General features: G+C 44.7%; 1 protein-coding gene across 1 annotated transcript; it reads left to right on the forward strand.

The window, feature by feature from the left end:
• Positions 1-20,681: 20,681 nt before the first annotated feature.
• Positions 20,682-60,373, forward strand: RPS21 (ribosomal protein S21). The gene is made up of 6 exons (XM_033921169.1): positions 20,682-20,761; positions 23,786-23,864; positions 27,323-27,386; positions 35,465-35,536; positions 52,337-52,392; positions 60,312-60,373. Exons 2-6 carry the CDS (start codon positions 23,815-23,817, stop codon positions 60,319-60,321), a joined length of 252 nt encoding a protein of 83 aa, XP_033777060.1. The 5' UTR covers positions 20,682-20,761; positions 23,786-23,814; the 3' UTR covers positions 60,322-60,373.
• The last annotated feature ends 663 nt before the right edge of the window (positions 60,374-61,036 follow it).

Genomic DNA, 61,036 nt, shown 5'->3' on the forward strand with positions numbered 1-61,036 from the left:
GTTGTTCCCTAACCACCTGTTCTACCACGGCCGATATACTATGGGTGTGACATGCTAACCATCTTTTACAAAGTCACCTTAGCCTTTGGACTAAGGCCTTGGGTCTCTCTCCAGGCAGCATGCGCACCGCTCTAAACTGAATATGATATTGGTTAGGGGAGGACCCTATATAATCTAGCAAGACTTCCTTAATGCTTTTGTAGTCTGAGGCCTGCTCAGGGCTTAAAGTTCAATAGGCCTCCAAATCATGGCCAGCTGCAGTTGGATGCTATTGTGACCCTTTTGAAAGTGAGTAAGAAATCCTCGATATTCTGTTCCAGTAATAACTTATATAGTCCAAAGAAGCTCCTACCAGGCCACTTGCATTCCCGTTCTTACTGCTGACCGATGGTATTTGTCGCTGTGCCAGGTTATTGATGGCTTGCACCTGTTCTCCCAGCATGTAAAGAAGCTAAATCTGCCACGCCTGTTGAGCTGTCTGGTCAGCCCTCCAAAGGTTCATCTGGGCTCTTAGGGCTTCTCTCATCACTTCCACAAACTGCTTCTTTTTGGCTTCCCATCCAGCTGCGAGTTTGGCTTGCTCCATCTGTAAAGCAAATAAAACAAAAACAAAATGTGGTACTTAAGGTACTTTTCCCTTTCCCACTTGGCTAGGCAAACACCCTTTACTTTTTTATCCACAACAGCACCTTTTGGTAACCTTATCTCAGGTACTGATGTGTCTGCACCTTGAGTAGAGTGTACAACCAGGCTCCCCTTCGAGCACGCCTGTCCTCCGGTCGCCTCATCTCCTAGGACTGCCTCTGGTCCAGCTCAGTCACTGCACTCCAACTCCTCTGTTTGGTTATCAACTCCTCCGCTCTCTCTGTACTTGCTCTTCTGTACTTGCCAACCACACCTCCAGATGTCCTCTAATCCCTGTGGACTTCTGGTTTGCCAACCACACCTCAAAGGTTCTGCAATCACACAGAATGTACGTTACGAAAGCGAAACATCAAAAATAGTCCAGCCTTGATTAGGCAGCAAACATCTCCTTTTAGGCATTACTAGGCTCAGTCTTTATCCCCAATCAAGTGCAAACAACAAAAATAAAAGAAGAAAAAATTACAGAACCCAAAACAAGAGGCGCAAAAAGGGAAAATATCCACCAAACAGTCACTACATCACCACTGTTTTCCTTCAAAACTTTTCCAAACTCAGAAAAACATTCTAAAAAAACCTCAAGAAAATCTTCTGCCATTCCTCTACTGGCCTGCGTGTGGTGCTAGATCTTGTTCCTAACACCAAGAATTAGAGAATGACATGGTGGCAGTTACCCGCGGGTAACCCGCCAAAATGGTGGGGAGTAAAAAGTGCTCACTGCGGGCACAGGGACAAAGCCATCCACTGCCCCATGGAGCATTGAATGGCCTTGTCCCCGCAGTTAAGGGAGGGAAGGCGCGTGGTCACCAATTGCACGCAGCCCCCTCCCTCCCCACCTACCTACAGCCAAATCTATTTCCCTCCCTCCCTCCCCCTTACCTTTGCAGAACTTTAGTAAAGAAACTTATTGAAGCTGGCGAAGCCTGCCTGCCTGCAGTTGCGTGTGTGTGGGCGGAAGCTTCTCCTCTGATGCAATTTCCGGTTGCATCAGAGGAGAAGCTTCCGCCCACACACACGCAACTGCAGGCACAGGCAGGCAGTCTCCGCCGGCTTCAGTAAGTTTCTTTACTAAAGCGCTGCGAAGGTAAGGGGGAGGAAGGGAGATTCTCAGGCCACTGAAGGGCAGTGAGGTGGCGAGAGGGAAGGGTGGATGTGACGAGGACGGGGCAGTGATGGGGACAGATTTTTTTTCCCCATGTCTTTCTCTACCAAGAATGTTTTGTGGCGGGGCTGGGATCTGCCAACAGAGCAGGAGGCCCAACTCCCGCCACCTGTGCATGATCCAGCACTCCCACGGGCTAATGGTAGTCAATGAGCTATAATTCAGACTGAGGCCCAGATTCTCAAAACTTTTAATGCCGTCGCTAAACTGTTTTCTGACGGTTTAGCCTGCACACATTTTATCAAAACAGCTTATCTCTGTCTTTAGCAAGGTTTCTAGCAGTCTCCGACATTGACATGCAAATGGGCTCTTCAGTGGATTCAGTGGAGCACTTCAGTGGAGCACTCCAGTGGATTCTTAATAATTGCTGAACTATTTTCTAATGTGTCGGCTTTTGGCGACAAAAATCAGCGACTGGTACAGGGGTGCCGGTACAGTGACAGCACTGTTAAAACCCCGGCATGGCAGTATCGGAGACTGCTAGAAAGCCAAGCAACTCCCTAGCAGTGGAACAGATGCCAATTCTTTCCCGCCACAAACACCTCCCCTACAGCAGTGACTCCCCCCAAGCAGCAGGAGAGATGCACACTCTCCCACCACAAACAACACCCCCCAGCAGTGGTGAACCCCCCATGCAGCAGGAGAGATGCCCATTCTCTCCCGCTGCCATACAACACCCCTCTGCTTCTGACCCCTCTCCCCTTTACCTTGAATTAGTTGGCTGATCATAGGGATGCCTACTCCCTGAGGTCAGCTGGCCCACCTCTTCAAAATGGGCCTTCCCCTCTCCGGTGCATCCTGGGATGCACCGGGGAGGGTCCTAGAGATCTAATTGGCACAGGTTGTTTAAGGCACCTCTGATAGGAGGCCATAGGAGGGGCCTTAAACAACCTGGGTGAATCAGAGCCTCAGGCCATTTTGAAAGCCCATTTTGAAGAGGTGGGCCAGATGGCCATAGGGAGTAGGCATCCCTCCAGTCAGCTAACTAATTCAAGGTAAGGGGGAGAGGGATCAGAGGCAGGGGAACTGTTGTGTGGCAGTGGAAGAGAATGGGTATCTCTCCCACTGCTGGGGGGGGGTCACTTGGTGGCAGTAGAGAGTGGGCATCTCTCCCACTGCTGGGGTGGTTGCTGATGCACGGGGGTGTTTGTGGTGGGAGAGAGTGGGCATCTGTCCTGCTGCAGGAGGGACATCTATCCCGCTGTTGTGTTTTGGGGGTTTATTTTTCCTTTTTGCGTTTATTCTGTGCATGTGCCCATTGCTATCACCAGCGATGAGCACATGCAAGTTTAGCAAGTCTTCGCTACTCTCTGCCAACCTCATTTGCATGAGTGTTTTTTGAAGAATGACTCGCTTTTTTAATTCACTACCAAAATGGCTGCAACAGCAGCCCATCAATTTTTTTAATGCATTTTAAAAAAAAATCTAGGCCTGAGTCCAATAACAGTTTAAAACATTTATTTCCAGTTTAAAGATCACTGGCTTGACCTTTAAGCAACTCCTGCAAATCCTTAAGGCAGGTAGTTATCTTAATAGCTCAGTCTATAGGTAAAAACACATACAAAATGTTCATTAGGTTGATAAAGCACTCTGTCAGAATACCTGCATCCTTTATATAGTCCAGCTGCTCCACATAGACCAGTTCTTGCAGCAGACTTCACAGAATTCATATTCCGTCTCACTTGGCACCAGGGTTGGCCACGCAGCCACCCTGCCTTCACTCTTTTCCTCTTCTGTGCTTCTAAGAAAAAAAACTGTAATGCTTTCTCTTAAATCACACAATCTCCACTGACCTGTTTCTAAACCTGAGGTCAGTGTAGAGGGAACCATTCCACCCTTTATAATTTTGGTGATCCCAAATCCCTCCTGAGTTCCCACTATCATGTGTTTCAAGAATGTCTTGACTTTGAGGTTTATTTATGGGTTCTAATCCCCCTTAGGTTTCAAGTCAGCTTTCCCAACCCCCTACTTACTCAGCTTTGGCTGATATAGGGACAGGCTCATATACTCTTACTATCCAAAGCCACCCAATAATTCCTTAAGCATTCACACAAAATGTGATCATTCTATCCATAGCCTAGGACCACTCTTTTACAATATAGTGCATTTATACTATTTATCAGACAGGGTTTTACTCACTCATGCATTCCTCGAACATTCTTTCCTCTGTTCCCAAGGTCCAATCCATTTCAGATTCACTCTCACTCCTGTCAGGGAAACTATCTTCTGTCTCCATAAACCATCCCTCTCCAGAGAGCTGTTTCTACTTCTCTAAACAGGAAGACAAATGTTTCCTCTGTATAAGCCTTTTCCAGTGGACTTTCCTTCCAAGTGAGCTATTGCCCTGGAGTTTTACTTCTGCCATCCCTGTTATTTCTTGGTAAAGAACTTTTACGAGGCAGCGGAACAAGAAATAAGATTCCTATACAGGGTTCTTGATCTTCTCTGAAGTTCCCTTCCTTCAGAGTTCATGGCTGCCTCCTAATGTTCTCAGCTGTACCTAATTTATCCCAGGGAGGCTTCTGCTCTGCTCTGTCTCTCAGGGCAGCCAAAGGCTATGCTCTGAGCATGCCGTCTCTCTCTGTCCCACCCCTTTTGTTAACCCTTTTCATGTCAGCTAATCCTGCTTGTGGGTTAAGGTGAGATTCTGCAGCCTGCTCAAAATAATGATAGGGAATAGTGACAGAAATCCCATTCCTCACTGCAGTATCCCCTATTAGTTGCACTCCTTGTCTGTCTTAAGCATTAGCATCAGGCTTACAGGATCCGTTCATTTCTTTACACACAGGAACAGTCTCAGTACTGGATTTGGATCAGGGATTACACCAGTGACAGGATCTTCCCTGTCACATTTTAGAGTAGCTGATTTTGGGCTGATGCAGAAACTTTGGTGGGAAGCAGGCTGTCAGCTACCTCCACTCACCTCTGTCTCATAATGAAGGATGTAAACCAGTGCTGAATAATATCATAATGGACCTGGACCCCTGCACCTGAGATGGGTGCATTGGAGTCCATCTACATTGTACTGTCTTCTCAATAAAGACTAAGCAGCATCTATTATTGCATCATCTAGCCAAGCATTACTCATTAAAATTTATTGATGTTCCATGCTCAGTGAGAACTCTCGGATCCTGAAATATGAAATACTAGACAGTGGTATAACTGGGATTGGGGGACAGGACCCCCCAAAAATCCCTCAGAACTTCTTCCAACTGATGTCTCAGGTCACTGGCAATTTTGGGTTGGCCCAGCTGTTTCATCTCCATTATTTGGGGTCTCAAATTTTCCTCCTGCCCATCCATCGCTTGTGAACACAACACTTCTCTCTCTTTCCATGTCTTCAAGAGGCTGATGTGAAATGTTTGCTCTCTTCCTTTCCTATCTTTCACCAGATAGTCTACTTCATTTAGTTGCATCACAATCTCTCCCGGGCCCTTCCACCATGCTGTGAACTTGTGGGGCGAGATATTAACCAAAACTAATAGCTTCTCCCCCTCCTACAATACCCTCTGATGGTTTTCCTATCATAATAGACTTTCTGTTTCCTTGGCTTTTCTTCCAGAGCTCATTGACCCAGGTCCATAACCAATACTACCTCAAATCTTAAGAAAAACATGCAAAATATCTACCCAGCTGCACATGATAAACTGCCTTTGTTGAAAAGATCAGCAAGCTGTTCTTCATCAGATGCATCAGAATCCCTGCCAAAGAAACAGCAAACGTTGGCTGCTTCATGGAGCAGTAATAGGTGCATCATTGTGTCATAGAAAAGGCTCAATGATCTCATCGCAAATTTTGTTATTGGGGACATACAAGTCTTCTCAGTGGTCAAGTCACCAGAATTCATTCAGTTGGGCTGTATTGACTCACAAGGCTCTTACTGGACATCCTGAGAACCAGTATCATAAGATGATATACGACCTTCAGAATAAGCTGTCACTTGTGACTGAAGTCTGCATAACAGCTGACATATGGACCTCCCACAACAGAAGCTTTTTTGGAGTTACCATACACTGGATCGAGATCAGCACATTGGAACGAAAGTCTGCAGCATTGGCATGTTCGCATTTGCGAGGATGACATACTTTTGACCTGTTTGCATTCACATTTGAGAAGATTCACTCCAAATTTTGTATCACTGACAAAGTTCTCTGCATAGTTACTGACAACAGAGCAAACTTTGTTAAGGCGTTCAAGGCGTTCTCAGAGACAGAAACAACGGTTGTAGAACCAACACAAGTTGTGCCTTCACAAACTGACAACAGAGAGGCCTTCACAAATATTGCAGACATCCTACACAACCAAACAGATGCAGAAGCAACAGAGTATGCACTTCCATCTCACCATCATTGTAGTACCCACACAATGAACTTGATTGCTGTGTCTAATTCAGAAGGGGTCAATGAAGATGCAAATTACAAGAAGTTGAGCTGTAGAACCTTGGCGAAATACAGTACCCTCTGGAACAAGTTCAGTAGAAGTCCATAGGCAGCTGAAATAGTGTATAAAACTTCAGAAACCACACTTGCTGTAACAAATTTTACTAGATGGAATTCATTCTATTATGCTGTTGGCAAAGTATATTCTGTTGTGGAGAAGAAATCTGAAACTGTGCTCGACATCTGTGAGAAGCTTTCCCTAACAGCTTTCTGCTCAAATGAAATTGCTTTCATGGCAGAGTATATTAAGATGATGAAACCGATTGGTATGGCATTGGACACACTGTAGACCGAAGACTAGTATTTCATGGGAGTTCTTCTGCTAACGATTTCTTCCCTGTGTGCACATCTTATCTTCATCAGGCCTTTGCTTAAATTTGCCAGTACACTTGTTGATGCTCTAATGAATGGAATTATTAAGTGTTTTGGTTCACTTGAACCTAAGGATGATTTGATATTAGCAAATGTTTCATATCCACAATTCAAGCTGCACTGGATCCAGTCAGATGCTGCTAGAGCTCATGCCAAATACTTGCTGATGCAAGCAATGCAGGCTCAGGATTACGCTGCAAACACAACTCCTAATGCAGTATCATCTTCCAGTGAAGACACCAGCCTCTTCTGTTTCTATAAATCAAATAAAGGGGACAATATAATGCAGTCAGAGCGACCTCTTCTTGAATGATACTGCACATGATATAACGTATTTTTCGCTCCATAAGACGCACCTGACCATAAGATATACCCTAAATTTAGAGGAGGAAAACAAGAAAAAAACATTCTGAACCAAATTCTCCCTACCAGGCTCTGTACCCAATCCCACACTCCTTGCCAGGCTCTGTACCCTGTCCCCCCTCCCTGCCAGGCTTTGTACCCTGTCCCCCCTCTGGTGGTTTAGTGGTAGGCATAGATGTCAAGGCAGATGACTTTTTAAAATATGCAATGTCACCTCAGTAACAACTACAGAAAAATAGACAAATATAGTGCAAAATATAGACAGAAGATATAAATTCTCAAAACTGACATATTTTTGATCACTAAATTGAAAATAAAATTATTTCTCCTACCTTTGGCTGTCTGGTGATTTCTTTCTTTCCTTCCTCAGGCCCAATTGTCCCTTCCTTTCTTCCTCCTATGTTCCCCTCACTGTCTTCCAGCCTTTGTTCCCCTTCCCCCCCCAGGCCCAACAATTGTCCCTTCCTCTCTCCCTTCTATGTTCCCTTCACTGCCTTCCAGCCTTTGTCCTCTTCCCCCCCCCCCTCAGGCCCAACAATTACCGATATCCCTTCCTCCCTCCCTCCTATGTTTCCCTCACTGCTTTCCAGCCTTTGTCCTCTACCCCCCCACACACAACTCAGGCCCAACAATTACCGGTATTCCTTCCTCCCTCCCTCCTATGTTTCCCTCACTGCCTTCCAGCCTTTGTCCTCTTCTGCCCCCCCCAAGCCCTCCCACTGAATTCAGTTACCTCTCATTGCTGCTGCTGTGAGGATATATCAATGAAGCAGCAGCGGTGGGGGGTTTGGACTGCTGGCTCAGCAGCAGGTCGAGGGAGCCAGCACAGAGCGAATTGCTGAGAAAGGCCAGGCGGGTACAGCGATTGCACGCCGCTGGCCCAGAAGTCTTACCCCCAAAGTCAATTCTGACGTTGGACTGAAGGTCTGGGCCAGCTATTGGATGGTCCAGACCTTCAGTCCGATGTCAGAATTGACTTCGGAGATAAGGCTTCTGGGCCAGAGGCGTGCAATTGCTGCACCCGCCTGGCCTTTCCTTTCCTCTACTTACGTGGACAGGAGCAAGAGCATAGCCCAGGAGTAGCGGCAGCAGCAGGTGGCGGTCAAAATAAGGTAACGGCCATGGGCAGGGGTTGTATTCGCTCCATAGGACGCACCCTTTTTTCCACCCACTTTTTTTGGGGAAAAAAGTGCGTCCTATGGAGCAAAAAATACAAGTATCCAGTCTCCAGTGCTATCCAATTGTGAAGGAAGTGTTTATTCTGAAGAATACGAGCCTTCCATCAAGGGCATCAGTGGAGAAACTCTTCAGCATCGATGGACAGATTCTTATACTACACAGGAACAGCTTAACTGACAAGCATTTTGAAATACTTTTAATGCACAAAGATAATATGAAACTCATTTGAAAATAAAGTACTCATTATGGTAATATTCATATAGTTATAATTAATAAACAAAGTAACTATTAACTACCAGGTTAATTTTTTAGTAACTAGTAAAGTGACTGTTTAAATTTAGTGAAGAGTAACTGAAATCAGTAACTAGTTATTTTTTTATAGTAATTAGTACAGCACTGTAATACTACCAATGCCTGATGGATGGAATGGACTGCCTATTATGACAGAAGAGTCTGACTTTGTTGTGAATATCCCCAATATTTGGAATTGTTGGTAAAATATAAAAGATTAATAAAGTTTGTTTTTGTTTTTTATTTGGTTATTTATTTGTGATAAGATATCACCTTTGCTTGATATTTTGATACCCTTGGGGTTGGTGGTCTCTTGGTATATTTTAGATCTGCAATTTGTAAATAGACATTTGGAGAGTAAACATTAGCTCCCCGTCCCGGTCATAATATTTTCAGTGTATCACAGACTTCAGCCTACTTCCATCTTCAGTGTTGGCTTTATATTGTCATCAAACTGCTCTGAACTAAGTGATTGATAGACATGCTTATTTTACATCTTAAAGACTCTTAGCCATGACCTTGGCACTGCTAACTCAGAGATATCTGAGCTAAGTCAGAAGCATGAGCAAGGACAGTTTGCTTATTCACCAGACTGCTTGGGGCCTCAGATATTGGGGAAATATACAAGTGACATCAAAGACATAGTTGTGGTTCCTATATCTGTGACTATCAGGCATGGAACGATCACATATCCATTATTGTTGAAGGTATATTGTCCTACCGCAGTTTTAGATCTTCAGAGAAATTATTATTGGAAATTCCATCAGTAAAACAAATGCAATTAGAAATTAACCACATTGCAATGATTCAAATTGCAATATGCTTACCAGGAGTTGTTTACATTAATATAAATGCTTCAATTTAGAAAGTATCTAAAGATATATCGCTTTTCTTGGGCTTGGCATATTGTTATTAATGATGTATTTGTTTTTAATATTCAGGACAGATAGAGAAAAATGCTCAGTATCTGATTGTAAATCGCTTAATACACCTTGTTGAAGCGGTACATCAAATTCTAATCCCAATCTCTGTCTGTTAAATATGATTATGTATGTGTAATTTGTATACTACCTAGAACAATGGGACAGAGTAGTCCAGAAATATTTTAAATAAATAAAGTATTCTTTTGAAGCAAACATTGTGGAAAATCACCCATTCCAAGGTGAATGGAATGTATGGAGTACCATGGGGGCTGATGTGTAGCTGAATATCACTTCTCACTGTCCATACAAAAACCAATTACTTTGTGGGCAGAGACAGAGCTTTGTGGAAAGCTAGTTGGTTAGCAGAGATTTTAAATCTGCTAATTGACTGAGCAATCATACAAAGTTAGGACAGAAAAAATGCTGTCCTAACTTTATGCAGTGAAGGGAACCAGGCTGCCCTCATCTTGATCCCTCTTCCCCCTCCCCCCAAGAATGGCAACACTCCCCCACCATGACCTTGACTACCTCCCTCCCACCCCCAATGTCTTCCATCCTCTATCTTGGTAGGCCCCCCTGGGGCCTACCTTCAATCCCTGGTGGTCTAGTGAAGGTGATGGGGACAAGAGCAACCCCCCCCTTTTGCTCCTGCCTCTAGCAGTAGATCCAGAAAATGGCAGGAGCAAGGAGATTTGCTTCTGCCCCTTTACCCCAATAGACTACCAGGAACTGAAGGTGGGCCTGGGGAACCTGGGTCCCAGTCAGTATTCAGCCAAGGTCTGTATAAGCTCCGGCTGCTAGTGCAGCACCATTTAGCCCTGGATATTCAATGCTAGGGCCTGCACATGGCCTGACATTGAATATCGAGGGCTAATCCAGCTGACAGCTGTCAGTGTTAAAAAAAAAACAACAGAAAACCCACTGACTGCCACCGGCTAAATATTGACCAGTGTCTATGTTCATCTACAATGACAAATACTTTGGCTTCCTTGACCTTGATGCAAGACTTCATGTTGTGGGTCCCTCTGTACACCTTTGTACATTTTGGAGTAACCTCAGGTACTGGTGCTTGCCCTTTCTCATTTTCCCTGCCATAACTTGATTCAGGGGCTGAGGCATCTGGGGGATAGGATTCATACTATCTGGGTGTAGGGTACTGACATGCTGGTTCCTACCACACTCTGTGCACTTGATGGTTGCTTTACAGTCTTTAGCAAGGTGGTTAGACTAACTCTATCCTCTTTCTCCCCTCCCCTCATCCAACATCTGTCCTCCTTTCCACCCCCCACCCTGCATCTAGTGTATGCCCTCTATCTATACCAGTGGTTTCAAACTTGCGGCCCGCCAGGTACTATTTTGAGGCCCTCGGTATGTTTATCATAATCACAAAAGTAAAATAAAACAGTTTTTTGATCATATGTCTCTTTAGCTATAAATGACAATATTATTATCAAGACTTAGCCAAAAGGAAAGATTTATAAACTATAAAGAGTTTTACCTCATGCAAAATTGTCATTTCTTTAATAAGACATTAACTATTTTTTCTGAGGCCCTCCAAGTACCTACAAATCCAAAATGTGGCCTGCAAAGGGTTTGAGTTTGAGACCACTGATCTATACCCTCTTTCATTCAGTGTTTGCCCTCTTTCATCCAGTATCTGTACTCTCTCTTCACCTTCAACATCTGCAATCTCTCTCGCCCCTTTTATCCAGTATTCGCTCCCCCTCTCCCTTTTCCATCAATCCTTCCATCCAGTGTCTGCCTTCTCTCTCCCTCATCCATCTAGTGTCAGCATTTATAGCAGATTCTGTATTTTTTTATATATATATATATATATTTTTTTTTAGCAATTCCAGGCATTCTTTCAAGGGTTTCTTTCTAAACCTATACCGTTTTCTTAAAGGATGAGGTTTCTTGTGCAAAAGGCACAGTCAGTTCAGATCCTCTGCGTTGTTTATAGTGAGAGGAAGGTCAAAAGATATAGATGTTGTGAGCGAAACCTTTGTTTCGTGCACAGATAAAGAGTTGACATTAAATATGTCACAATGGACTAAGACCTCTATATTGTAAAGACAAAAGTATAATCAGGACTTATGTGAATAATTGTTCCTACACACTATACAAATCACTATACAAATATAAATATACTCATGAGCTCTCAGAGACCTGCTCTGTTCAATTCACAGTTGTTATGAAACAGTATATGCAGGTATATGGTATCTTTCATCGAGCTCTGAGTGACTATCAAAACTTTTTAAAGTGCAAATGTGTTGTGCAAAAGACTAATTCAAAGTGCTAATTTAAAACTAGAAGCTCAGCACTTATCTTGTTTGTTTTTGACGGTGCCGATGCTTCTGTTAGAAATCGATAATTTCTTATGGCTGAACGCCGGTTGGATATTAATAGCTTCTTATGGCTTAACGCCCTACGGGACCCGTTTCGCCATTGTATAGGCTTCTTCAGAGGTCTAAATCAACTTTAGCTACAAATATAAAAATATAAAAGTGTATATTAAACTACTATTCAGTTAACACACAATTATCCCTAAATTTACCCAGGATTACTCACTGTGCAACTTAGCTTCCGTTCCGAATTTGTATATGAATCCATTTGGATAAAACACTCTCCATTTGGGGCTTTGTTGCACAGTTGGCACAGATATATTGACGATGTGTTAGTACTGTGGAAAGGCAGTGAAGAAGATCTACACAGTTTTTTTAACTGGCTCAACAGCTGCGACACTAATTTAGTTTTCACTATGAATTTTTCAAGAACACAACTAGAATATCTAGATCTATTAATTATTCAACACAAAGATCATTTTGAGTTTGATGTGTACACTAAATCCAAAGAGAGAAATACGTTTTTAGACTATCGCAGCTGCCATCCCGTTAGTCTTAGAAACAATCTTCCTTTCTCTCAGTTTTTATGTTTAAAGAGAAATTGTTCAACTAAAAGCAATTTTATGAAGAGATCACAAGTGGTGAAACAAAAATTAGAAAAGCGGGGTTATCCTCAAAAGGTGCTAAAAAAAAGCGTTAAAACAGGCTAAATATCATCAAAGAGACTGGTTATTACAAAAAAAGCCCGGAATGATGTTGATTGTAATAACGATATGTTCACTCGTGTGCTTCGTTACTCCACACAAGGAAATACGATAGCTAACATTTTAAAAGAAAATTGGAAAATTATACAAACCAATTCTTTGTTTCAGGATGTGCAATTACGTGTAGCCTTTTCAAGGGATAGAAATTTAAAAGATATTTTATCTCCCACTATTTGTGACATTGAAAAACCAACTCAACTGTTACCACAAGGCTTTTTCAAATGTGGGCATTGTAGTATTTGCAAGACTACAATTTCCCAGAAAGATTTTATGAATCCTTTGGATGGAAAAATGTATAAAATTAAACATTTTTTAACATGTACATCTGATCACATTATTTATGTGATCTTTTGTCCTTGTAATATGTCCACGAGATCTTTCAAAACGAGAATGGCAGAACACAAGTCTAGCTTAAAATGTGGAAAACACAATGCTCCTTTAGTAGGGCATTGTGTTCAAATGAAACACACATTGTGGGATCTGAAGTGTTTATGTATTGACAAAGAGGGACAGAATGTTAGAGGAGGAGATCGACAACGAAGATTGCATCAAAGAGAATCCCGTTGGATTTTTAAATTAGGCCAAAAGGTTTAAATTCAACAGTGGATTGGTGTTCATTTTTTTGATTATCATTTTTCTAATTTATTATTTATTTTTTAGAGGTTTGCGAATTTATGATTTATTTAAGAGGGGAATGAGCAGAGATGTTCAATTAAGTGGATCGACGTAGTAAGATGCATGCGTGCAGAAAAGTATGACATCATATTTGAGTAGTATAATAGCGCATGTGTGGCGTTCTCTAGTTGCCAGCGCCATTATATTTGTGAATGGAAGCTAAGTTGCACAGTGAGTAATCTGGGGTAAATTTAGGAATAATTGTGTGTTAACTGAATAGTAGTTTAATATACACTTTAATATTTTTATATTTGTTGATTTAGACCCCTGAAGAAGCCTCTACAACGGCGAAACGGGTCCCGTAGGGCGTTAAGCCATAAGAAGCTATTAATATCCAACCGGCGTTCAGCCATAAGAAATTATCGATTTCTAACAGAAGCATCGGCACCGTCAAAAACAAACAAGATAAGTGCTGAGCTTCTAGTTTTAAATTAGCACTTTGAATTAGTCTTTTGCACAATGCATTTGCACTTTAAAAAGTTTTGATAGTCACTTAGAGCTCGATGAAAGATACCATATACCTGCATATACTGTTTCATAACAACTGTGAATTGAACAGAGGTCTCTGAGAGCTCATGAGTATGTTTATATTTGTATAGTGATTGTAGGAACAATTATGCATAGATAAGAGTTTCCTTATTTTGCTGTAAACCGTTCTGAACTCCCTTGGGTGAACGGTATAGAAAAATGGAATAAATAAAAAAAATTTAAAAAAAAATCCACTGCTTCCTGTGGCTGACTGTGAGAGAAGAGACATTGCTGCCTGAGGAGAGGAGGTATTTGGCAGCTGTGTTTGGCGTGTATCATCTGCTCCCAAGGTCTCTCGCTGACGCCAGTGGGCATGGTAAGCACCAGATATAAGATTTTGCCGCTTTCTGCAGCTGAATGTGAGAGAGGAGACATTGCTGCCTGAGGAGAGGAGGTATTTGGTGGCTGTGTTTGGCATGTATCATCTGCTCCAGAGGTCCCTCGCTGACGCCAGTGGGCAGGGCAAGCACTGGAGATAAGATCTCGCCACTTCCTGCAGCATGGCTGCAGGGCGTGGCCAAAGGAGCATGCTCTAAGGGGCACACCAGGCCCCTTGTGAGCCCCTTTGGAGCCCCGCTGGAGCATAGAGGACGGTTTGATAGTAATTGCTTTTATTTTGTTTTTTGGGTTATGGGGAAACGCAAGGTAAAATCTAAAACACTACTGTCTAGTACCCCAGTACTCCCAGACCCTATAGAAAAACATCTGGTATTGGTTTCCAAGCCTATCTCTTCTCCTATCACAGGGAATTTATCGGGTGCCTCATTAAGTTCAAGGGAAAGTATCTCCCCGGGACCCCCGGTCTCATGCTTCTCTCCAGGGGAGACAGGCTCTATTGGTAGTTTCCCTATAAGAGAGAAGACGGCCTCAGACCAAAATTTACAACAACCACATATAGAATCCCCCATTAGTAGATAACAGTTTGCAACCAGTTGAGTTTCCTATTGGTGATTTGTCTAATGAGGAAATACCTCAGAATGTAGCGCTTATGGATGTTTGGATTGTGGTTAAGAGGTCTGAGGCCATACTATAGGGTCCAGTGCAGAGATTTTGAGCCTTTTCAAATCAAGTAGTGTCTAAAATGAAAAATATGGATGAGAAAATGAATGTATTGGGAGAGGCTGTTAAGAAGTCAGAAACTCAAATTGGATTGTTACAACAAACTAGTACATCAGCAATTAAAGAGTCTTTGATTGCATAGGCAATGTGAAATTATGGAAAATCATATAAGAGCTTCCAATCTGAGAATATTAAATTTTCCAATATGTCCATTGCTTTCGGCAGAGATACTAGTTCTTGACTTGTGTAATGCTGAAACTATAGTATTGAATAGATGTTTTTATTTACCAGTTAGAGGGAAAGATAACCAGGAGGGAGGTATTTCCAAAGGATCTGAATTAAAAAAGGATCCAAAGGAAAATTTGACTTTATTTCTTGAAACTACTCAACATGAAATTACTGATCGGGCCACTCTCCTGGTTACTTTCTCCTTTAAAAGTATTAAAAGTAAAGTTTTGAAAAATTATTTCTTGAAAAAAGATTTCTTGTTTTGTGGCCAGAAATTACAAATGTTTCCAAATGTGTGTAGAACTACCCAATATAGACGTAAGCAATTTCTTCAATATAAATCTCAAGTTGTTGCTTTGGATGCAACTTTTTTTTCTAAAATTTCCAGCTAAATGTTTTATTACCTATCTTACTTATATCATATGCTTTTTTTATGGAGTCAGTTTGAAAAATTCCTGTTAGATAAAGAGACAGTGATTTAAAGTAACTTAAAAATGATATAACAGGCAAATTATTTTCTTTTCGTATTTTTTCCTCTTGGCTAATATGTATGAAGTTTTAAGATGTTCCTCTCTCTCCTTGACGTGGACTCATATTTGCTTTAGAATACTGTATGTATCATATACTGTGATATTCAAATCCTATATAATAAAACCCTAAGCGCGCATGTGCACTTAGGATTTCGTAATCCCTGCTGCTGTGTTTTCTGTTCCGTGGCCGTATTCCATTTTGAAACACGGTGGCAGGGAATACACCGGTGACTCCCTCCTCCCACCCTGACTCACTGTAAGGCCCGCTGTTCGTTGTCGTTGTCGTCCCCCCCCCCACCGGCACATCCCTCCCGCCGGTGGGGGGGGGGGACGACACCCGTTGACCCTCCCATCCGACCCTCCCACCGCGAGACAACACCCGTTGACCCTCCCATCCGACCCTCCCACCGCGAGACGACTGACAAACCTCCTAGCTCCAGCAGCATCCGCAGCACTCTAAATACACTGCTTCGCGGCCTTCTACTGCTCTGATTTCCTCTGCTGCGTCCCTGATGACATCATCAGTGATGCAGCAGAGGGAATCATGGGCAGTAGAAGGACACGAAGCAGCGTATTTAGAGTGCTGCGGACACTGCTGGAGCCAGGAGGTTTGTCGGTCGTCTCGCAGTGGGAGGGTTGGATGGGAAGGTCAGTGGGGTCGGCTGCACGGCAGCGGTAGTGGCGGGGGGTAGAAATGGTAAGATGCTGCTCAAGGGTTCTACTGCACAGGGAAATGGGAGGGATGGAGGTAGACAGGCAGGCTTTGGGATTGGGACAAAGTCTGAAAGGCAGTGAGGGGGGACAGGAAAGAGGCACTGGGGGCACTAAGGACACAGGAGGCACTGGGGGCACTAAAGACACAGGAGGCAGAGGGCACTAAAGACACAGGAGGCACTGAGGGCACTCTCGTTCTCTCTACCTTGGAGAGGGTGAACAACCTGTCTTTATTTACTAAGGGGTCCTTTTATCAAGCTGCGGTAGGGGTTTAACATGCATAATACCACACATTAAACTGCCTGCCGCGCTAGCCGCTAACGCCTGCATTGAGCAGGCGTTAGTTTTTTAGCCGGCCGCAGGGATTAGCACGTGATGAAATGTCCGACATGCTAACCCCACTAGTGCGGCTTGATAAAAGGACCCCTAAGTCTATTCCCTTCATTATCTTGAATGTTTCGATCATGTCCCCTCTCAGTCTCCTCTTTTCCAGGGAGAAGAGGCCCAGTTTCTCTAATCTCTCACTGTACGGCAACATCTCCAGCCCTTAACCATTTTAGTCACTCTTCTCTGGACCCTTTCGAGTAGTACTGTATCCTTCTTCATCTACGGCGACCAATGCTAGACACAATATTCCAGGTGAGGATGTACCATGGCCCGATACAGTGGCATGATATCCTTCTCTGATCTGTTCATGATCCCTTTTTAATCATTCCTAGCATTCTGTTCACTCTTTTCGCCCCGTCGCACATTGCACGGATGGCTTTATTGACTTGTCAACCAGTACTCCCAAGTCTCTTTCCTGGGGGGGTCTCTCCAAGAACTGCACCGGACATCCTGTATTCGTGTATAAGATTTTTGTTACCGACATGCATCACCTTACACTTATCCACGTTAAACCTCATTTGCCATAGTCGCGACGCATTTCTCGAGTATGTTTATGTCACGTTGCAGGTCTTCGCAATCCTCCTGCATCTTCACTACTCTGAATAACTTCGAATTGTCTGCAGATGTAATCACCTCACTCATCATACCAATTTCCAGGTTGTTTATAAATATGTTGAAGAGCACGGGTCCAAGCACCACACCCTAAGGCACTCCACTGGCGACACTTTTCCAGTCCGAGTATTGTCCATTTACCCCCACTCTGTTTCCTATCCAGCCAGTTTTTAATCCACGTGAGCATTTCACCCTCGATTCCATGGCTCGCAATTTTTCAAAGTAGCCATTCATGCGGAACATTGTCAAACGCCTTCTGAAAATCCAGATATACAATGTCGACCGGGTCACCCTTGTCCATCTGCCTGTTTACTCCCTCGAAGAAGTGCAGCAAGTTTGTCAAGCAAGATCTTCCTTTGCTGAAGCCATGCTGGTTGGTCCTCATCAGATTATGTCCATTAAGATGACCAATGATGTGGTCCTTTATCAGCGCCTCTACCATCTTTCCCGGTACCGAGGTCAGACTCACCGGTCTGTAATTTCACGGATCTCCCCTCAAACCTTTCTTGAAGATCGGCGTACATTCACCACTTTCCTGTCTTCCGGAATCCTTCCTGATTTGATCGACAGATTGGCTATTAGTTGAAGCAGTTCAGCTATAGCCCCTTTCATGAGGACCTGGTTTTTAAGAGCTGATTTTCAAAATCCTCAGGTAATGTGTATGCAAGGCCTGCAAACTCATTTTTTTTTAAAAACCACCCTGTGGAACTTCATGTTTATTGACGTTCCTTTGTCTGTCCCTATTTTTCCCATCCTATACGCTAATTTTCACTTGCCCATTCTCTTTTTGTTACAATTTTTGTGATACTTTATACTTTTCTTGTAGCTGGGTAGGCTGCCCATAGACCGCCAATTGGTAACTCACCCCCTGGGTCTCAGAGATCAGCTAACTGGAAGACAGTGCTGTGCCACACTTTTATACTCACTTGCCACTACATCTCAACTACTGCAACATTATCTATGTAGGATTGCCTAACTTTGTCCTTAAAGATTATACACATTCCAAAAAACTGCTATTCAACTTCTTTCACATGCTCACTGTAATGATCATGTTTCTGCTCTCCTAACACAGCACCACTGGCTCCCTATTTCCTTTCATAGTCAGTGTAATATTCTCACACTGACTTATGTACACTTATGTACTTAGGCCCATATTCTATAAACGGCACCTTAGGTTAGGTGCTAGTAGATGCACTACTGGCGCCTAACTTGTGTAAAATGCCATAAAAAAAATAAACCTTAATACCTTGTAACTAACTGTTGTTCAATCAACTTTCATTGGCCCTCAGAGATGTCACCCAGGGATCAACTCGATCATATCCCTCGGCTTTACACACCCAATCGTCATCGGGTCAAAAAATTTTTTAGTGCATATTATGTATTACTTCTTTTTTTCTTTTTTTCTTGTGTATTAAACTCTTATTAATAATCTTAAAACAATAAATATAACTGTGAGTTTTTTTAAAGAAAATACTTAGCTTCACCGGGATGGTAAGTAGCAGTTGGTAAGGGATATATATGCCGACATGTTTCACCCCTAAAAAGGGGGTTTCTTCAGGGCTACTATCCCTTTTCTGTTAATTCTACACGGCTGGCCACCCGATCTAAGTTATTTCAAGATCTTCAGGATCTTGAAATAACTTAGATCGGGTGGCCAGCCGTGTAGAATTAACAGAAAAGGGATAGTAGCCCTGAAGAAACCCCCTTTTTAGGGGTGAAACATGTCGGCATATATATCCCTTACCAACTGCTACTTACCATCCCGGTGAAGCTAAGTATTTTCTTTAAAAAAACTCACAGTTATATTTATTGTTTTAAGATTATTAATAAGAGTTTAATACACAAGAAAAAAAGAAAAAAAGAAAAAAAGAAGTAATACATAATATGCACTAAAAAATTTTTTGACCCGATGACGATTGGGTGTGTAAAGCCGAGGGATATGATCGAGTTGATCCCTGGGTGACATCTCTGAGGGCCAATGAAAGTTGATTGAACAACAGTTAGTTACAAGGTATTAAGGGTGACTTACAATATCACCTTAGAGGAATAATCAATAACACCTTGTAAGAGAATACAGCTAAAAATCGATTGTCCTAATAAAAAAAATAAAAGCATTTTTATGGCACCTAAAACCACTGTAAACGTGGCTAACACCAGAAGTGGTGTTAGACATTGTAAAGCACCTCTGTAGCTGCAATTCACATGAAAAGTAGGTGATGGAAATGTAGGCCTTGACATCCCTGGCCTACATTTCCAGTGCTTACCTTTCACAAAGCCACGACTGTACAAATGGTACTGGTGCATGACTGACAGTGGAGACAAATAATTATAAATAAGAGGGAAATTAAGACATTTAACAAACTTTTTTTTATTTGACAGTGGTGCTTTTAGTTATTTATGTACCGCTTATCAATGGAGGTTGTCTAAGCAGTTTACATTCAGGTACTCAAGCATTTTTCTATAGTGCTGATTATTTTGTGGTATCCCTGTGAAGAGAATGGTCTACTGTAAACGCAGTAGTTTCCTGTTATTTATTGTCTTTGAGCAATAGATTATCTAGATCTGGTTGTCTATTAGACAGCCTTCCTTCCTTTTTGCTAAAAGCTTTTTCTGATTTGTGGAATTGGCTTGTATGTTTTTGTAAACAGTGTTAGCTGAGTTGGTTTCCCCATGAAACTGGTAAAATTATTTTAATGCTGATTCTTAAAAGCCTGATACGGATTTGACTCAAGCGTCCAATTTTAGGACAATTGCAAAATATTCCATTCCTTACAAAGATGGTTCAGTTTGTGGTGGGCGCTCAACTGACTAACTACAGTGGTTGTGATTTATTACATTCTTCTCAGCACGGATTTCGTAGTTTCCACAGTAAATTATTTTTGACTTCAATCTGAAGCAAAAAAAAAAAAAAAAAAAAGTATTGTATAGGAGCAGAGATTGTACAATGTGACATTTCTACAGCTTTTGACACCATGAGTCACGAGATTTTATTATCCAAAACTTGGACTAGCTGGCTCTGAATTCGGGTCGCCCAAGGCAGCGTATTTACTTCACTCTCGCTGCCAACGACCTTGAAAGTTATAGCAGCGCCGGGTGAGCAAGCACTGGAGGGGTGGGAGGGAAGACTCCGGATAGGTACGACAGCTGCTGTAGGATTATAGTATTAGATAGATGTCCGGTTTCCCCGGACAAAAGTTGTAAAATTAAAAAAACTGCCCGGCCTCCCGACACAATCCTCAAAAAGAGGACATGTCCGGGGGAACAAGGACAATCTGGTAAGACTCTTTAGCCCTCCCTCCGCACCCACACACCGAAAAAGTAAAGCGGTATTAAAACTGATGCTTTCGAGGGAGATCAAAGAGTCAGTGCGACGCTGGTCAGGAGCGCAATTCTCATTCCAGGTTTTGCGCGCGCTTAGGCGGTCGCCAAGGCAACCCGTTCTTCCGGTAAAACGGTGCTGGTAACCCGGAAGCGTTTACTCTGCTCTGTCTCTTACTACTTCCGGGAGGGTGCCGAATCCTCTTTCATATCAGCCATTTGTACGGAGCGGGGTGAGTGGAGACGGCGTGCCGGGAATGGTGGTGGATTTCCGACCCGCGTGTCTCGGGTTCTGTCTCCGAGGCCTCGAAGCCCCGCGGAAAGGATGTTGGAGACGGTGGGCCGCGGAGAGAGGCATCGTGGACGTTCTAAGGAGGTCGCACGTGCTGCGGGCCAGTGATGCCTCTTCCCGTGATTCCGCTCTCCCTTTCTTCGTGGGAGCGAGTCTGCAGCAACCTTTATATCGAGGGGGAAAGATTGCGACATGGTTTTAAAGGAAGTAGTGGGAAGGGTCCTGCAATCTCAGGCCTACCTGAAAAGGCCCAGTCAATCCTAGTGTTATGCCAGGGCACGAACAGAAGTGTGATTTATATTATTCCCTTTTCTAACAAAACTAGAGCTGTAGATGTAATACTTGCTATTGGGCAAAACCAGGACCTGGCCAGAGGCCAGCTGATAATTCTATCCTAGCCTTGTAAATGATGTGTTTGAGACATACCCTGGCAAGGCTCGAAATCGTGTCTCATTTGGTTCGGCGACTTATGGACTAGATCAGACCCAAGAAGCTTCATGAGAAGTAGAGATACTCCTTAGGATAATCTACAATCGAGAGAGGTCCCTCGCTGGTCACTATCAGCTAAAACTTCAGATAATTGTATATGATTCATCAAGTTGTGGATAACAATAGTCTGTATTTCAAGCTTAGTGAAGGGGGGATTGGGGTTCGAACTTGTATACCACCTTTTTGTAGTTATACAACCACACTCAAAAGTGGTTTGCATACAGGTACTTCAAGCATTTTCCCTATCTGTCTGGTGGGCTTACAAAGTACCTAGTGCAGTAGAGAATTGTGACTTGCCCAGGGTCACAGGGAGCAGCACAAGGTTTAAATTCTTCCCACTCCCTCCAAATAGACTGCTAAGGTGGACTTGGCACCTTGTGCCAAGTGCAGCACAACAAAGTAAAATGGGGCGACCCAATGATCCACAGTGAAAACAATCCACCGATGAAAAAAAACTGTGGATACAGATGTTCTGGAGATAATTTATTATCCAGTTTTGTTGTTTTCATCGGTGGACTTGGATAAGTAGCATGGATACAGTTTACTTCTTGGGATTCTGGCAAGTGCTTGTGACCTGGACTGGCTACTGTTTACACATGGTAGAATTCTGCACAAAAAAATTTATAATTCTGTGCACAGAATTAGCAAATTCTACAAGGTTTATTTGTCAAAATGTAAACAATATTTTTGCTAGTTGACCATATTCCATTTTAAAATAAATATTTTTCTTCTATTTTTGTTTTAATGCTTTTATTTTTTCCATCATATTGGTTCCAGCTTCTCTCTTCTGCTTTCCTGTCATCTAATTCTTCTTCAAGCGTTTGCTATCCATTTGATTTTTCTTCTCTCTCGTCTATTCTGCACTACACCTGCCTCTGACATATTGATCATTCCTGTTTAGTTCTTTACTGCTTCTTTCATTCCATTTTTCACTTTTCAGCTACCTATCAAATTTCCATCTTTTCTCTCATTCCCCATATCATTCCTTTCTCGGCCTTCCATTCCCTTTCATCTTCAATGTATCTCTACCCCCCCCAACCATATTTTTTTCTACCCTCTGTAATATCTATCCTCTCGTCTGTCTCCTTGACACCCTCTCCTCTCCCTCAGGTTTCTACCATTTTCCTTCCTCCACCCTTATAGCCCAATATCTGCTCCCTCTTTCTTCCCTTCCCACCCTTGTGCCTGACATCTCTCTCTCTTCCTCCACGGTCCACCATTTATCCCACTCTCTTCCTTCACTCCCATTACTAGGTATCTGCCCATCACTTCATTCTGCATCTCCCTCATCCCCCTCTTGTGCATCTCCCCCTCCCACCCATCCACCCCATGTCCAACACTTCTATCTCTCCCTCCCTTGCATCCCTCCCCATGCAGCATTCTTTCCCTGCCACTGCCATATCCAACATTTGTTTCTTTCCCACTGACCACCATCCTTTTCTCTCTCCTTGCTTTGTGCCCTGGGTCAAACCTCTCTCTAGCCCCTTTCATATACCATCTCTCCCTCCTCCCCTCCATTATCATGTTCAACACTTCATCATCTCCCCTCACCATGCATGTCTCCCTCCCCTGTGCCAGCATCTTTTCTTATGCTCGCCCCTCCCTTCCCCCCGTGCCAGCATCTTTCCTTCTACCTCTCCCCTTGTACCTAGTAAGGCTTACTTCATTGGGTTGTGGTATCGGCAGTGGTTCTTACGCTGCCTGCTGCTAACCCGGAAACCTCCCTTTTGCCATGGAGAGATGTGGGAATACTGCCAATACCGCAACCCGATAGCTGACACCATCTGCGATTCTGCTTGGGGAAAGGGAGAGTTCTGAGTCACTGCAATTTTGCACAATTTCTGCAGTCCATAGTCACACAGAATTCCGCCAGGAGTAACTGTTGGGAAACAATATTGGGTTTGATGGACTAATGGTCTGTTCCAGTATGCAGTGCTTATACACTTACGGTACCTAAACTTTAAACAGTGTGTCCATGCTTATATGATCACACAAACAGTGAAGGAATTGCTGTCCCTGTACTGATAGTGTTGCTACTTTATTTGGGCACCCTGATAGCTTAATCACTGCAGATAACTAATTTGGGTTTAGTTCCTGGGTCTGGCAATTGCTCTTGTAGTTGGCAAATCTACTGTAGCATAGCTAAGTTATAATCATTTTCCTCTAGGGAAGGAATTCCTCTGTAGCTGAACATTGGCACTTAGTTAATGATAGCAGATGCACCAAAATAATCCATCTAGTCTGTCCAACAAGATGTTTATGGCTGCAAATATTGGTTAGACTCAACTTGCTGACCGGCTCTTTTGGGATGGGAGTACAGTACAGTACAGTTAAAAAGTGAGAGATAACGCATTCTAATTTTCCACTAGCGAGCTTATAAAAGAGAGGGGAGGAAAGTAGAACCCTATCCCTAAAATAGATGAATCAAATTAACTCTGATCCTAATTTTTAGTTTAATAAAAATCCTATTTTACAGGGTACTGTGGACTGCAGACAAGATACAACATGCAGAATGATGCTGGGGAATTTGTGGACTTGTATGTCCCTCGTAAATGGTAAGTTATCTGACTTTGTCAAGCTATGTTTTAATAGTAAAAAAAAAAAATAAAGACTATTGGTACATGGTAAAACAGAAAATGGAGTACATAACTTTATAATCTACACTCATGATGTTGCATAATTGCTGCTTAAATTATTTGTCAGTTAATTTATAGTATGTTTGTGGTGATCTTGTAGCAGCAGGAACTACTGATATAAAAAAGAAACTGATGGCAGATAAAGGTCATATGGCCTATCCAGTTTGCCCATTCATATCATCCACTATCTTTTCCTCCCCATAAGAAATCCCACATGCCTGCCCCATGTTTTCTTAAATTCAAATACAGTCCTCATCTCCACCAGGAAGTTGTTCCATGCATCTATCACCCTTTCCTTAAAGAAGTATTTCCTCAGATTACTTTTGAGAGTTTCCCCCAAACTTCATCTTATGCCCTCGTTCCAGAGCTTCCTATCAATAAATGTAAATTTATATTCAAATGAGAGCGACTAGGATTGCAGGGTCCCTTGATCCATATTTGAACCGAAGTGTCAAAATCACTAATATCAGAGAAGGGATAATACTGTTTGCAAAATTTTAAGGAAGGTTTGTCATTTTTTTTCTACTTACCATATATACTCGAATATAAACCTACCTGAATATGAAAAAACGTTGACTAATAAAAACCAGGGGGGGTTAATATTCAAGTGCAGTGCCTTGCCAAGCTCTGCATCCAGCCTCCTCCCTCGCTGCTCTGCACCCAGCCCCCCTACCTTCCTGCCATGTTCTGTACCCTTTCCCCCCTCCCTCCTGATGCCTTGCAGGCCTCCACCGGGCCTACTGTAAGACCTGATGGTCCAGTGGTGGCCGGGACAGGAGGGATCCCTCCCGTCTTCCCCTCGTACCTTAAGTATCCCTGGTAGACCAGCAGTGAATCACACCAGGAGTGACTTTCCTTTCCTGTGCAGAACCGCTAGCTAATTGGCTGCCGCAAGTTCTCGTAGCAGCCAATCAGTGTCTCTGCACAGGCAAGAGCAAATAAAGGTCACTCCTGCTGTGATTCACTGCTAGACCACCAGGGATACTAAAGGTATGCAGGGGAGGCAGGAGGGAGATAAAAATAATTAGAATCAGACTGGGACAGGAGGGATCCCTTCTGTCTGGTCAGCTGGACCATTAGGTCTCATGTCAGGCTCGGCAGAGGCCTGCAAACAGGTTTGGGAGGGGGGCGTGTCAGTGCTGACCCGAATATAAACTGAGACCCCAATTTTGGGGCCCATAAATCTCAGTTTATATTTGAGAATATACGGTAAATAGCCTCCTTTACAATTACTTATTTTCGTTTTAAAGTTTTGAAACATCACTTTTACTAAGCCGTGGTAGAGGTTTATACCGCGGCCGAGAACTCTAAATGCTCCGACGCTCGTAGGATTCCTAGGAGTGTCGGAGCATTTAGCGCCCCAAGCCATGGTAGAAACTTCTACCGCAGCTTAGTAAAAGAGGGCCATAATTAATTGGTAAAATAAGAACATAAGAATAGCCTTACTGGGTCAGACCAATGGTCCATCAAGCCCGGTAGCCAATCCAGATCACTAGTGCCTGGCCAAAACCCAAGGAGTAGCAATATTCCATTTACCAGTACAGGGCAAGCAGTGGCTTCCCCCCATGTCTTTCTCAATAACAGACTATGGACTTTTCCTCCAGAAACTTGTCCAAACCTTTCTTAAAACCAGCTACGCTACCCACTCTTACCACATCCTCTGGCAACGCATTCCAAAGCTTAACTATTCTCTGAGTGGAAAAAACAATTTCCTCCTATTGGTTTTAAAAGTATTTCCCTGTAACTTCATCGAGTGACCCTTAGTCTTTGTAATTTTTGACGGAGTGAAAAATCGATCCACTTGTACCCGTTCTACTCCTCAGGATTTTGTAGACTTCAGTCATATCTCCCCTCAGCCGTCTCTTTTCCAAGCTGAAGAGCTCTAACCGTTTTACTCTTTCCTCATGCGAGAGGAGTTCCATCCCCTTTACCATCTTGGTCGCATTTTTTTAAATCTTTTCTAGCTCCACTATGAGCTAGATTCACTAACCCTTTGATCCGTGGGCGATTGGAGGCAGGCCGACCGATTCGCCAACCATCTGCATGCAAATGGGTGCGATGGGAGACATGCCCCCAACTGACTACAAGGATCTCTAGAACCCTGACAGTAGTGACAGGAGAAGCAGCTGGAGGCTTATGGAGCAAGAAGGACTTGCGCACCCATCCTGCTCCCAACGTTTAGGTATAGGGGGGTGTCGGACCAGAGGTGGGCTGGGCCAGGGGTGGGCTTATACTGTGGAAAAAGGCAGCAGCAAGCAGGAGAGTCGGGGCAGGCAGAGAGCAGGTCACGGCACAGAGCAGGAGAGTTGGGGCAGACAGAGAGCAGGTCTAGGCAGAGAGGAGTGGAGTTTTTTTACACAAGTGACTGGTCCTCACCAATCGCTTGTTTTGATCGGCCAGCCAGTCGGTGTGTCAGGAGAAAAGTTTAGTGAATCGTGTCCTTCCTGCTTTGCATGCCGATTCCCCTCATTTGCATGCACGGATTGGGATGGGATCGCTACACATGTTAGTGAATCGGGTCAGGGGTTGCAAACCGATTGGTACACGATCGGTTTGCTTAGTGAATCTAGTCCTATATCTTTCTTCAGATAAGGAGACCAGAATTGAATGCAGTACTCCAGATGAGGTCACACCATGGAGCGATACAGGGGTATTGTAAAATTTTTAGTCTTGTTAACATCCCTTTTTTAATAATTCCTAGTATCCTGTTTGCATTTTTGGCCGCTGCTGCACATTGGGTGGAAGGTTTCATCGTATTGTCTATGATGACACCCAGATTCTTTTCTTGGGCGTTAATCCCCAAGGTGGACCCTAGCATCCAGTAACTGTGATTCAGGTTATTCTACCCAAGGTGCATCACTTTGCATTTGCCCACATTAAATTTCATCTGCCATTTGGACGCCCAGTCTTCCAATTGCCTAAGGTCCACCTGCAATTTTTCACAATCTGCATGCGTTTTAACAACTTTGAACAGTATAGTGTCATCTGCAAATTTAATCACCTCACTCATCGTTCCAATTTCCAGATTATTTATAAATAAGTTAAATAGCACTGGTTCCAGTACAGACCCCTGTTAGTAAGGTGCTTTTTTTTTTTTTCTTTCTTGAGTTATAAAAAGCAAATACTGACACTATTAGAGTTCTGAGCTCTTTGGGCAGGACAGGATAGAAAACGAATTAAATAGTGTGGTCTTCTCTCTGTTATCAAAGAATCACAAAAACTGAGCAGAGTCATTGCTAAAGACTATAAAGCTTCATTGTCCTTAGATGAATCTTTGCACTTCTAATATACAGTGTGATGACAGTTTTATATAGCCTTCATATGGGAGGTATGTAGCTTACATTGTTCATATTAATAGATCTTTTTTTTTTCCTTAGCTCTGCTAGCAATAGAATTATTGGAGCTAAGGATCATGCTTCTATCCAGATAAATGTGGCTGAGGTGAGTTAAATATTTGTCTTTGCTGTATATCTTGATTAGTCTTTGCCCCATGGAATTTAGTAGCACCATAGAAAAGTAGTAAACAAAGGGGGCAGTGCTTATTGGCACCTAAATTTTAGGCCCCACAAAGGAGTGCACTTGGTGCCTAGCGGTGTGACTAAGCTGTTAAAGTATATGAGCCTAAAGCCACTAATATCTCAGTGGGCTTAAGTGGTGCAAAATCTAGTCTCTCATTTTAATTATTACAATGCATTTTTTAGGCTTGTCTTCTTACTGTTTTTTGGCCTTTACAGGTCGCTCAAAACTTGGCTTCCTGTTTTATTAGCAGGCCCATATTTTGATTATATTTCCTCATCGCTTATTGAAATACATTGGTTACCTATTTTGGGCACACTTAATTTAGGATTTTTTCACTGGTTCACTGGATGCATAACTATATTCCATTGCCTTTGAGAGTATACCAGCCTCAAAGAGTCTTATATTCCATAGATAAATTACTTTTAAAGATTCCAACTTTTAAACAAATTTAGAAGAAGAACGTGTGATTCTGCAAGTGGTGAGCCTCTTACAGAACCTGGGCTGGATAGTCAACTTCCACAAAAGTCAGCTGCAGCCAATCCAGTGCTTGAAATTTATCCCAGGACAAGCAGACAGCATATTCTTGACTGATGGGTGACGGCACCGACGGAGCCCCGGTACGGACAATTTTAGAGTGATTGCACTCTAAGAACTTGGAAAGTTCTAGCAGGCCGCACCGCGCACGCGCGAGTGCCTTCCCACCCGGCAGAGGCGCGCGGTCCCCAGTTTCTTAGTTTCCGCGGAGCTAAGAAGACGCACTTTCAACGGCTGTTGAAAATTTTTTTTCTAACGCCTTCCCGCTCGCGTAAACTTTTTCGGTATTTTTTCCCTTCTTTACTTATTTTCTTTAAAAAAAAAAAACAGAGAAGAATTTTCTTTTCTTTTTTTCTCATTTTTTCGGGTTCGCCCCGGCGGGGCCTGCTGCCACCATCGAGGCCTCGGCCTTCGATTTGGCAGAAGCCGTTTTTACGTTCATGCCCCCCAACCCAGTTTTAAGAAGTGCCAGCGATGCGCGAGGCCCATTTCTCTCACTGACCCGCACAACTGGTGCTTACAGTGCCTCGGTCCTGACCATCAGGCGTCCACCTGCACCCGCTGTGGCACTCTGAAAAAGAGAACTCTTAAAAACCTCCAAATTCAACAGCGGTTATTGTTTGGTACCGAAATGTCGGATTCGGCGGTACCGACTCCGACTTCGGCCCCGATGCAGTCGGCACCTACCTCATCGATACCGCGCCGGCATCGCATTCCTCAGGTAAGCCGGCTAAGAAGCCTTCCCCGCTGGAGCGCCCTCCGGTCTCAGTGGCAGCGAGCCCAATCCTGCCGACCTCGAGGCGCCCACGGAAGCGCTCCGCTCCGATTGAGGTTAGCCCTTCGACCTCGGGTTCCTCTTCGGAGTGTAGAGCGGCACCAAAGGTACCGCAGAAGAAAAAAGCGGTACCGGTGCCTTCACTGGATGAGTGAATTGCCGCCGTCCTGCAAGTTCAGCCTAAAGAGCAATTGCAGCAGCTCCTGCCTGCTCTTCTGACACCGAGCCTTCCAGTCCCGGTCCGGTCTGAGCTACCGGTACCGGCAGTGGAACAGCCTCTTTTATCGGCATCCACTTTGTCGGTACCGGTACAAACAGCTTCCTCGGTATCCATGCCAGTTTTAGCTCCGGAACCGAGGTCTTTACACCAGGCGGTGCAAACTTCGGCACCGGCACGCACGATGACATCTCCCGGTACCGTTTCACAGAGGTCTGGTAAGTCGACTCATAAAACTCGACACCTAGAACCCTCCACACCGGAGTCTCGGGACCGTAGTTTTCAGGTGAGGGACCCTGATCTGTGGGGTGATTCAGAGGAGCCGCTTCTCTCTGAGGGAGAGTGTTCGTCAGGGGACGAGGACCCTTCTGTATTAGATCCGTCCTCTAAGCCTGATGCATCTTCTTTTACCTCTTTTCTCAAAGAAATGTGCGACTCTCTCTCTATTCCCTTGGAGGCTGAATCCAAAAAATCCAAGGCATTTCTCGATGCACTGGACTTTGACTAGCCTCCAAGGGAATTCTTGAAATTGCTTCTCCATGATATTTTGCGAGAGACTTTCTATAAAAATCTAGAGACACCTTTGACCATTCCAGGAGCTCCTCGCAAACTGGACTCCTTGTATAAGGTCATACCTATTCCTGGCTTTGACAAACCGCAACTCCCCCATGAGTCTTTACTAGTGGAATCTACTTTAAAGAAATCCACGGGGGCTAGTGTGTACGCCTCTGTCCCTCCTGGCAGAGAAGGTAAGGCCATGGATAAGTTTGGCAAGCGGTTATATCAGAATGCGATCCTAGCTAATAGATCTGGGAACTATGCTTTTCATTTTTCGTTCTACCTTAAGCATCTCATTCAGAATTTGTCATTTTTTGAAAAATACCTCCCTGACCGTAAAAGATCTGCTTTTCGCCAAACTTCTTCATCGCTCTTACAACTCCGTAAGTTCATGGTCAGATCGATCTATGACACCTTTGAGCTGACCTCTCGGGCCACGGCTATGTCGGTGGCCATGCGTTGCCTGGCCTGGCTCAGAGTTTCAGAACTTGATGTCAATCATCAGGATCGACTGGCTAATGCACCTTGCCTGGGGGATGAGCTGTTTGGAGAATCCATGGACTCCACTACCCAAAAGCTCTCAGCTCATAAGACCAGGTGGGATACTCTTCTCAAAACAAAAAAGAAGACCCCCACCTACCAGGCCTTTTCGCCAGCAGTCGGCCTACCAGCGTAGATTTGTGGCTCGTCCTTTACCACAGGCCCCGCAACAACCCAGGCGTCAAAGGCAACAACAGAGACAAGCTGCTAGACCAGCACAGCAGCAACAACAAGTGAAGCCTCCCCCTTCACAAAAATCCACTCAAACCTTTTGACTTGGTTCTCCAGGACATAGCCAGTCTCCCTCCTGCTGCCCACCGTCCGCAGCCCATAGGAGGACGCCTTACTCTTTTCATAAGCCGTTGGGAAACCATCACCTCGGATCAGTGGGTCCTCAACATCATCCGCCACGGCTACTCTCTCAACTTTCAGACACTTCCTGCCCAAAGTCTACCAAGAGAGTCTGCTTCGAACACTCCTCAGGTTTCACTCCTTCTTCAGGAGGTTCAATCCCTCCTCCTTCTGAACGCCATAGAGGAAGTTCCTCTAGATCAAAAGGGGCAGGGATTCTACTCCCGTTATTTCCTAGTCCCCAAAAAAACAGGAGATCTCAGACCCATCCTAGATCTTCGCGATCTCAACAAATGCTTAGTCAAAGAAAAATTCAGAATGCTCTCTTTAGCCACTCTTTACCCTCTTCTCAATCAAGGCGACTGGCTATGTTCCCTCGATCTCAAAGAAGCATACACTCACATACCGATCAATCTGGCCTCCAGACAGTACCTACGCTTCATGATCAATCGTTGTCATTACCAGTACAAGGTACTACCCTTCGGTCTTGCCTCCTCTCCAAGAGTGTTCACCAAATGTCTGATTGTGGTGGCTGCTTTTCTGCGTTCCCACCACCTTCAGGTGTTTCCTTACCTGGACGATTGGTTGATAAAGGCCAATTCATCTCAAACAGTACTTCAGGCCACCAACCAGACCATCCTATTTCTACGTTTGCTGGGGTTCGAGATCAATCTACCCAAATCTCATCTCATCCCCACGCAGAGACTTCAATTCATTGGAGCAGTCTTGGACACAGTCCTCATGAGAGCGTTCCTGCCGTCCAACCGTCTTCAAACGCTTCAATCTCTATGTCAGCAGGTGCTTCCACAACGTTCCATCTCTGCCAAACAAATGATGATACTCTTGGGTCACATGGCCTCCACAGTTCATGTCACACCACTTGCACGTCTTCACCTGCGCACTCCTCAATGGACCCTAGCTACCCAGTGGTCCCAAGCGATGGATCCTTGCTCACGTCACATATCTGTCACATCATCTCTTCGTCAGTCTCTACAATGGTGGTTGATATCCTCAAATCTCTCCAGAGGTCTTCTGTTCCATCTACCTCCTCATCAACTTGTCATCACCACCGACGCCTCCCCTTATGCCTGGGGGGCTCATTTGAACGAGTTCCAAATTCAAGGACTTTGGACAGCTCAGGAAATGAAGCATCACATCAATTTCCTAGAACTCAGAGCAATGTTTTATGCCCTCAAGGCCTTCCAACATCTTCTCTTTCCTCAAGTCCTCCTGCTGTGCACAGACAATCAAGTTGCGATGTACTACATCAACAAGCAGGGTGGGACAGGCTCTCGCCTCTTGTGCCAAGAAGCCCAGAAGATTGGGCTTGGGCCACAGATCACCATCTATTCCTGAAAGCTATCTACATTCAGGGAGAACAGAATTCCTTGGCGGACAAGCTCAGCAGAATTCTCCAGCCTCACGAGTGGACACTCGATCCTTTAACTCTGCAGTCCATCTTCGCTCAGTGGGGCACTCCTCAGATAGACCTCTTTGCAGCTCCTCACAATCACCAGCTGCCCCTATTCTGCTCCAGACTCTACTCTCCTCACCGTCTGGCAGCGGATGCATTTCTCCTCAATTGGTCCAATCTGTTCCTATACACTTTCCCTCCTCTACCTCTCATGTTAAGAACCTTGTTCAAGCTCAAGAGGGAACGAGCCACCATGATTCTGATTGCTCCACGGTGGCCCAGGCAACATTGGTTCTCCCTTCTACTTCAACTCAGTTCCAGGGAGCCTTTTCTTCTTCCACTGTTTCCTTCGCTACTTACGCAACATCAGGAGACCCTTCTGAATCCCAACCTTCAGTCTCTGCACCTGACAGCTTGGTTTCTCTCGGGCTGACTTCTCATGATACTCTTTTGTCTCAGCCCGTTCGTTCCATTCTGGATGCCTCCAGGAAACCGGCCACTCTACAATGTTACCATCAGAAGTGGACACGTTTTTCTTCCTGGTGTCTTCTTCATCATCATGATCCCACTTTCCTTGCAGTGGAGACCTTCTTGGATTATCTTCTTTCTTTGTCTGACTCTGGCCTCAAGTCTACTTCAATCAGAGTCCACCTCAGTGCTATTGCTGCTTTTCATGAGCCAGTTCATGGAAAACTCCTCTCAGCTCATCCCTTGGTGTCCAGGTTCATGCAGGGTCTTTTTAATGTGAAACCACTTCTTAAAGCCCCTCCTGTTATCTGGGATCTCAATGTAGTTCTTTCCGCCTTAATGAAGCCTCCATTTGAACCTTTGGCTACCGCTTCTTTCAAGTTTCTCACTTGGAAGATACTTTTCCTTATTGCTCTTACCTCTGCCAGGAGGGTCAGTGAGCTACATGCACTAGTTGCGGATCCACCTTTTACAGTCTTCCATCATGACAAGGTGGTTCTACGTACACATCCAAAGTTTCTCCCTAAGGTTGTCTCTGAATTCCATCTCAACCAATCCATTGTTCTGCCTGTCTTCTTTCCGAAACCTCACTCGCATTCTGGAGAACAGACTCTGCAGACTTTGGACTGTAAGCGGGCTCTAGCTTACTATTTAGACCGTACTAAGCCCCACAGATCATCTCCCCAACTCTTTCTGTCCTTTGATCCGAATAAATTAGGACGTCCTGTTACTAAACGTACGTTGTCAAATTGGCTTGCAACGTGCATTTAATTTTGTTATGCTCAGTCCGGACTGACACTGGAAGGTTCTGTCACGGCCCATCGAGTTAGAGCTATGGCAGCATCTGTGGCTTTCCTCCGTTCCACGCCTATTGAGGAAATCTGCAAGGCTGCTACATGGTCCTCAGTTCACACTTTTACATCTCACTATTGTCTGGATGCATTCTCCAGACGGGATGGACACTTCGGCCAATCTGTTTTGCAAAATTTGTTTTCCTAATGGCCAACCTTCCCTCCATCCCTCTTTTTGTTAGCTTGGAGGTCACCCATCAGTCAAGAATATGCTGCCTGCTTGTCCTGGGATAAAGCACAGTTACTTACCGTAACAGGTGTTATCCAGGGACAGCAGGCAGATATTCTTGCGTCCCACCCACCTCCCCGGGTTGGCTTCTTAGCTGGCTTATCCTAACTGGGGACCGCGTGCCTCTGTCGGGCGGGAAGGCACTCGCGCGTGCGCGGTGCGGCCTGCTAGAACTTTCCAAGTTCTTAGAGTGCAATCACTCTAAAATTGTCCGTACCGGGGCTCCGTCAGTGCCGTCACCCATCAGTCAAGAATATCTGCCTGCTGTCCCTGGATAACACCTGTTACGGTAAGTAACTGTGCTATCTGGGAGTCCATTTCGATACAGCATAGGGTCATGTTTTTCTTCCTGAGCCACACCAACAGAAGCTCCGGAAGCAGATCCTAGAGAACTTGGTTCTTCTGAACACCACAACCTATCATTATCTGCAGGTGCTGGGCTCAGTGGCAGCCTCCTTGGACGTGGTGTCCTGGATAAGGGCTCATATGCGCCCACTCCAGTACTCTCTTCTGTCCAGATGGTCTCCATGACGTTACTTCCTGCAGACACAGGTTTCCTGGATGGCAGAGGCGAAGTGCAGCTTGAGTTGGTAGCTCCAAGGGGAAAACTTGACGAGGGGCATGCCTGTCAGAATCGATTGGTGGGTGACCCCTCAGGACCGACCCATGCCTCAGCGGCTGGGGTGCTCTCTGCTGCGGTTGCCCTCTCCAGGTGGTCCCCATCGGAAAACAAGTGGTCCATAAATCATCTGGAACTGAGTCATTCAGTTGACCTTGCTGCAGTTGCAATCTTTCCTGACAGGGAATGCTGAAACACATCGATTGTGTACGGTTTCAAAAATAACTTTAATGAAGTGATATGGATTTATATAGTGAAGACGTAGTATGGCCCCTGATGAAACCAAGGCGTGAAACTGTTGAGTAACTGTCTGACTAAAGTTTAATTTTCACATTGTATCAAAAATTCAGCCTAACAAGAAAATTGAATAATGTGAATAGGAACAATGATGAAAACACCACCCTAGGAAGGGCATGAAAAAATTGGATTAATGTCTCAGGTGTATGAGGTCCTCCATTAGGTTAACTTTGTACAAGTTTACTCTTTAAGTTGTTTGTAACATTTGTTAATGATACATATGTTTTTTAAATTTTTTATATTGTTACTTATTTTGGTTATTATGTCTTATATTTTGGACTTATTGAATGCTACATTTTGTGCTTGTTATTATAACCTGCTTAGAAATAAAAAAAAACATATCCCACCTAAGTGCGCCATACAACACACAGAGCTGATAGTATTCTATGAGTTGTGTGCATTGCTAGGGCAAATCCATAACACCTCCATGCTGCCCGTGTGAATTCCCTTTTGTAGTTAATTTTTGGCACACTGTTTATAGAATAGCACCTAGCAATTACCGGTAGGTACTTATCTGCCAGTTATTGGTGCCAGTCAAACTATCAAGTGCTAGTATGCCATGCTATAAACTTGGCAAGGTATCAGTGCCTAAATCTTGATGTGCTTTATAGAATTGTCTTTATATTTCATAATGGAGTGAGCTCTAGGTACAGCAAGTCTAGCTGGGTATAAATTTGTGGAAATGTGCTATAATGTAGCAAAATAACTATAACAGAAACATGAGAGATTGGTTGGATGGAGTGAAAATTTAATTAACCTTGACAAAGTCTTGGAAGAGGTGCATTTGCAGTAAAAAAAAAAAAAAAGCTTGCAGAAAAGAGGTGGTGTGTCTGCGTGTCAGGCGTCGAGAGCTCTGCTGCTGGAGTTGTGTGTGTAACAATAATCTCAGGGAGGGAACAGAACCTCCAGGTTGCTTGAGATACAAAAATATGGATTTATGAGGCGGGATGTCAGATTTAGTCATGGGGAGGCAGTGTAACCTGTGATCCAAATCAAAAATGAGCACATCATTTGAAATGAGCACATCATGTGTAGTGTGCCTGAGTAAAGGAGCTGTAAATAGCTTTTAAGAAATGTCCTCTTTGCAGCTTTTTCTTCACTGCAACACCTTCTGAATTCATTAATTTTCAGCATTGTTTAATTATAGGTCGATAAGAACACGGGTAGGTTCAATGGACAGTTCACGACCTATGCTATCCGTGGAGCTATCCGTAGAATGGTAAGACTTTTTCTTTTAACAAGAAGGGTTTGTTTGTTTGTTTATATATTTTATTACCATTTATCATAATTCACATGAATACTCTTGCTTAAGAAATACAAAAAGAAAAATCTTAAACGAAAATGCAAATTTTAAACATAGAAAATATAGTATCCTCCTTAGACCACAATAATTAGAGGGAGGCCTAGCTAAAGGGAAGAGAACCTCAATTTACATGAATATATATACAGTACTCCCCCGATATTCATGGGGGTCTGTTCCAGGAACCCCCACAAATCTTGAAAAACCATGAATACAGTTTTTCATGGGGCAGATTGGAGAGGGCAGCGGGAGAGGCAGGCGAGAGCAGCCGGAGTGCCGACGAGTGCAGGAAATCACTCGCTGTATGCTCCGACCGCTTCTTCCTGCACTAAGTCGGGCCAATCAGGAGCTACGTGTCAAAGCAGCTCCTGAATGGATAAAGCCCAACTTAGTGCAGGAAGAGGCAGTCGGAGCATATAGCAAGTGATTTCCTGCACTCGTCGGCGCTCCGGCTGCTCTCGCCTGCCTCTCCCGCTGCCCTCTCCTTGTCAGCGGTTTGCGGTGGGAAAATACCACGAATGACTGGGACCGCGAACTGCCGACCGCGAACGACCAGGGGAACACTGTAATACCAGTATTGGCCTAACAGCTAGTCCCACAATCTCAACCACTGTTCAAAATAGCTATTATCCCAGGACATTACAAACTCTTTTAAAAGCTAAATGTAAGTGCAATGAGATTTCTTCTAAATTGGTATGGAATGATTTATTTTCACAACATGCCTTGTATTATGAAAGCTCAAATAAGGCGGGAAGATTATTGGCAAATTATCTTAAAGTAAAAAAAAAGAAAGACAAAGATAAGGGTAATTAAAGATGAAAAAGGAGATACATATTCTCAAATTGGTCCTATCATAAAACAATTTCTATAAAGCCCTTTATTCTTCTGAGCCTTATTTAGATAGAGAAAAAGATGGTTTAGAATTTTTAGAATTAATTAAGGGTCCAAAAATTCCTGATCATATAAAAGAAAATCTGGAAGAGCCTATATCATTGAAAGAATTACAAACAGCGTTAAAGTCCCTTAGAGTAGGGACCGCTCCAGGTGGTGATGGTTTTACCTTAGAGTTCTATAAATCATTCCAAATCACCCTATTACCTCATTTATTAAATTTATATCAGGCTCAACGAATTAAAGGTTGCATTTCAGGTACTATGGCAGAATCGTTAACTATAGTTTTGCCAAAGCCAAATAAAGATCCTACATTGATTTCAAACTACAAGCCTATTTCTTTAATTAATGTAAATGGAAAACTTTTGGCTAAACTTATGGCTTTACATTTGGCCAAGGCTCTCCCTTATACAGTTGGTATGCACCAAACGAGGTTTGTTGCTCAGAGACATTCTTCCAATAATACCAGGTTGGCTTTTCATATGTTGTATTTAACAAAAGCCATGAAAGATCCGGCCTTCTCTGTATCTTTAGATGCAGAGAAGGCCTTTGATCGGGTGGAATGGACCTTCATGTATCAGGCTATGGATTGGTTTGGTATAGGTCCAGGATTTGTACAAATGATTCAAACATTGTATATAGCTCCCCTGTTGCTAGATTGTATATTAATAATAACTTCTCAGATCGTTTTAGTCTGCAGCGGGGGGTTAGACAAGGTTGTCCCTTCTCTCCTTTACTTTTTGATATAGTATTAGAACCCTTGTTATTAGCTATTCAACAAGTGAGGGAGATACAGGGTATCCCACGTTCTGGTCGGGAAAATAAGGTCACTGTTTATGCAGATGATATACTACTTCATTTGAGGAATCCTGGAACAACCATTACACATTTTCTTGAATTGATAGATAAATTTGGGAAATTTTCAGATTCTAAAATAAACTGGAGTAAATCAGAAGTTTTTCCTCTAAATGTACATTGCACAAAAGGTTTATTTGATTCATTTCCTTTTTTTATGGAAAGAGGAAGGAATAAAATAGGTATATGGATAAAAAAACACGCTAGAAGAAACAATGAAGGTAAATGAAAAATCTTTATTAAAAAAGGTAACAGAATTGTGTGAGCAATGGAATCCTTTACATCTGTCTTGGTGGGGGAGAGTCCAAACTATTAAGATGATGATTTTGCCTATGGTTTGTTACCAAATGGGTATGATTCCAGTTTTTTTTCAGGGGTCTTTCTATAAAAAATTAAATAGTATTCTTACAAAATTTGTTTGGCTGGGTAAAATTGCTAGAATTGCCTTAGTGTCTTTACAAAAGCCAATTGCAGAGGGAGGGGTAAATTTTCCCAACTTTTATAGGTATCATCAAGCCTATATTATACGCCAGGGTATGTATTGGGTCCTCCCAGAGCTCGTGGAAAAGCTCCCTGACTGGTTGTGGTTGGAACGGCAGCTCCTGTTTCCTCTTAGATTCGGTCATGTTCTTAATATAAAAATGCCTAGAGTATATAAAGAAAACAGAATATTAATTGACACATGGAAAACTCTACGATATGTCAATAATTTAACACCTAATCCAATTCAAAAATCTACAAATCAAACTATATGGCTGAACTCCAAGATTCAAATAGGCGGGTTTAAGATCGTCTGGAAGTGTTGGATAAAAGCAGGTATATGCACGTTAGATGATGTTATATCTAATGGTAAACTGCTTGATTTTTCACAGTTGCAACATAAATTCGGTCTTGATAAATCACAAAGTTATAGGTGGTTGCAACTAAAGCAGGCTATTCAAGCGGGGTTCCCTGAATGGAAAAATCTTAATACTCAATTTAGTCTAGAGTTCTTATGCTTTCAGGCAGACTTCCTGGGTCACCAGGCCGCACAGTAGTACAAATTAATATCTGGATATATAAATAAAAAACCAAAAACTGGACTTAGAGATATTTGGAGCATTGAGATTAAGCATCAAATTACTACGTCTCAATGGCCACGAATTTGGTCTTGGAGGATGAAATGTACAATGTCTGCATCTATGAGACAAACGTGGTTCTTCCTGTTTCATAGAGCATTCTGGACCCCTGTTCGTTTACAAAAATTAGATTGCTCCAAGTCTAATAGATGTTGGCATTGTCATCTCGAAGCAGGGACTTTAGATCATTTATTGTTCTATTGTCCATTTATTTTGGCTTTTTGGAAATCGATTTGGGGCCAAATAAATTGTTTGCTAGAGAATCATGTGGCATTATCACATGACACAGTTTTATTTGGCATGTCTATGAGAGCTAAGAGTCAAATATCTTCCAAAAATAATAAACTTTTACTGATTCTGACAGGAGTTGCCATTCAACAAATAATGTATAATTGGAAAGATTGGAAAAGACTGAATTATAGTTTTTGGTGGTGTTCAATATGTCACATGTATAAAATGGAGAGAGCATTAGCTGTTCAAAAAGTTTCAAGATATCTGGGGGCCATTAATAAATTATTGTAATGAATAGATATCATTTTTCCCTGATTATCATAAATGAAAGAATGGGGAGGGGGGTTTCGATTTTCATTATTGGTTATGAAGGGAAGGAATGATTTTATTATATTGTATGTATTAAATGATATTAGAATGGTGGGTGGGAAGGGTTAAATCTTATTTTGGGAGAAATTGGGGTATTTCAAGTGATGTACTAAGTTAATATGTTGTTACTTTCTGTGCACTTGATGTAAAATATATTATCCCAGGACAAGCAGGCAGCATATTCTTAACGCATGGGTGACGTCACCGACGGAGCCCCGGTACGGACCTTTTTAACTAGAAAGTTCTAGTTGGCCGCACCGCGCATGCGCGAGTGCCTTCCCGCCCGACGGAGGAAAGCGTGGTCCCCAGTTTCTTCGTTTCCGCGGAGCGAAGAAGACGCATGTGTTTTCAACGGCTGTTGAAAAACTAATTTTTGCCTTCCCGCTCGCGTATTTTTTCACTTTTGTCCTTTTTTTTTTTATCGAATTCCCTTTATTTTTGTTTAAAAAAAAAACCTCGTCGAGTTTTCCTTATTTTTTCAAGCCGGCCCCAGCGGGGCCTGTTGCCACCATACAGGCCTCCGGGTTCGATTTTGCGGAGGCCGTGTTTCCATTCATGCCCCCTTAACCGGGTTTTAAGAAGTGCCAGCGGTGTGCACGCCCGATCTCCCTCACCGACCCACACAATTGGTGCCTCCAGTGCTTGGGTCCAGAGCATCGGGCTGACACCTGCATCCGCTGTGCTACGCTTAAAAAGCGTACTTTGAAAAATCTGCAGATCCAGCAAAATATTTTGTTTGGTACCGGATCTGCCATGGAACCGGCTGCAACGTCGACGGCACCACAAAAGTCGGCACCAACGACATCAACACCACCGGACCCTTCCTCGGGGTCGTTGGGCCCAGGTAAGCCGGCTAAGAAGCCTCCCACTTCCCTTGAGCGCCCTCCTGCCACGGTTGCGACACCGGCCCTCCCGGCACCGCACCGACCCCGCAAATGCTCCGCTCCGATCTCAGTGAGTGCCTCATCATCGGCCTTCTCATCGCCGGAGCGTAGAGCGGCACCTATGGTACCGAAGAAGAAAAAAGCGGTACCGGTGCCTCCCCTGGATGACCGCATCGCGGCCATACTCCAAACACAGTTACAGGAGCAGCTGCAACAACAGCTCCAACAACTGTTGACGGCGTTGCTGGCACCGCACCTTCCGGTACGGGACCGGTCCGAGCCTCACACTGTCCCATCGATGTCGACCCCCTCGGTACTGATTAATACTTCCATGCCGGTGCTCTTGGCAGAAACACCTACAGTACATACCCGTGATGCTGCCGACCCTGTCCGGTCCCAGGAACGACATCGGTCTTCCTCACCCGGTACCGTCTCGGTGCGCTCAGGCAAATCTCTTTCAAAGACCCGCCATGCCGAGCCCTCCGCACCGATGTCCAAACGTACGCAACCCGACGTTAGGGACCCAGATTTGTGGGAAGACTCCCCTCACGGTACCGAGGAGGACGCTTCGTCAACCGACGAAGAACCCTCCATGACCGACACCGTCTCCAAACCAGAGCAATCCTCTTTCTCCAAATTCCTTAGGGAGATGTCAGCAGCTCTTTCCATTCCCTTAGAGTCCGACTCTAAAAAGTCTCAGGCTTTCCTCGATGCCCTAGACTTTGAGCAACCTCCCAAAGAATTTCTGAAGTTGCCCGTCCACGACATCTTACGGGAAACTTTCTATAAAAACTGGGAAGCTCCCCTCACGGTTCCTGGAGCCCCTCGTAAATTGGATAGCTTGTACCGGGTTATTCCAATCCCAGGGTTTGATAAACCTCAATTGCCCCACGAGTCCCTCCTGGTGGAATCTACTCTGAAAAAGTCTCAGGGTTCCAGTGTATATGCCTCCACCCCTCCTGGCAGAGAGGGAAAACCCATGGATAAATTTGGTAAGCGCCTTTTCCAAAATGCCATGTTAGCCAATAGAGCCAACAACTACACCTTCCACTTCTCCTTCTACATGAAGCATCTGGTGCAACAGCTCTCCTCCTTACAGAAATACCTTCCTGAACGTAAGGTCCCTCTTTTCCAGCAACATATTTCCAGCCTCCTCCAACTCAGGAAATTCATGGTTCGCTCCATCTACGACTCATTTGAGCTGACCTCTCGCGCATCTGCCATGGCGGTGGCCATGCGACGTTTGGCATGGCTGAGAGTCTCTGACCTGGACATTAACCACCAGGACCGCCTGGCTAACGCACCTTGTCTGGGTGATGAACTCTTCGGAGAGTCCCTGGACTCAACAACCCAAAAACTCTCAGCACATGAGACCAGGTGGGACACTCTGATTAAACCTAAAAAGAAGACTCCACCTGCTCGCACCTATAAGGCAGCAGTCTTCATACCAGCGCAGGTTCTCGGCCAGACCTCTCAACCCGCCTCAACAGCAGCCTCGCCGACCTCGTCAACAGCATCAATCTCAGGCTCGCTCACAGTCTCACCAACCTGCCAAGCCTCTCCCTCCGTCAAAACCATCTCAGCCCTTTTGACTTTTTCCTCCAGGGCATAGCCAGTCTCCCATCATCATTGCCTCTTCCTCAGCCTATCGGAGGTCGCCTCCAAATCTTCCTCAGCCGTTGGGAGGTCATCACATCAGACCAATGGGTCCTCAACATCATTCGCCACGGCTACTCTCTCAACTTCCAGACTCTTCCACCAGACAATCCTCCCGTAGAGTCTGCTTCTCACTCCTCCCAAACCCCCCTCCTCCTGAGGGAGGTCCAATCCTTCCTTCTTCTCAATGCCATCGAAGAGGTGCCTCCGGACCAAAGGGGTCAGGGATTCTACTCCCGCTACTTCCTGGTTCCCAAGAAGACAGGAGACCTTCATCCCATCCTCGATCTCAGGGACCTCAACAAATGTCTGGTCAAGGAGAAGTTCAGAATGCTCTCCCTTGCCACGCTTTACCCTCTTCTCTCTCAACACGACTGGCTATGTTCCCTGGACCTCAAAGAGGCCTACACTCACATCCCACTCAATCCGACTTCACGTCGCTACCTACGGTTTCAGATACAGCATCGTCACTATCAGTACAAAGTGCTACCTTTTGGCCTCGCTTCATCGCCCAGGGTGTTCACCAAGTGCCTTATTGTGGTGGCGGCCTTCCTCAGGTCTCACAACCTCCAGGTGTTCCTCTACTTGGACGATTGGTTGGTGAAAGCACCTACGTCTCCACTTGTGCTACAAGCCACTCATCACACCATCTCTTTCCTCCATCTCCTGGGGTTCGAGATCAACTACCCCAAGTTGCATCTGCTTCCCACACAGCGACTTCAGTTCATTGGAGCAGTTCTCGACACCACACTAATGAGGGCGTTTCTCCCCTCCGACCGTCAACGGACCCTGCTCCACCTCTGTCGTCAGGTGCTCCTTCATCACTCCATTCCTGCCCGACAGATGATGGTCCTCCTGGGCCACATGGCCTCGACGGTCCATGTGCTTCCTCTGGCGCGACTCCACCTCAGGACACCTCAATGGACTCTTGCCAACCAATGGTCACAGACCACGGATCTTCTTTCTCATCCCATCTCTGTGACATCGTCTCTTCAGCAATCTCTTCAATGGTGGTTGAACTCCTCAAATCTTTCCAGGGGTCTACTCTTTCATCTACCCCCTCACTCCATGATCATAACCACGGATGCCTCCCCCTATGCGTGGGGAGCTCACCTGGGAGATCTACGCACCCAGGGACTCTGGACCCCTCAGGAGCGTCAACATCACATCAATTTCCTGGAACTCAGAGCCATGTTCTATGCTCTCAAGGCCTTCCAGCACCTTCTCTGCCCTCAGGTCCTTCTCCTGTGCACAGACAATCAAGTCACCATGTACTACATAAACAAGCAAGGCGGCACCGGATCTCGCCTCCTTTGTCAGGAGGCTCTCAGCATCTGGACCTGGGCCACGGCCCGCAATCTCTTCCTCAAGGCTGTCTATATCCAGGGCGAACAGAACTCCCTGGCCGACAATCTCAGCCGCATCCTTCAACCTCACGAGTGGACTCTGGACCCTTCAACACTCCACTCCATCTTTGCTCGCTGGGGCACTCCGTAGATGGACCTCTTTGCAGCGCCTCACAACCATCAGCTACCCCAGTTCTGTTCCAGACTCTTCTCTCCTCATCGTCTGACCCCAGATGCATTCCTGCTCGACTGGACGGATCGGTTCCTCTATGCCTTTCCTCCACTACCTCTGATGTTGCGGACGTTATCCAAACTCCGCAGGGACAGGGCCACCATGATTCTCATCGCGCCTCGGTGGCCTCGCCAACACTGGTTCTCCCTCCTGCTTCAGCTCAGCTCCAGGGAGCCCATTCCTCTTCCTGTGTTTCCTACTCTACTTACGCAGCAACGTCAGTCTCTACTGCATCCCAATCTGTCTTCGCTCCACCTGACAGCTTGGTTTCTCTCGGGCTGACCTCTCCAGAGAATCTGTCTCAGCCTGTCCGTCGCATTTTGGATGCCTCCAGGAAACCGGCCACCCTCCAATGTTACCATCAGAAGTGGACCAGGTTCTCCTCTTGGTGTCTACTGCATCATCACGATCCCACCTCATTAGTGGTGGAAACTGTACTGGACTATTTGCTCTCTCTGTCTGACGCTGGCCTCAAGTCTACCTCAATCAGAGTCCACCTCAGTGCCATCACTGCGTTTCATGAGCCTATCCTCGGAAAATCTCTCACAGCTCATCCACTGTTTTCCCGGTTCATGAGAGGCCTCTTCAATGTCAAACCACCTCTGAAGCCTCCTCCTGTCGTCTGGGACCTGAATGTGGTTTTGTCAGCCCTCATGAAACCCCCTTTTGAGCCTCTTGCCACAACTTCGCTCAAACTTCTAACATGGAAGGTGCTTTTCCTCATTGCCATCACCTCTGCCAGGAGGGTTAGTGAGATGCATGCACTGGTCGCCGATCCACCGTTCACTGTTTTTCACCATGACAAGGTGGTTCTGCGTACCCATCCTAAATTCCTTCCCAAGGTGGTCTCGGCTTTTCACCTCAACCAGTCCATTGTGTTGCCTGTCTTTTTCCCTAAACCCCATTCTCATCCTGGGGAACAGGCGTTGCACACGCTGGATTGTAAGCGTGCCCTTGCATACTACCTTGACCGTACCAGGGCTCACCGCTCGTCCCCTCAGCTCTTTCTGACCTTCGATCCTAACCGTCTAGGTCGTCCTGTCTCTAAACGGACGCTTTCCAACTGGCTTGCTGCCTGTATTGCGTTCTGTTATGCTCGGGCCGGTCTCTCACTGGAAGGTGCTGTCACGGCCCACAGGGTCAGAGCTATGGCTGCTTCTGTGGCTTTCCTCTGTTCCACGCCCATCGAGGAAATCTGCAAAGCTGCCACTTGGTCCTCAGTTCACACGTTCACTACTCACTACTGTCTGGATGCCTTCTCCAGACGGGATGGACACTTCGGCCAATCTGTGTTACAAAATTTATTTTCCTAATGGCCAACCATCCCTCCTCCCTCTCTGTTAGCTTGGAGGTCACCCATGCGTTAAGAATATGCTGCCTGCTTGTCCTGGGATAAAGCACAGTTACTTACCGTAACAGGTGTTATCCAGGGTTGGCTTCTTAGCTGGCTTATCTTAACTGGGGACCACGCTCTCCTCCGTCGGGCGGGAAGGCACTCGCGCATGCGCAGTGCGGCCAACTAGAACTTTCTAGTTAAAAAGGTCCGTACCGGGGCTCCGTCGGTGACGTCACCCATGCGTTAAGAATATCTGCCTGCTGTCCCTGGATAACACCTGTTACGGTAAGTAACTGTGCTAAATGAATAAAGATCTGAATGAGTTGTGGCCATTAGATTCTGGTTGCCCAACTCTACACTAGTTGATCTTTTGTCTTTCCTTTCACATCTTCATAATTAAAGATCTCTATGCTAAATCCATGCTTCCTAAGTGTCTATCATTTTTGCTGCATTAACACCTCAGTAGACCATTCCATACATTTATCACACTTTTTTGTGAAGAAATATGTTCTATGTACTAATAAAATCTGTTGGGCCTGATATTCAAAGCTATTTAACTGGATAGGAGAGTTGGCTATCAGGGGAGAGTGCTGCTGAATATCTCTCTCTAACTGCAAAAATGGAAACTGGTTATTTTGTGGGTGGTCCAAGGGTGGATTTGAAATTTATCTTAAGTGCTGAATATCGGCACTTAACCAGATAAGTGAGTCAGACAAACAGATGGTCTTGCAGACAAGTAGGCTAACCCATTTTTCACATCTCTTGAGATATCAAGTGTGTTCTTAATTTTCCAAAGGAGAAATTAGGTTCTTACCTGCTAATTTTTTTCTGTTAGCTTGTAGACTGGTATAGTCCTTACGAATGGGTTATATGCCTCACTGCTACCAGCAGGTGGAGACTGAGCACAAACTTATATATCAGGCTAGAATCTGCCCAGCAACTCAGTCTGCCGAATAGCCAAGCAGAACCTAGGAAAGACTTCAACTGAAAACAGTATAACACACTCCGAACATTACATTACATTACATTAGTGATTTCTATTCCGCTTGTGCCTTGCGGTTCTAAGCGGATTACAAGTTAGAAGACTGGACATTTCCAGTAGCATTGCAGTACATGTAATCAAGAAGGTATCCAGTTACAATTATTAGTCTGGACTTTTCCAGGAGAAATTGATAGCAGGTAGTAGATAGTGATAGGTTGTTTAGACGAATAGAGATAATACTGTCCGGGTGTTGCTGGTGGAGGTGATGGAGGTGGTCATGAGAGCATTTTCTAGTACTTTTGTGAGGTTATGATGATGGGAAGTGTTTTTTGAAGAGATGAGCTTTGATTTCTTTTCGGAATACTTTAATGTCTATTGATTTGGTCAGTAGATTGGTGATGGTAGTATCGATCTTTGCTGCCTGTGTCGCTAAAAGGCTGTCGTATAGTTTCTTTCGTCGTGTTCCTTTGAGAGGGGGGTGAATGAATAGGCTCTGAGTTCTCCTTAGTCTGTGTGAGAGGTTACGGTGTAGTCTGTTGTTTAGGTAACTGGGGGCTGTTCCATGTATTACTTTGTATAGTAGACAGTAGAATTTGAACTGGGATCTTGCTTTTATTGGTAGCCAGTGTGAGTCTAGGTATGCTTTGGTGATGTGGTCATATTTGCCGAGTGAGTATATGATTCTGAGGGCTGTGTTCTGAACTGTCTGTAATTGTTTTATCATGTAGTTTGGGCATGACAGGTATAGGCTGTTACAGTAATCTACAATACTTAGTACTAGGGATTGTACTAATATCTTGTATTGATCTTTGTTGAAGAATTTTCTTATTTTTCTTAGGTTACGTATTGTGAAGAAAGCTCTTTGGATGATTTTGTGGATTTGAGACTGCATTGTGCAATTTCTGTCTAGTTGTATTCCCAGGATCTTGAGTGTACTTTGCATTGGGTACTTGATTGTATTTAATTCTAGTTCTGTGAGAGATGGTTTTTTTTCCTTCTCTAGTAGTAGGAATTTAGTTTTTTCCGAGTTCAGTTTTAGTTTATGACTTGACATCCATTTTTCTACCGTTTCCATTATTATTTTCAGGTGGTTTGTGGATGATGGGTTTTGAATATTAAAGGGGAGGAGGATGGTTATGTCATCCGCGTAGCTGAATGATACTGTGTTTAGGGCGTCTAGGGTTATGCCTAGGGATGCTATGAAGAGGTTAAATAATATGGGTGATAATGGTGATCCTTGTGGTACTCCACATGGGTTTGACCATGGGTCGGATATGTGCTCTTTTGATTTGACTTTGTATGTTCGTGTTTTGAGGAAGCTTTGGAACCATTTGTGAACATTACCTGAGATTCCTATTGCGTCTAATGTCTGGAGTAGCGTGTGATGGTCAACTAAGTCGAATGCCGCAGAAAGATCGAGTTGAATGAGAAGCAGCTTGTTTCCTTTGCTGAGGTGTTGTCGGACAATGTCTAATAGTGATACCAGTAGAGTTTCTGTGCTATGGTTGGATCTGAATCCGGATTGTGTTGGATGTAGTATGTGATGGTCTTCAAGGTAGTTGGAGAGGTGTTGTGCGACAAGGCCTTCTGTTATTTTAATGTTTAGTGGGATTGAAGCGATTGGTCTATAGTTTGCAGGATTATCTATAGGACCTTTGGGATCTTTTAGGATAGGTGTAATTATGATTTCTCCTAATTCCGGTGGGAAATGACCTTCGCTTAATGTTGTTTGAATCCATAGTGTGAGGCTAGCTTTAAATTTGATGGAAGCTGTTGCTAGTAAGTATGAGGGACAGTTGTTCAAGTCACATGAGGATTTGCTGTATTTTTTGTAAAGCCTATCCAAGTCTGACCATTGTATCTTTGTCCATATCCTGTCTGCTGGGATTGCTTCATCTGTTTTGGGATTGATTCGTATTTCTTCTATGTTGATTCTTGAGTTGTTGAATGTGGATCTGGTTGTGATGATTTTGTGTTTGAAATGATCCGCTAATTGGGTGGCTGTGGGAGTTTGGTTTCCTTGGGTGGCGAGAAATGATTTGGTATCAGTGAGATTTCTTACGATGTCAAAAAGTATTCTTGTGTCTGGTTTTTCGGTGCTGATGAGTTTGGAGTAGTAGTTTTTTCGTTTTTCCTTCAGTTTGGTATTGTATTGTTTGATTAGGATTTTCCATTCGTCTTTGATGTGATTGTGTTTTTGTTTTTTCCATGTCCTTTCTAATTGTCTACATTTTCTTTTTAGTTGTAGAAGTTCGTCGTCGAACCATTTATTAGATGATCTGTCTATTTTGTTTTTGTTTTTTATTGGAGCTAGTTCGTTTAGTGTAGATTCACTGAGGGTCCGCCAACTGTTTATGAATTCTTTGGGGTTGTTGGGGTCGATTTCGGGGTCGACTGTGTTCCAGAATGTGTGAGGTTCGATTTTCGGTCTGATCTTGATGAGTGATTTCTTTGGGATGGGTTTGTTGTTATTTTGAGCCCAATTGATGGTGAATGAATATTTGAAGTGATCTGACCATAGAGTGGGGTGCCAGGATCCGTTTGAGATGTAGATGTTTTGTGCGTTTTGATTTGGAGATGAATAAGCTGCTATATCGAGTTGATGACCTTTTTCGTGTGTGGGTTCTGGGTTGAGAATTTGATAGGATAAAGTGTTGAGGTATGAGAGTATATCTGTTGTTTGTTTGGATGATTGATCTTCTAAGTGGAGATTTAAGTCTCCGAGGATCAAGTTATGTGTGGAGGAGAGTGAGTTCTGGAAGATGAATTCTTCAAGTTCTTGTTTTGAGGTGTTCCATTTACCTGGTGTAATGTAGCAAATAAGACAGTTCAGGTTTCCATTGAGTGATTTGTCAGATATTTGGCAGGCTAGCAGATCTAGATAAGGGGTGGAGTGCTTGGTTAGTACGTCGATGTTGAGATTGTTTTTTGTTATGATTGCTAGACCTCCTCCTCTTCTGTTTTCTCGACATACTAATTCAAGTTTATATCCTTTGGGGCAGAATTCTGTGATGCTTGGATCTGACTCAGAGGTGAGCCATGTTTCGGTTAGGAAGAGACAGCCTAGATTGTCTTTGGTCAGCCAATCTTTGATTAATTCTGCCTTTGGGCTGACGGATCTGATGTTCATATATGCGCAAGCAATTGTAGTGTATTTTGTGGTGGGGGTAGTGGTTGTATTGATGATAATTCTTGGTGAGGTTTGGTATTTTTGTGTGTTTGAGTTAGGCTTTGGTGGTGGTCTTTTTCCCCAGATGGTGGGGATGCTGGCTTGGCTGGATATTGGGCATGGAGTTAGCGTTCTAGTGGTATGCAGTTTTCTGGTATGTTGAACAGGTCTGTGTGTTGTTGTTAGGATAGGGATGGTTTGTATTTGGTAGCCTGTGGTTTTCCATTTTGCTATAAATGTGGCAATTAGTATGAGGGCAAGAATGAGGTTGGGTGTACGCAGTGCCAGAAGTGGAAAAAACAACAAATACTTATAAACTACTGTTGGAACATGTATAGAACTTGATCCTGGTAAAGAAAACATCCCCACAGCTCACCAGCTGAGCCATAGCCACTATTCTTCTCCCCAGCTTTAGAAACACCAAAATCTACACACGAGCAAAACAAAAACCCGCAATCACCGCACAAAGACAGACAAGGTAGGGGACTATACCAGTCTACAAGCTAACAAAGAAAATTAGCAGGTAAGAACCTAATTTCTCCTTCTGTATCGCTTGATAAACTGGTATATTTCTTTATGAATGGGACGTACCAAAGCAGTACCCATTAAAGGTGGGACCCCTGAAGGGCCGACACCAGTACACGTTCACCAAATATCACGTCCCGACTCGTTTGAACATCCACACGGTCTTTCAAAGGAATGCAGAGGAGGCCAAACTGCAGCCTTGCAAATATCCACTGGAGGCACCAGAGAAGATTTAGCCCAAGAAACTGCCTGACCCCTAGTGGAATGAGCCTTAAGAAATTCTGGAACAGGCTTCATCTTCAGAAGATAAGCGGAAGCAATAGTCTCCTTGATCCATCGTGCAATAGTAGCCTTAGAAGCGCCATCTCCCTTACGAGGACCCGCTAGAAGGACAAAGATGATCTGATTTCCTGATCCCCTGGGTCCTCTGCACATAAGAACGAAAGACCCGATTGACAACCAACTTGCACAGCTGTCTTTACTCAGAAGAGCCCTCCCAACTACCCAATACTGGGAGTACCACAGATTGATTAACATGAAAAGGAGAAACTACCTTTGGCAGAAAGGAAGGAACAGGCCTCAAGACAACCGGCTCCCTTGTAGGGAGCCCTACAAGAGATAGCCAGCAGCTCAAAAACACATCTAGCTGAAGTAATAGCCACCAAGAAGACCACTTTAAGAGTAAGGTCCTTCAAAGAGCAGTTATCCAATGGTTCAAAAGGAGGGCGCACTAGAACTGACAGAACCAGATTCAGATCCCAAGATGGAACAGAGGGTCTTACGGGAGGTTTGAGCAACTTGGCTGCCCACAAAAAGCGAATCGCATCAGGAATGACAGTCAAACGCTGACCTTTCAATAACCCCCAAAAGGCTGACAAGGCCGCAGCTGAACCCGGAAAGAAGACCAAGCCAGTTCCCTTTCCAGGCCATCCTGCAAGAACTCTAAGATGTTAGGCAGGGAAGCTCAAAAAAAGACTACTCCACACGCATCACATCACTCCTCAAATGGATACAGACACCAAACCCTCACATAAGCCCGAAAGATGGAAAGCCTTGGGACCCCAAGAGAGTTGAGATCACTATCTGAATACCTCTTCTTACCTAGATGACCCCTTTCAAGAGCCAAGCAGTAAGACAGAAGGGATCCGGATCGAACATTAGAAAGGGACCCTGAGTTAGAAGGTCATTGAAGAGAGGAAGAGGATCCGCCACCATATGCCTCACCAGATCTGCGTACCACAGTCGTCGAGGCCAATCCAGAGCCACTAGAACCACGAGGCCCAGATGACGAATTATGCAGAGAAGAACTCTGCCTACTAATGGCCACAGAAGGAACACATACAACAGCCCCTCCGTTGGCCATGGTTCAACCAGAGCATCCAGGCCCTCGGCCTGACCGTCTCTGCGACAACTGAAGAAGTGGGGTGAGTTGGCGTTGACACTTGTGGTTCAGGTCCATGAGGGGCTGACCCCAAGACTGCACTATTAACTGAACATTCCCCACTCCGGCTATGTGGGAAGCTGATATTTCTTGAAGGTGCGACTGCCCAGACCATGAGCAGAGTTGCCTCCTGTGCCACCAAAGTGCTCCTGGTGCCCCTCTGATGATTGACATAGGCCACCGCCGTAACATTGTCCAACAGAACCCTGACTGACTTGCCCATCAGAAAGGACTGGAAGGCTAGCAACGCCAGATGGATTTCTTTGGTCTCCAAAATATTGATCGACCAAGAAGCCTCCTCCTTGGACCAGGTGCCCTGAGCTGAATGACCTAGACACTGAGCTCCCCAACCAAGAAGACTGGCATCCGTGAGCAGCACAGTCCAATGTGGCTGATCCAGACTCGCCCCTTGTACGAGATGGGGGGTCTGGAGCCACCAACGAAGACTGCCCCAAAGCGGAACAGGCTACGAGGCTACCCCACCACTCTGGCTTGCACAGGCTGGCCAAGAGTACCTTGCATCTAGAACACAATGAGCATTTTTCTTCCCCCTTTAAAAGTGCTCATTGTGCTGAAAATCACCCTAGCTGAAAGAAAAGTGCTGATTAGATAAGAAAATACAGAAAAAAGGCAGTTTTAAAGGGAAATGAGCCCTTTAGACCGGCACACCTCAGGATTTTGTCTTTTTTTTTTTTTACTTTTACAGAATAGACTCCACGACTCAAAGCCGGAGGGCTGACCAACCAGGGGGCCAGGCCGCTGGCTGAGGCACCTCTACAAAAATATGGGGAGGTGGAAGAAGGAGGGACCCGGGGGGGGAGGGACCCAGCATGAGACCCGTCGAGTTTAACACCCCCGAGGTCATATGGATTCCTAAATAGGACCCATCCAAGCTCTATCCGGCACAAAAGGGGAACCCAGGAGTCCAAAACAAAATTCCAGCAGTACTAAGAGGGGAGCCGAATTAGTCTTACCACCTGCTAATGAAGACGTGAGTTGGTGGGCAGATTCTAGCCTGATATAAAAGTTTGTGCTCAGTCTCCACCAGTTGGTAGCAGTGAGGCATATAACCCATTTGTAAGGACTATACCAAAGCAATTCAGGTGATGACTTATTAGTTAAGGTATGCAAATAAACTGTAGTATTTGTGTTTTAATTAAGAAAGATTAGCAGAAGTGGGGCAAAATTGAGGGTAGCCAACTTGTCTGCAAGACTATCCAAATAGGGCAACTATTTATATCGTCCTATCTTTGTCCTGTTTAACCAGTTAAAGGCTGAATATTGGCAAACTAATTAATTGCTGGCCATTTGCACATACCTGAATGTTCAGTGCTGATATCTGGACATTGTTTGGCATTGAATATCTGAGAGGAAAAAAAATGCTGATTGCATCTGGCTAAATCCATGTATGTGTGTGGGAGGTTGTTTTTTTATTGTAAGTATAAATCAAATTGGAATCTTGTAAAGGTGAGCAGTAGTACAGCAGAAGAAATTCTATTAGATAACCTTTGGGTTTGGTTGCCCTCCTGCTTGGATGCAGGTGGTAAGATTTGTGGTTGAAGGAACTTATAAACATCAGGCTTATTTTGCTGTTCATGCAGATATGTTGCACAACAGTTGTCTGCAACTTTACATCTTTAATTGTATGTTAGTAATGTGGGATTTTTTTTTCTTCTCTACCCAGGGAGAGTCAGATGACTCTATCCTCAGGTTGGCAAAGAGTGATGGTATTGTTTCAAAGTGAGTACTGTCAGTGATGCTTACAGAAGCTTGGGATGTGGCTTTTGTATCTCTTCATATTCTGTCCCCTAAGCCAAAAATATCGATGGTCACTATACTGTGAAATGTGATCATGCTGCTTTTCATGGGTAAAGAATTCTCTCCCATTCAGAGAAAAAAACTGAAGCTGGAAAAGCAAACTAATATCCACTTGGCCAGAAGTTTGCTGGTTTAAGTTTCTCTCATATCTCTATCGCCCAATTGCAAATATCCCTCTCCTAACCAAGATGCTAGAGTCCATCATTTCTTCCCAACTCTCATCATACTTAGAGAGATTCTCTAAGTATGATGAGAGTTGGGAAGAAATGATGGACTCTCTATTCCTTAAAGGAAGATTCTCTATTCTTTTACCCTATCAATATGGCTTTCGTCCTAACTTCAGCACCGAATCCCTACTGTCTTCCCTGATTTCAAGGGTTCAACAACTTCACTCTCGAAACAAGTTCGCCGTCCTCCTACAATTTGACCTTTCCGCTGCTTTCGACGTTGTTCACCATGATATTCTTGTTTACCAACTCTCTGAGATAGGTATCAACTCCACAGTCCTGGGTTGGTTCTCTAAATTCCTCCGCTCTCGTTCTTACATTGTTAACATGAATGGCACCTCATCCTCCCCCTGGAAACCGAATTGTGGAGTCCCGCAAGGCTCTCCACTATCCTCTATCCTTTTCAACATCTATATGTCCTCCCTAAAACTCCTCCACCTATCCCCCCTTGAAACAATTTATACTTATGCAGATGACATCCTCATCCTCCTCGAGACCGATTCGAACCTCACCGACCTGTCTAAGAACATATCCTCTTGTATAATGAACCTACAATCCTGGGCCCACACTGTGCAAATGAAATTGAATGAGTCCAAAACAAGACTTCTTTGGCTCGGTCCAAAACTAGATCACCTACCCCATCCCACTACCCTCTGGCTCCTCTCTGCAGCTTGAGTTCTCGAGCAAGGTCTTGGGCATCATCATTGATTCCACATTGTCCTTCAATGACCACCTCCAATCCTTGGTAAAAAAAAATGCTTTTTCAGCCTTCACATGCTGAGGAAAGTTAGATCCTGCTTCCATCAAAAACATTTTACCCTCCTTGTCCAATCCATCATCCTCTCCAGATTGGACTATTGCAACTCTATCTACTTAAGCCTAACTAAGAAAAACCTCCACAGACTCCAACGGATTCAGAATGCCGCGGCCAAGCTCATCTTCGCTAAAAGTAAAATTTGACCATGTCTCCCCGCTCCTGGCCAAGCTCCACTGGCTTCCGATAATCGCCAAGGTCCACTATAAATGCGCCTGTTTAGCTTTCAAAATCCTATATGGTATCCTCCCTCCCTTTATCCCTCTTTCTTGGAATTCCTCAAACCCTAATACCACCAGATCCTCCCACAAATTAAAACTATCCTTCCCTTCACTAAAAGGCATTTCCCACACAGGAAAGCTAGGGACCTCCCTCCACTTCAAAATCACTGAGCTTTGGAACAACCTTACCTCCCCTCTTCGGAACTTGAGCTCTCTCCAAGTTTTCCGCAAACATCTGAAAACCTGGCTTTTCTCAAAAAATGTAAGTCTCCCTCCAACTTAGGAATCAAGGAAACTCTTTTATCTTGGCATCCCAAGTCCTCAAAATTTTCTTCACACTTCTACCTCTAACCCTCTGTTGTAGTTCCTTCCTATTTCTCCTACTGTAAACCGCGTCGAGCTCTACGAACGTGGAGATGATGCGGTATACAAACCTAAGGATTAGATTCGATTCGATATTACTCTCAAGTATATTACATCACCTTAGAGCAGGGGTAGGGAACTCCGGTACTCGAGAGCTGTATTCCAGTCAGGTTTTCAGGATTTCCTTAATGAATATGCATGAGATCTATTTGCATGCACTGCTTTCAATGCATATTCTTATCCCAGGACAAGCAGGCAGCATATTCTTGACTGATGGGTGACGGCACCGACGGAGCCCCGGTACAGACAATTTTAGAGTGATTGCACTCTAAGAACTTGGAAAGTTCTAGTAGGCCGCACCGCGCACGCGCGAGTGCTTTCCTGCCCGACAGAGGCGCGCGGTCCCCAGTTTCTTAGTTTCCGCGGAGCTAAGAAGTCGCATTTTTCAACGGCTGTTGAAATTTTTCTTATATGCCTTCCCGCTCGCGAAACCTTTTTGGAAAATATTTTTCCTTTCTTTCTTTTCTTTTTCGTTAAAAAAAAATATATATATATATAGTTTATTTCTTTATTTTTTCTTCATTCGGTTTTGCCCCGGCGGGGCCTGCTGCCATTATCGAGGCCTCGGCCTTCGATTTGGCAGAAGCCGTTTTTACTTTCATGCCCCCCCAGCCAGGGTTTAAAAAGTGCCAGCGGTGTGCACGGCCTATATCCCTCACGGACCCGCACAACTGGTGCTTACAGTGCCTAGGTCCTGAGCATCAGGCTTCCACCTGCACCCGCTGTGCCACGTTGAAAAAACGTACCTTAAAAAATTGCCAGATACAGCAGCGCTTACTTTTCGGTGCCGATATGTCCGATCCTGCGGCATCGGCCCCATCTCAGTCGGCACACTCTTCGTCGACACCGCACGATACCGCGCCGGCGTCGCAACACCCAGGTAAGCCGGCTAAGAAGCCTTCCCCGCTGGAGCGTCCTCCGGTCTCGATTGCAGCGAGCCAACCTCGGGCTCCTCATCTCTGGGGCATCGAGCGGTACCGCAAAAGAAAAAGGCTGTACCGGTGCCTTCTTTGGATGAGCGCATTGCAGCCGTCCTACAGGTGCAGCTCAAGGAGCAGTTACAGCAACTCCTCCCTGCTCTATTGGCACCGAACCTTCCGGTCCCGGTCCGGTCTGAGCCACCAGTACCGGCAGTGGAGCAGCCTCTATTGTCTGCGTCCACTGCTTCGGTACCGGTCCACTCTGCCTCATCGATATCGATGCCAGTCCTCGCACCGGAACCGAGAGCCCAGCATCAGTCGGTGCAGACTTCGGCACCGTTGCAGTCGGTAACGTCTCCCGGTACCGTATCTATGAGGTCGGGTAAGTCGACACGCAAATCCCGACATCTGGAACCCTCTACTCCGGAGTCTCGAGACCGTAGCTCCCATATTAGGGACCCTGATCTGTGGGGTGACTCCGAAGAGCCTTTTCTTTCTGAGGGTGAGTGTTCCTCGGATGAGGATGATTCTGCTCTTCCTGATCCATCCTCCAAACATGATTCTACGTCTTTCACTTCTTTTCTGAAGGACATGTGTGAATCTCTTTCCATTCCTTTGGAGGCTGAGTCTAAAAAATCCAAAGCCTTTCTGGATGCCCTTGATTTCGACCAGCCTCCAAAGGAATTTTTGAAACTCCCTCTTCATGACATCTTGAGGGAAACTTTCTATAAGAACCTAGAGACTCCTTTGACCATCCCAGGAGCTCCCCGTAAATTAGATTCATTATATAAAGTATTCCCTATTCCTGGATTCGATAAGCCACAGCTTCCACATGAATCTCTGCTTGTGGAATCTACACTTAAGAAGTCCGCCGGAGCTAGTGTATATGCTTCTGTCCCTCCTGGCAGAGAAGGCAAAGCCATGGACAAATTCGGTAAGAGGTTATACCAGAATGCAATGTTAGCTAATAGATCTGGTAATTATGCTTTTCACTTTTCTTTTTATCTTAAGCATCTCCTTACCACCATGGCTTCCTTTGAAAAGTACCTTCCTGAGCGGAAACGACAGGCTTTCCACCACTGCTCGTCTTCTCTTTTCCAACTCCGTAAATTTATAGTAAGATCAATTTATGACACGTTTGAACTTACCACTAGAGCCACGGCCATGTCTGTGGCCATGCGCCGCCTTGCCTGGCTTAGAGTATCCGAGCTTGATGTCAACCATCAAGATCGGTTGGCTAATGCCCCATGCCTGGGGGATGAGCTCTTTGGGGAATCCATGGACTCGACCACCCAAAAGCTCTCCGCCCATGAGACTCGCTGGGATACTCTGCTCAAAACAAAAAAGAAGGCTCCACCGGCACAGCCTTTCAGACAGCAGTCGGCCTATCAACGCCGTTATGTGGCTCGTTCATTGCCATCAGCTCCCCAGCAACCTAGGCGTCAACGTCAGCAACAACAACAGACTCCTAGGCCACCGCAACAACAACCTGTGAAGCCACCTCCACAGCAAAAATCTACGCAGCCCTTTTGACTTGATTCTCCAGGGCATAGCCAGTGTCCACACATCTACCCACCTACCTCAACCTATAGGTGGCCGTCTCACTTTTTTCCTCAGCCGGTGGGAAGTTATCACTTCGGACCAATGGGTCCTCAACATCATCCGCCACGGCTACTCTCTCAACTTTCAGACCCTTCCTGCCCAAAGTCTGCCAAGAGAGTCTGCTTTGAACACTCCTCAGTCTTCCCTCCTTCTCCAGGAGGTTCAATCCCTCCTCCTTTTGAACGCCATAGAGGAAGTTCCTCTAGATCAAAAGGGACAGGGATTCTACTCCCATTACTTTCTAGTTCCCAAAAAAACAGGAGATCTCAGGCCAATTCTAGATCTTCGCGATCTCAACAAATGCTTAGTCAAAGAAAAATTCAAGATGCTTTCTTTAGCCACTCTTTACCCTCTTCTCAATCAAGACGACTGGCTATGCTCCCTCGATCTCAAAGAGGCATACACTCACATACCGGTCAATCTGACCTCCAGACAGTACCTCCGTTTCATGATCAATCACTGTCATTACCAATACAAGGTGCTGCCCTTCGGCCTTGCCTCCTCTCCAAGAGTGTTCACCAAATGTCTGATTGTGGTGGCTGCCTTTCTATGCTCTCACCACCTTCAGGTCTTTCCTTACCTGGACGATTGGTTGATAAAGGCCAATTCATCTCAGACAGTACTCTTGGCCACCAACCAAACCATCCTGTTTCTCCAACTTCTGGGGTTCGAGATCAATCTACCCAAATCTCATCTCATCCCCACTCAGAGACTTCAATTCATTGGAGCGGTGCTGGACACAGTCCTCATGAAAGCGTTCCTGCCGTCCAACCGTCTTCACACTCTTCAATCTCTATGTCAGCAGGTACTTCCACAACATTCCATCTCTGCCAAACAAATGATGATACTCTTGGGTCACATGGCCTCCACAGTTCATGTCACACCCTTCGCAAGTCTTCACCTGCGCACTCCTCAATGGACCCTAGCTACCCAGTGGTCCCAAGCGACGGATCCTTGCTCACGACACATATCTGTGACATCATCTCTTCGTCAGTCTCTACAATGGTGGTTGATATCCTCAAATCTCTCCAGAGGTCTTCTGTTCCATCTACCTCCTCATCAACTTGTCATCACCACCGACGCCTCCCCTTATGCCTGGGGAGCTCATTTGAACGAGTTCCAAACTCAAGGACTTTGGACAGCCCAGGAAATGAAGCATCATATCAATTTCCTGGAACTCAGAGCGATGTTTTATGCCCTCAAGGCCTTCCAACATCTTCTCTTTCCTCAGGTCCTCCTGCTGTGCACAGACAATCAAGTTGCGATGTACTACATCAACAAACAGGGTGGGACAGGCTTTCGCCTCTTGTGCCAGGAAGCCCAGAAAATTTGGGCTTGGGCCACAGATCACCAACTATTCCTGAAAGCTATCTACATTCAGGGAGAACAGAATTCTTTAGCGGACAAGCTCAGCAGAATTCTCCAGCCTCACGAGTGGACACTCAATCCTTTAACTCTACAGTCCATATTCGCTCAGTGGGGCACTCCTCAGATAGACCTCTTTGCAGCTCCTCACAATCACCAGCTGCCCCTATTCTGCTCCAGACTCTACTCTCCTCACCGTCTGGCAGCGTCTTCTTCCGCTGTTTCCTTCTCTGCTTACGCAACATCGGGAGACCCTTCTGCATCCCAACCTTCCGTCTCTGCACCTGACAGCTTGGTTTCTCTCGGGCTGACTTCTTATGATACTTCTTTGTCTCAGCCCGTTCGTTCCATTCTGGATGCCTCCAGGAAACCAGCCACTCTGCAATGTTACCATTAGAAGTGGACACAGTTTTCTTCCTGGTGTCTTCTTCATCAACATGATCCCATTTCCCTTGCAGTGGAGACTTTGTTGGATTATCTACTTTCTTTGTCTGACTCTGGCCTCAAGTCTACTTCCATCAGAGCCAACCTCAGTGCTATTGCTGCTTTTCATGAGCCAGTTCATGGAAAACTTCTCTCGGCTCATCCCTTGGTGTCCAGATTCATGCGTGGTCTTTTCAATGTGAAACCACCTCTCCTGTAATCTGGGATCTCAATGTGGTTCTTTCCGCCTTAATGAAGCCTCCATTTGAACCTTTGGCTACCGCTCCTTTCAAGTTTCTCACTTGGAAGGTACTTTTCCTTATTGCTCTTACCTCTGCCAGGAGGGTCAGTGAGCTCCATGCACTAGTTGCTGATCCACCTTTTACAGTCTTTCATCATGACAAGGTGGTTCTGCGTACACATCCAAAGTTTCTCCCTAAGGTTGTCTCTGAATTCCATCTCAACCAATCCATTGTTCTGCCTGTCTTCTTTCCGAAACCTCACTCTCATTCTGGAGAACAGGCTCTCCACACTTTGGACTGTAAGCGGGCTCTAGCTTACTATTTATAGCGTACTAAGCCCCACAGATCATCTCCCCAACTCTTTCTGTCCTTTGATCCAAATAAATTGGGACGTCCTGTTTCTAAACGTACGTTGTCAAATTGGCTTGCAGCGTGCATTTCATTTTCTTATGCTCAGTCCGGACTGACACTGGAAGGTTCTGTCACGGCCCATAGAGTTCGAGCCATGGCAGCATCTGTAGCTTTCCTCCGTTCCACTCCTATTGAGGAAATCTGCAAAGCTGCTACTTGGTCCTCAGTTCATACTTTTACATCTCATTATTGTCTGGATGCATTCTCCAGACGGGATGGACACTTCGGCCAATCTGTTTTGCAAAATTTGTTTACCTAATGGCCAACCTTCCCTCCATCCCTCTTTTTGTTAGCTTGGAGGTCACCCATCAGTCAAGAATATGCTGCCTGCTTGTCCTGGGATAAAGCACAGTTACTTACCGTAACAGGTGTTATCCAGGGACAGCAGGCAGATATTCTTGCGTCCCACCCACCTCCCCGGGTTGGCTTCTTAGCTGGCTTATCCTAACTGGGGACCGCGCGCCTCTGTCGGGCAGGAAGGCACTCGCGCGTGCGCGGTGCGGCCTACTAGAACTTTCCAAGTTCTTAGAGTGCAATCACTCTAAAATTGTCCGTACCGGGGCTCCGTCGGTGCCGTCACCCATCAGTCAAGAATATCTGCCTGCTGTCCCTGGATAACACCTGTTACGGTAAGTAACTGTGCTATTGGGGAAATCCTGAAAACCCAACTGGAATACGGCTCTCGAGGACCAGAGTTCCCTACCCCTGCTTTAGAGCTAAATGTTCTATGTGCTGCTCCCCTAAAAGTGGGCAGTTAGTTCATATACTTGCAGCAGTTCTTGGCCCCCATTGAATTTACAAGTACTGTATTTCTGTGTTTTTCATATCTAATGTCCTTTGCTCTGCTGTGCAGGAGCCTTGTTAAAGAATACTGTACTGGACATCTCAGGTGTTGACTGGCTGTGTAGGCTATGGGTATTTTGTCTTAACACAACCATTGAGCCTTTGGATGATTTTGACATTCCTGCCCACATGGGCTATTTAGAAGCCTGTTTGGCAACTTATTGTGGAGGGGTGGGTGTTTGACTAGTAGTAATAACCAGTACTAGAGCTATGTAGTGTGTTCCTGTGCACAGATCTTACAACAAAAACAAAAAATAATCATAATAGTTTAGAAGCTGTAACTTAGGCTATAAGTGGTATATAAATACTAAAAAGAAATAATTTGGGTTTTTGTTTTTTTTCTCTTTCAGGAACTTCTAACTGAAGAAAACTTTGGGCTGGATTTGTTAAGGAAATAAACTGTACAAATATATTACTTTTGTCACGTCTTATTAATGTGTGAAACTGTTCATGTGAGGAAATCAAAGCAGTGAAGTATCTCTGCTGAAAAAAAAAAATTGTTCCTCCTAAGAACAGTGACTCATTTTGTGATCCAAGACTTCTGGTTTTTCTCTGGCTGTCAGACTGAAGGGAAAAATCCTCAACTTGGGCTACAATTAAGACTGTTAACTAGGTCTCATTGCATAAAATGGGGTGTGGTAAAATAATGGTCTGAATGGTAGCCCACCTGATAATTGTGCCCCAAAGTTTTAATTACAGTGATGGTCAAAACCATAAATTGCCTTTTGGTTTGGAAATCCCTTTACATAGTCACTTCTGGGTGTACCTTTTGTGTTGTTCAGCCCTGATTCTATAAAGATCACCTAAACTATCAGTACCAACTACTGTGGCGCTAAATGCAGTTCTTTAAAAGTTAGTTACAATATATTTAATTATGCTTAGTGCCCCCAGGTGTCCTGACTATAGGTGTACCATATTCAAACTAGGGTTTTCTTAGCCTAAATGCGTGCACCTGATTCAAAAACAGGCGGCCAATTTGAAAATATGCCCAAGATTCGCCCCTAACCACATGTGCTTTTTAGGTAGGCGCCTATTTTTTTTATAGAATCGTGTTTTTCGAGTTAAGTGCCCAACT

This window comes from Geotrypetes seraphini, chromosome 1 (assembly GCF_902459505.1).
Source record: "Geotrypetes seraphini chromosome 1, aGeoSer1.1, whole genome shotgun sequence".
NCBI classification, from domain to species: Eukaryota; Metazoa; Chordata; class Amphibia; order Gymnophiona; family Dermophiidae; genus Geotrypetes; species Geotrypetes seraphini.

Excerpts from the sequence above, each read along its gene's own strand:
- RPS21 (XM_033921169.1), top strand. The coding sequence starts at position 23,815 with ATGCAGAATGATGCTGGGGAATTTGTGGACTTGTATGTCCCTCGTAAA. Across the intron at positions 27,387-35,464 it reads TCCAGATAAATGTGGCTGAG|GTCGATAAGAACACGGGTAG; the intron begins GTGAGTTAAATA and ends GTTTAATTATAG. Across the intron at positions 35,537-52,336 it reads GTGGAGCTATCCGTAGAATG|GGAGAGTCAGATGACTCTAT; the intron begins GTAAGACTTTTT and ends TTCTCTACCCAG.